The 72089-nt window shown below is 45.7% G+C and overlaps 3 protein-coding genes across 3 annotated transcripts in view; 1 reads left to right on the forward strand and 2 right to left on the reverse strand.

Moving 5' to 3' along the window:
• The first annotated feature begins 13129 nt into the window (after positions 1-13129).
• On the forward strand, positions 13130-41675 carry LOC144593194 (melanocortin receptor 5-like). Its single transcript, XM_078398683.1, has 2 exons — positions 13130-13250; positions 40505-41675. The coding sequence occupies exon 2, from the start codon at positions 40605-40607 to the stop codon at positions 41673-41675; it is 1071 nt and encodes a 356-aa protein (XP_078254809.1). The 5' UTR covers positions 13130-13250; positions 40505-40604.
• A 13695-nt stretch (positions 41676-55370) lies between these two features.
• Positions 55371-61138, reverse strand: LOC144593195 (melanocortin receptor 5-like). The gene is made up of 2 exons (XM_078398684.1): positions 61029-61138; positions 55371-56439 (listed from the first exon to the last, which is right to left on the reverse strand). Exon 2 carries the CDS (start codon positions 56342-56344, stop codon positions 55385-55387), a length of 960 nt encoding a protein of 319 aa, XP_078254810.1. The 5' UTR covers positions 56345-56439; positions 61029-61138; the 3' UTR covers positions 55371-55384.
• Positions 61139-71939: 10801 nt separating this feature from the next.
• rnmt (RNA (guanine-7-) methyltransferase) overlaps positions 71940-72089 on the reverse strand; it is a 32238-nt gene continuing 32088 nt past the window's right edge. The window contains exon 10 of the mRNA XM_078398055.1: positions 71940-72089. This exon is cut by the window's right edge and continues 2019 nt beyond it. The gene's annotated coding sequence lies outside the window, so the exon portion shown is untranslated.

Genomic DNA, 72089 nt, shown 5'->3' on the forward strand with positions numbered 1-72089 from the left:
GGGTGGCAGAAGATTGGGGTGGAAAAGGTTGAAGGCAGGAGATCAGGAGATGAGGTGGCCCACTCCTACTTTGTATTGGAAGCTGCTACGATAGACTCTGACCTTCTTGGAGATCTCCTCACAGTTCATTGATAGTTATTTGGCCTCATTGGCAGCAGTGTATTCAATTTTGGTCACCCTGCTATAGAAAGGGTGTCATTAAGCTGGAAAGTGTGCCGAGAAGAGGTTGCCAGGATTCAGGGGTCTAATCTATGGGGAGAGTTGGGCAGGCTGGGACATTATTCCTTGGAGCATAGGAGGTTGAGGAGTGATCTTACGGAGGTTTATAAATTCATGAGGGTAATAGATAGGGTAAATGCGCAGTCTTTTACCCTGGGTAGGAGAATCAAGAACCAGAGGACATAGGTTTAAGGTGAGAGGGGCAAGATTTAATAGGAACTTTAGGGGCAACTTTTTCACAAGACAGTGATAGGTATATGGAACGAGCTCTCAGAGGAGGTAGTTGAGGCAGGTATTAGAACAACTTTTAAAAATTATTTGGACAGGTACATGGATAGGAAACATAGGTTTAAGGTGAGAGGGGGAAGATTTACGAAGAACCTGAGAGGCAACTTTTTAACTTAGAAGGTAATGGGTATATGGAACGAGGTATCAGAGAAGGTAGTTGAGACAGGTACTGTAACAACATTTAAAGGACAAAAAGTGCTGGAGTAACTCAGCGGGTCAGGCAGCATCTCTAGAGAGGGCCAAACATGGACAAATGGGACCAGCTTAGATGAAGCATCTTGCTCAGCATGGGCAAGTTGGGCTGAAGGGACTGCTTCCATGCTGTATTATTCTATGACTCTATTATGGTTGAACACAGACGACGACGTCACATTGCAACTCTTCATTAGTTCGAGTCAGGTAGCATAGATGAGAGTGAGAGTAAGTTTTAGTTTCGTTTAGAGATATAGTGTGGAAACAAGCCCTTCGGCCGAATCCATGCTGACCAGCGGTCACCAGTAAACTAGTTCTATCTTCCACACTAGGGATAATTTACCAAAGCCAACTAACCTACAAACCTGCACATCTTCGGAATGTGGGAGGAAACCGGAGCACCCGGAGAAAACCCACGGGATCACGGGGAGAACGTACAAACTCCATACAGACAGCTCCCATAGTCAGGATTGAACCCAGGATTGAGTCACTGTAAGGCAGCAACTCTACTGCTGTGCCACCGTGCCACCCAGAGTCTCAGTAATAAGCCACTTCATGGAGCGGCGTTTAACGGCTGTCTGGAAACCAGGATAATCGCTCCGTGTTGAACATTGTCAGATACATTCAAACCATTATTTTGTTTTTCTTTGCCTTGACATGTGCTGCTGTCCTCAAATTTCTTTACAAAAGTAATTGAATTTAATCTGTGTTGAGCAGCAATTTTCCTATACTAAAGGTCGTTCTTTACTTCAAAGTATGGCAGATCCTGATACTGTTATTCAGATGATGAAAAGCAGCTTTCAAAATTTATTCAATACACACATTATTATAGATACCCACTGAGACAGCTCCCTCTCTCTGTTTTTCACATATTCCCTACCGCATGGATTATCGAATTGTGATTCTATTTTAGCTACAAAAAACATATTAAAAACATTTTCCTTTCTTGGTTTGATCCGTTGTCCCAGTTTTTTTAATCTTCATTGAGATGGATTTTAGAAACATAGAAACATAGAAACATAGAAAATAGGTGCAGGAGTAGGCCATTCGGCCCTTCGAGCCTGCACCGCCATTCAATATGATCATGGCTGATCATCCAGCTCAGTAGCCTGTACCTGCCTTCTCTCCATACCCCCCGATCCCTTTAGCAAAAAGAGCCACATCTAACTCCCTCTTAAATATAGCCAATGAACTGGCCTCAACTACCTTCTGTGGCAGAGAATTCCACAGACTCACCACTCTCTGTGTGAAGAAATGTTTTCTCATCTCGGTCCTAAAAGACTTCCCCCTTATCCTTAAGCTGTGACCCCTGGTTCTGGACTCCCCCAACATCGGGTTGATCAAGAATGGGTTGAAAGATACAGATTGAGCACAGGGAAGGAGTAAGGTTTTTTTGCACAGAGATTAGAACATAGAACATGGAACGTAGAACAGCACAGCACAAGAACAGGCCCATCTGCCCACAATATCGATGCCGAACATGATGCCAAGACCAACTCTTATCTGCCTGCACGTAATCCCTATTCCTCCATTCCCTGCATATCCATGTGGCTATCCAAAAGACTCTTAAATGTTACTGTCGTATCTGTCTCCACCTTTACCCCCATCAGACCATTCCAGGCACTCACCACCCTCTGTGTAAAAAAAACTTGCCCCACATGTCTCCTTTAAATTCTGCCCCTCTCACCTTAACTCCATGCCCTTTGGAATTTGATTTTTCCATCCTGAGAAAACGTTTCTGGCTGTCTTCCCTATATATGTCATTCTCAATATAATTCCATCGGGTCTCCCTGCAACCTCCATTGGTGGGGGTGGAGGTAGTTAAGGTTGTGGTGTACTGTATATCTGGCTTTTAGCCCTTTGAACCAACCCATCCATGCCAATATTGATGTCTCTAATTTCAAGTAACTCTTGCCATCCATCTCTCCCACCCTAGTCATAGAGTCATAGAGACTTATAGCGTAGAAACTCATCCTTCAGCCCAAGTTGCCCACACCGGCCAATATGTCCCATCTACACCAGTCCCACCTGTCGTCCTGCTAGTTTCACTGTTCGTATCCCTTCATTATCACCTCTTCCACAGCCAACAATGGACCATTGTGGGCTCCACCTTTCCTCGGTCATCGGTGCCAGCTCTGAATTGTTCTGTACCTTAGCATACCTCTCGTTTCCCTCTCCCCTGACCCTCAGCCTGATGAAGGACCTCAACCTAAAACATCATCCGTTCCTTTTCTCCAGAGATGCTGCCTGACCCACTGAGTTAATCCAGCATTTTGTGTCCATTCATGTCAATCTGAGATAGCCCCATCTGCCTCCTTTGGCCCTTATCCCTCCAATAGAGGTGTACAAGATCATGGTAGAAATAAATAGTGTAATGCACAGAGTCTTTTACCCAGACAAGGGGGATCAAGAACCAGAGGGCATAGGTTTAAGGTGAGAGGGGAAAGAATTAACTGAGGAGTACTTCCACACAAAGTGTGGTGGGTGTATGAAATGAGCTGCCAGAGGAGGTAGTTGATGCAAGTACTATCACAAAATTTAAAAGACATTTGGACATGTACATGGATAGAAAAGGTTTAGAAGGATATGGGTCAAATGCAGGTAGGTGGTGGTAGTGGAGACCACCTACCTGGTCCCTGTGGGTAAATTGGGCCAAATGGCCTGTTTCCACATGAAGAACTCTACGCCGATTACTCTAAACAATTTCTATCCAATTATCTGTCCAAATGTCTTTTAAACCTTGTATACTATACTGCAGAGCCATCTATTGAAATAATAGGATGTGATTGAATGACATTAGTTTAGTTTAGTTTAGTTTAGTTGCAAGATACAGCGTGGAAATAGGCCCTTCGGCCCACTGAGTCTGCCTCGGCCAGCGATCACCTGTACACTAGTTCCATCCTTCACACGAGGGACAATTTACAGAGGCCAATTCACCAACAATTAACCTACACGTTTTTGGGCTGTGGGAGGAAACCGAAGCATCTGGAGAAAACCCACAGGGTCACGGGGAGAATGTACAAGCTCCTCACACAGACAGCACTCGTAGTCAGGATCGAACCGGGGTCTCTGGCACTGCCAGGCAGCAACTCTACCACTGCGCCACCGTGCTGTCCTTGTGTTTCCATCTCGCGTCTATTATTTAACTGTGTCTCACTGCACAATACCAGAACCACAATGACAGTTCCCTCATTCTTTCCTTCCTTGCAAGACTAACATTTTGGAGATTCCAACATATGCTCTTTCCTTCCCCCAGGTGGAGCTCTTTTGTTCACCTTGTGTTCAATTTTGCACAGACATGCAAAGTGTTTGAGGCAAAAACTGCTAGTCAACATTATAGACAATAGACAATAGACAACAGGTGAGGAGTAGGCCATTCGGCCCTTCGAGCCAGCACCACCATTCAATGTGATCATGGCTGATCATTCACAATCAGTACCCCGTTCCTGCCTTCTCCCCATACCCCCTGACTCCGCTATCATTAAGAGCTCTATCCAACTCTCTCTTGAAAGCACTCAGAGAATTGGCCTCCACTGCCTTCTGAGGTAGAGAATTCCACAGATGTACAACTCTCTGACTGAAAAAGTTTTACCTCATCTCCGTTCTAAATGGCCCACCCCTTATTCTTAAACTGTGGCCCCTGGTTCTGGACACCCCCCTCCCCAACATTGGGAACATGTTTCCTGCTTCTAACGTGTCCAACCCCTTAATAATCTTATATGTTTCGATAAGATTCCCTCTCATCCGTCTAACTTCCAGTGTATACAAGCCTAGTCACTCCAGTCTTTCAACATAGGATAGTCCCGCCATTCCGGGAATTAACCTAGTAAACCTACGCTGCACGCCCTCAATAGCAAGAATATCCTTCCTCAAATTTGAAAGGCTGGTCCTCTCATACATGCTTTGAAAGGCTGGTCCTATCACACATCAAATCCAGCATCCCTGCCTCACTGGGCCCACATCAATTTGCATACAGGGCAAACAGATCCACAGAGGACGCCATCTCTCTGGCTCTTCACACTGTCCTGACTCACCTGGAGAGACAGGGCACGTACGTGAGGATGCTATTCATTGACTATAGCTCTGCCTCCAACACGGTCATCCCCACCAAGCTCATCACCAAACTCCACCGGCGAGGCCTCAGCTCGTCGTTATGCGACTGGATCCTGGACTTCCTGCTGGAGCGACCGCAGGCAGTGAGAATGGGCCCGCACCTGTCCTCCACTATCACCCTGAGTACCGGCACACCACAGGGCTGTGTTCTGAGCCCCATGCTCTACTCCCTATTCACACACGACTGTGTTCCTGCATTCGACACCAACACCATTGTCAAGTTTACAGACGACACAACGGTGATCGGGCTGATCACCAATGGTGATGAAACAAACTACAGAGCGGAGGTGCAGAACCTGGCGGACTGGTGCTCTGATAACAACCTGTCCCTAAATACCACCCAGACCAAGGAGCTGATCATCAACTTCCGTAGGTCACACAATGGGGAATACGCCCCGATCTTTATCAACGGGGACAGTGTGGAGAGAGGGTCCAGCTTCAGGTTTCTGGGCACTCATATTTCGGAGGACCTAACGTTGTCCACTAACACTGCTGCGTTGGTCAAGAAGGCACAGCAACGACTGTTCTACCTAAGAACACTGAAAAGGTCTGGTCTACCCCAACAGATGACCTTCTACCGCTGCACCATAGAGAGCATCCTAACACATGGCATCCCTGTGTGGTATCTCAGCTGCACGGAGGCAGAGAGGAAAGCTCTTCAGCGGGTGGTCCATAGAGCTCAGAAGACTATCGGAACACAGCTACCAGCCTTGGAGGGCATCTACAACACACGATGCCTCAGAAATGCCACCAGCATCCACAAAGACTCTTCACACCCCTGCAACAGTCTGTTTGAACTTCTACCATCGGGCAGACGATACAAGGCCTTCTACGCCTGCACCTCCAGACTCAGGAACAGCTTCATCCCCAGGGCCATAGCTGCTATGAACCGGTCCTGCTGAGCCGGATGGTCACATCGCACAATGAATTGGCACAGATCTACTTGCACTTTATTCTGTTTTAAAACTGTTCCAATTTGTTTCATTGGGTTGTTTAAATTAATACTGATTAGCTAATTGATTTATTGCATTGTATGGGAGGCGCATTCCCAATCTCGTTGTACCCCTGTACAATGACAATAAAGATATATTGTATTGTATTGGAGACCAAAACTGCACACAGTGCTCCAGGTACGGTCTCACTAGGGCCCTGTCCAACTGCAGAAGGACCTCTTTGCTCCTATACTCAACTCCTCTTGTTATGAAGGCCAACATTCCATTGGCTTTCTTCACTGCCTGCTGAACCTGCATGCTTCCTTTCAGTGACTGATGCACTAGGACACCCAGATCTCGTTGTACGTCCCCTTTTCCTATCTTGACACTATTCAGATAATAATCTGAATGGGCAGATAAACATTGGGCAAGGGCTCCCCCTGATGGACATGTCTGGAGGTACAACCAGATAATTCAAACATCATATCAAATCACACATGTTGTCCATTGATTGATTGATTCGTTGATTGATTGAAAGACACAACACGGAAACAGGTCCTTCGGCCCATCACGTCCACGACAACTATCGATCGCCCGTTCACACTAGATCTATGTTATCCTGGTGGTCTGATGGTGGCCTGGTGGCCTGGTGGCCTGATGGTCTGCATCCCAGGGTACTTAAGGAGGTGGCTCTAGAAATCATGGATGCATTGGTGATCATTTTCCAATGTTCTATAGATTCAGGATCAGTTCCTGTGGATTGGAGGGTAGCTAATGTTATCCCGCTTTTTAAGAAAGGAGGGAGAGAGAAAACAGGAAACTATAGACCAGTTAGTCTGACATCAGTGGTGGGGAAGATGCTGGAGTCAATTATAAAAGACAAAATTGCGGAGCATTTGCATAGCAGTAACAGGATCGTTCCAAGTCAGCATGGATTTACGAGGGGGAAATCATGCTTGACTAATCTTCTGGAATTTCTCGAGGATGTAACTGGGAAAATGGACAGGGGAGAGCCGGTGGATGTAGTGTACCTTGACTTTCAGAAAGCCTTCGACAAGGTCCCACATAGGAGATTAGTGTGCAAAATTAGAGCACATGGTATTGGGGGTAGGGTACTGACATGGATAGAAAATTGGTTGGCAGACAGAAATCAAAGAGTGGGGATAAATGGGTCCCTTTCAGAATGGCAGGCAGTGACTAGTGGGGTACCGCAAGGCTCGGTGCTGGGACCGCAGCTATTTACAATATATATTAATGACTTGGATGAAGGCATTAAAAGTAACATTAGCAAATTTACAGATGACACAAAGCTGGAGGGCAGTGTGAACTGTGAGGAAGATGCTATGAGGTTCCCAGGGAGACTTGGACAGGTTGTGTGAGTGGGCAGATGCAGTTTAATGTGGATAAGTGTGAGGTTATCCACTTTGTTGGTAAGAATAAGAAGGCAGATTATTATCTGAATGGTGTCAAGTTAGGAAAAGGGGAGTAGTACAATGAGATCTGGGTGTCCTAGTGCATCAGTCACTGAAAGGAAGCATCAGTCACTGAAAGGAAAACTGGCTAAGAAGCTGCTGAAACTGGGGCTTAACACTCCCCTGTGTGCCTGGGTCCTGGACTTTCTCACCGCCAGGCCCCAAGTGGCCAAGATGGGAGACATACTTCTAACCCCCTCACCCTGAACACAGGATCCCCCCAGGGTTGTGTCCTTAGCCCCTACTGCACTCCCTATACACACATGACTGTGTGGCCAGGTTCAGCTCCAAAACCATCATCAAGTTTGCTGATGACACTGTGGTGGTGGGCCTGATCTCCGATAACGATGAGAAGGCCTACCGGTCCTTCTACAGTTGTACAGGGCCCTAGTGAGACCGCACCTGGAGTACTGTGTGCAGTTTCGGTCTCCAAATTTAAGGAAGGATATTCTTGCTATTGAGGGCGTGCAGCGTAGGTTTACTAGGTTAATTCCCGGAATGGCGAGACTGTCGTATGTTAAAAGACTGGAACGACTAGGCTTATATACACTGGAATTTAGAAGGATGAGAGGAGATCTTATTGAAATATATAAGATTATTAAGGGGTTGGACACGTTAGAGGCAGGAAACATGTTCCCAATGTTGGGGGAGTCCAGAACCAGGGGCCACAGTTTAAGAATAAGGGGTAGGCCATTTAGAACGGAGATGAGGAAAAACTTTTTCAGTCAGAGAGTTGTGAATATGTGGAATTCTCTGCCTCAGAAGGCAGTGGAGGCCAATTCTCTGAATGCTTTCAAGAGAGAGCTAGATAGAGCTCTTAAGGATAGCGGAGTCACGGGGTATAGGGAGAAGGCAGGAACGGAGTACTGATTGAGAATGATCAGCCATGATCACATTGAATGGTGGTGCTGGCTCAAAGGGCCGAATGGCCTACTCCTGCACTTATTGTCTATTGTCTATTGTCTATCCCACTTTTGCATCCTGCTGCCTCACAGTGCCGGAGATCCGAGTTCGATCCTGACCTTGGGTGCTGTCTGTATGGAGTTTGCACGTTCTCCCTGTGACCACTTGGGTTTTCTCCGGGCGCTCCGGTTTTCTCCCACATTCCAAGGACGTGCAGGTTTGTAATTAATTGGCCTCTGTAAATTGCCCCAAGTGTGTAGGATAGAACTAACGTATTGCTGGTCTGTGTGGACTCGGTGGGCCGAAGGGCCTGTTCCCATGCTATACCTCTAAACTAAACCAAACAAGGAACAGTTTAGTATGGAGATGTGGCACGGAAATAAGCCCTTCGGCCCATCGGGTCCACACCGACCATCTCTCACCCGTTCACACTAGTTCCATATATCCCACTTTCTCATCCACTCCCTGCACAACTGGGACAATTTACAGTCCAATTAACCTACAAACCCACACATCATTCAAACAAACATTTGCATTCCTTGTATAATTTTTCATTCCACTATGAGTCTTATATAATTCGCTAATCCTGTGGTTATCCTATTTGGTATGGATCGTAGCAGGATTATGCAGAAACATGAAAGGGCACAAAATGCTAGAGTAGTTCAGCGGCTCAGGCAGCATCTCTGAAAGATGAGAACTTCTTCTCAGAAGATTTTGGAGTGAAAGTAAAAATATTGGACTATTTTGACTTCCTTTACGGTAAGGAATGTGGGGGAATTCACTGTGGTGGATGTTAATGTTAACTTTTATGTAATTGTGTGTCTTATTGCTTTTTTTTTCATATGGCTGTATTGTGGCGGATCAGGCCACTCCTTGGGTCAGCCCCCTCGTTACGTGATGGACAGGCGTAAGGGGTTAAAAGCCAGACCAGGGGGAGGCGTGGCTCATCCCTAGGTGGACTACGCTGTGGGCAGGAGCTCACAGCCTAATAAAAGAATCTTACTAAAAACTGCCTGGCGTCTTGCCTTTTCTCTGGCCTCCGCCAGGCCACTACATTGGTGACCTCGACATACATCATGCGTAGTGATGTCGCACGATAATGTGCAACCCGGTCCTGCCGACCTCGATGCCGTCTCCCTCAAACTCCCGACCCTGTGGACCGAAGAGCCTGAGGTCTGGTTCCAGCAGGCAGAGGCACAGTTTGCTGTGCAAGGGGTAACCGTCGACTTAACGAAGTACTTTTATGTTGTCGGCGCCCTGGACCAGGAGACAGCAAGGCGAATAAAGCCTTACCTAAATGACCCCCCCCCCGCGGATGACAAATATAAGGACCTTAAAGAACTCCTTATCAGGAGGTTCGGCCTCAGCGACGCCGAGAGGGCAACTCGAGTTATGAGCCAGGGGGGGCTCGGGGACCGACGGCCGTCGGCCCTTCTGGAGGACCCGGGCTGGTCGCCTCGTGCGCCCTCCTGTCCATTTTGTACCTCCGGTTCTTGGGGGGGGGGTCCTGTGGCGGATCAGGCCACTCCTTGGGTCAGCCCCCTCGTTACGTGACGGACAGGCGTAAGGGGTTAAAAGCCAGACCAGGGGGAGGCGTGGCTCATCCCTAGGTGGACTACGCTGTGGGCAGGAGCTCACAGCCTAATAAAAGAATCTTACTAAAAACTGCCTGGCGTCTTGCCTTTTCTCTGGCCTCCGCCAGGCCACTACAGTATGGTAACTCGCATATCACTGTGCCTTAATTTGTACATGTGACAATAAAAGACCTTTGAAACTGAAACCTTTGAAAATGTAGAAAGAAGGAACTGCAGATGCTAGTTTACACAAAACGACACAAAGCGCTGGAGTAACTCAGCGGGTCAGGCAACATCGCATCAGTGATGGATGACCAGAAGAAGGGTCCCGACCCAAAAATGTCACCTCTCCGTGATCTCCAGAGATGCTGCCTGACCATTGAGTTACACCAGCACTTTGTCTCATTTTAGCAGCAAGAATCTTGATCGGCTGGGCAAGTGGGCTGAGGAATGGCTAATGCAGTTTAATGCAGATAGGTGCGAGGTGTTGCATTTTGGGAAGTAAAACCAGGCCATCATCTTCACAGTGAGTGGCAGGACCCTGGGAAGTATTGTAGAGCAGAAGGGTCTAGGAGTGCAGGTACATAGTTCTATCAAAGTGCCATCATGGGTACATTGGGTGGTTAAGAAGGTACATCGGCCTGCATCATTCAGGATATTGATATTGAAGTTGGGATGTTATGTTACAGTTGTACGACACATTGGTGACTTTGCATTTGGTCACACATTGTGTTCTTTGTCTGAAGAAGGGTCACGACCCAAAATGTCCCCCACTCCTCCTCTCCAGAGATGCTGCCTGTCCCGCTGAGTTAGTCCAGCATTTTGTGTCCAACCTCTCCCTCAATGTCAGCAAGATGACAGGTCGTGGCCTGTTGGCGGGAAGCCGCCGAGCCGGCCCCTGCTCATCCCCCACAGCCGAACACACCAAGACCCACAATGCCGAGCCCGCCCCTGCTCTTACCCAAAGACCAGAGACCTGGAGGATGGGGCCAGTCACAACGACGGACATGAGAGAAAAGTTTAGTTTAGTTTAGAGATACAGCGCGGAAACCGGCCCTTTGGCCCACCGAGTCCGCACCGACCAGCGATCCCCACACATTAACACCATCCTACACACACGAGAGACAATTTACATTTATACCAAGCCAATTAATCTACAAACCTATGGGAGTGTGGGAGGAAACCGAAGATCTTGGAGAAAACCCACACAGGTCACGGGGATAACGTACATACTCTATGCAGACAAGCACCCATAGTCAGGATCAAACCCGGGTCTCTGGTGCTGTAGGGCAGTAGCTCTACCACTGTGCCACCATGCCACCCGAAAGCATTATTGAACCATTGAGCCTATGAAGGATAAGAAAATAACTGCAGATGCTGGTACAAATCAATTTATTCACAAAATGCTGGAGTAACTCAGCAGGTCAGGCAGCATCTCGGGAGAGAATGAATGGGTGACGTTTCGGGTCTGAAGAAGGGTCTCGACCCGAAATGTCACCCATTCCTTCTCTTCCGAGATGCTGCCTGACCTGGTGAGTTACTCCAGCATTTTGTGAATGAGCCTGTGAAGGAGCTGGTTATTGACTTCAGGAAGCATGGTGGAGCATACGCCCCATTCAATAGTCCATCAATGTTACTGAAGTAGAAATGTTCGAGAGCTTCTAATTCCCAGGTGTAAATATCACCAACAATTTGCCGTGGACCAACTCAATTGAAGCCGTGACCAAATAAGCACACCAACACCCCTACTTCCTCAGATGGATGTTCAGCATGTCTTCAACAACTATTACGATCTTGGCTACCTCATTGCATTTACACATTTTCTCTGTAACAGTAACACTACAATGAGGCCGGTTGGAAAATCGAGACCACACCCTGGCTTCTTGCAGGACACTTCAGCAGCCTGATAACAGCAAGGAAGCTGCTGAATCTGGTGGTACGTGCTTTCAAGCTTTTGTACCTTCTGCCTGATGGGGTGAGGGAAGAAGAGGGAATGACCGTGGTGAAAATAGCAGAAAAATGTCAATGAATAAGGTGAGCACTTCATATTTCCGCCCCCTGAAGGATATTAATAAAACCAGATGGATTTTTATGACAAGCTGTGGTCAGCATTACTGTGATCAGCTGCGTTTTGTGTCAATTCAAGACTATTAATTGAAAGTGCGGCACATAATGAGAGGGTAGCAATAGACCACTAGAAGACACTAGATAGGCTGAGAGAATGGAGAGGGATATGGCAGATGAAGCTTAATAACAAGAAAAGATACACCTTCTCGGAAAGAAAAAAGCAGAAGCAATATACTGTAAACTAACAGCACTGTACATGGATAGGTAAGTGGCTAGGGAAGGTTTAGAGGGTTATGGTTCAAACATGGGGAAATGGGACTAGCTTGGATGGACATCTCGATTGGAATGGACAAGTTAGTGCAAGTGGCCTGTTTCCGCCATGACTATCTCTCCATGGTGCTCAGGAACAAGGCCATCCATGTGTGCAAGAGAATAAATCCTGAAGGTTGGTAAAGTATGTTGGGATCCTGGAGTAACTCAGCAGGTCAGGCAGCATCTCTGGAGAACGAGGATAGTGATGTTTCACATCGGGGCCCTTCTTCAGAACGATGACTTGTCTGCATCCAGTAGTGGGAGAGTCTGGGAACAGTCACAGGCATCCATTTCAGTTTTATTGTGCCATTGTAAACCAAACCCTCTAATTCTGATCCCCGATATTTCCATCGTGTCCAGAGAGTTATAAAGTCCCAAAGTAAAATCGTAGAGTCATAGAGTCTTACAGTGTGGAAACAAGCCCTTCTGCCCATCTTGCCCACACCGGCCAACGTGTACCATTAATACTAATCCCACCTGTCTGCCTTTGGCCCATATCCCTCTAAACCTATCCTATCCATGTACCTGTCTAAATGGGTTTTTTTTTTGTTGTAGAAGCAGAATCAGGCCATTTGGTCCACCAAGTCTACTCCGCCATTCAATCATGGCTGGTCTATCGTTCCCTCTCAACCCCATTCTCCTGCCTTCTCCCCATAACCCCTGACACCCTTACTAATCAAAAACCTATCACTGTCCACCTTAAACATATCCATTGACTTGGTCTCCACCACCTTCCGTGGCAATGTGTTCCACAGATTCACCACCCTCTGACATGAACAAATACTGTAACATTACAGGGTTAGGGTTAGGGATGGGGATGAGATTGAGGGAGGGCCTCTCGTTTGCTAGTTTGATTCTCCCAGACGGTTTTATTGAGTCTTGTTGACGGGGGGGGGGAGGGAGGACATACGATCACAAGGTCCACAGTGAGGGCAGGGATTGTTTACACGGCTCTTATCATTGCACGAAGCTCCGTCATCCGTTTCACTGCCTGCGCTTGGAAAGGCTGTCGGCCGCTTGTGTTGTTGTTGTTGTTGTTGTTCTTGGACCAGATCTGTGTGTAAGTCGCCTTTGCAGAATTGCCCCTTGCTTGGCCGCTTGCAAGTTATCTTTGCCAAAAGACCGTCCTGAATGAGTCTAGATAAAGGACGAAGGGAACCTCAGCAGCGTTGTACAAGGTACCCAGTTTCGTTATTTGTATCTCTTTTCTCTCTCTCTCTCTCTCTCTCTCTCTGTGTGTTAAGGTTAAGGAACTTTGGGGAGGTTTGGTGATCGAGTTGCTGGTGTGAGTCAGGATGGGGTGAGTGAGATATTGAGGAGGACATTTCCACCTCTGGAGACCGGTGTTGTATGAACATCTGAGTCGATGGGGACCTCTGCCTCCTTCTCCAACAACTTATGGAGGCGCCCCCCTGATTATTTCAACCCATGGACTGTTTTTTTTCCTGCTGGGAGCCAGATCCCTCCCACTTCGAAATGTTGGGAATGCGAGCGTTCACATCGCCTTGTCGCTCGACGTGTATTGATGTTTTTATTTCCAGTTAAAGGAAACTTCAAAATCACCAATTGCAACATCAACCCAGAAACAAGGGCGGTGGGAAGAGACACTTAAAGCTCCAGAGTGAGTCAGGCAGCATCTGGGGAGGGAATGGGCAGACGACAGTGCAGGCTTTGGAAAAGGTGGCAAAGGTGCACCTTTTACCAGAATGATGCCTCCATCTTTAGACTGTGAGAACCTTTTTAACTAAAATGGAAATATCAAATACTAGAGGGCATTGTGGGTTGAAGGGCCTGCTCCTGGGCTGCACTGCACTGTGTTCTAAGGGGTAGGAGAGACAATGTTCCGTGGATTCAGGGCAATGCGGTGACTTTAACCAAGGTAGGATTTGCATTTCACCCGAAGCCCTCTGACCTGACCCATCCACAACTCTCCCCCGCTTGTTAAGAGTCTTTGCAGCCAGCCACTCTTGTGGTCTCTGGAAGCGTGGCGACCAAGTTGTGCCCAGCAAGATCCCACAAGCAGCAATGGGATTAACAGGCAAATTCTTAAGCAAGGTACAGAAGTGTGTAAACGCACACTTCCAGAATCAGGGACAGTTTCTTCCCACCTGTCATCAGGCACCTGAATCATCTTATCATATCATCATATATATACAGCCGGAAACAGGCCTTTTCGGCCCTCCAAGTCCGTGCCGCCCAGCGATCCCCGTACATTAACACTATCCTACACCCACTAGGGACAATTTTTACATTTACCCAGCCAATTAACCTACATACCTGTACGTCTTTGGAGTGTGGGAGGAAACCGAAGATCTCGGAGAAAACCCACGCAGGTCACGGGGAGAACGTACAAACTCCTTACAGTGCAGCACCCGTAGTCAGGATCGAACCTGAGTCTCCGGCGCTGCATTCGCTGTAAAGCAGCAACTCTACCGCTGCGCTACCGTGCCGCCCGTTTATCAACAACTAGAGAGGTTCTTCACCTATCACCCGCCTCATTGGAGACCCTCGGACTATCTTGTGTCTGGACTTTACCTTGCGCTAAACGTTGTATCCTTTATCCTATTTCTATACGTTGTGGATGGCACGATTGTAATCATGTATTGGATTTCCGCTGACTGGTCAGCACACAACAGAAAAGCTTTTCACTGCACCTCGGTACACTTGACAATGATAAGCTAAACAAAATAATCTGTGTTGAGGGAGGGCTGTTACCGTTCAGGACAACTGTTGTTTGCAATGGAGCCATGGGGTCTTTTACATGGACCCAAAGGCAGAGGGAGACCTCAGTCTGATATCCTGCCCTGCCTGGATGTAAACACGAAACACCATACATAGAACAGGACTCCGGCCCACAATGTCTGTGCCGAACACTATGCCAAGACCAACTCGTTTCTGTCTGCACACGATTCACATCCCTCCGACCCCTGCTTATCCATGTGCCCATCCAGAAAAGTCTCTAAAATGTCACTATTGTATCTGCCTCTTTCTACTGCTGCCTCCAGGAAAATGTTCCAGACACTCGCCACCATTTGTGTAAAAAAAAAATTGCCCACACATCTCCTTTAAACTTTGCCCCTCTCATTTTAAAGCTGTGCCCTCCAGTCTTTGACATTTCCACCCTTGCAAAAGGGGTCTCACTGTCTACTGTATCTGTGCCTCTCATAATTGTGTACACTTCTATTAGTCAAGTTAAGTTTATTTGTCACATACACATACACGATGTGCAGTGAAATGAAAGTGGCAATGCCTGCGGATTGTGCAAAAAAAAAAGAATTACAGTTACAGCATATAAATTAAAGTTCATACAGAGAAGACAAAAATTAGTCCCTGGAGTTATAAAGGTTAACAGTCCTGATGGCCTGTGGGAAGAAACTCCGTCTCATCCTCTCCGTTTTAGGTCCCTATTAGGTCTCCCCTCAGCTTCTGGCACTCCAGAGAAAACAAAACAACCCCCTTCTTCCACAGACATCAAACATTCTTCAGTTCATCTATGGGGTGGGTCATGTTAGACAATAGACAATAGACAATAGGTGCAGGAGGAGGCCATTCGGCCCTTCGAGCCAGCACCGCCATTCAATGTGATCATGGCTGATCATTCTCAATCAGTACTCCGTTCCTGCCTTCTCGCCATACCCCCTGACTCCGCTATCCTTAAGAGCTCTATCCAGCTCTCTCTTGAATGCATTCAGAGAATTGGCCTCCACTGCCTTCTGAGGCAGAGAATTCCACAGATTCACAACTCTCTGGCTGAAAAAGTTTTTCCTCATCTCAGTTCTACCCCTTATTCTTAAACTATGGCCCCTGGTTCTGGACTCCCCCAACATTGGGAACATATTTCCTGCCTCTAACGTGTCTAACCCCTTAATAATCTTATACGTTTCGATAAGATCTCCTCTCATCCTTCTAAATTCCAGTGTATACAAGCCTAGTCGCTCCAGTCTTTCAACATATGATAGTCCCGCCATTCCGGGAATTAACCTACATAAACAATGTACCCCACCTCTCTACCTTAGGCTCCCACCCACAAAAAAAACCTATAATTGACCTCACTCTCGAAGCAATCCCTCCACCCTTTAAAAAAAAAAGAGATTTCGTTTCATTTAGAGTTACAGCGCGGAAACAGGGCCCTTGGCCCATTGAATCCGCGCCGACCAGCGATCCCTGTACACTAACCCGATCCTACACACTAGGGACAATCTGCAATTTTTACTAACACTAATTAACCTACAAATCTGCATTGCTTTGGAGTGTGGGAGGGAACCGGAGCACTCAGAGAAACCCCACACAGCCACAGGGAGAGCATACAAACTCTATAAGTGCAGCACCCGTAGTCAGGATCCAACCCGGGTCTCTAGCGCTGTGAGACAGCAGCTCTACCGCAGCGCCCCCTAGCCGCCCCTTAATACATCCAGGCTGTGTTGCAACCTGAAACCATGCGCCTCTCCGCTGCCTACGCAGATCCGATTGCTTCGTTATCTCCTTCCTCCTTCCCACAGTCTGCGGGGCCTCATCCCTCAAGGTTCCCATCCCTTGATTTATGCCTCATCCCTTTCACTTCCTCCAGCCTTGGCGATCGCCATTCTATCGCCGTGGTTTCTGTGTGCTAATTGAAGCAAAACACTGCAGTTGTCCTCGGGTCCCAAGTCCGTGAGGTTTACAGGTCTGCCCACGGGTTACATCAGGGTCCCGTTGCTTAGATCTGTTTGTAAACCCCCCCCCAACTGTTCGCGAGGTGTAAATTCAGCCGCAGTCTGAGCTCCCACCTGGCAGAAGGGCGAAGGATGGTGGGTGTGTGGATCGAGCTGCCAGGGGAGGTAGCTGAGCTCATTCACAATATGAAAAATGAGCAATGTAACATGTGTCACAGGACAGCACAGTGGCACAGCGGTAGAGCTGCTGCCTTATAGCACCACAGACTCGGGTTCGATCCTGACTACAGGTGAAGTCCTTATGGTGCTTGTACGTTCTCCCCGTGACCACGTGGGTTTTCTCCGGGTGCTCCGGTTTCCTCCCACACTCCGAAGACTTACAGGTTTGTAGGTTAATTGGCTTCAGTAAATTGTAAAGGTCCCCAGTGTGCAGGATAGTCCTAGTGTGATCGCTGGGTAGCGTGGACAGGGTGGGCCAAAGGGCCGATTTCGGCACTGTATCTCGAGAGCCTAATGTCTAAAATTGTCATATGCACCAATGGTACAATGGCACTTTATTATCACATGTACCGAGGTGCAGTGAAATTCTTATTTTGCATACAGTTCAGTAGAACTATAACTATACATAAGCACAATCTTAAATTAAGTACACATGTACAAGAATAGTACAATGAGACAGTATACAAGAGTTGCGAGGTTTTGGCACCATTTTCAGGTCTCAGTTGCTCACACGTTCATTGGTTCTAGGAGCAGAATGGGGCCATTCGGCCCATCAAGTCTACTCCACTGATCTATCTTTCCCTCTCAACCCCATTCTTCTTAGCCCAAAGACTCCAAAGACATACAGGTTTGTTGGATAATTGCCTTGGTAAAATTGTCAATTGTCCCTAGTGTGTGGGATAGGGTTAGTGTGCGGGTATCGCTGATCAGCGTGGACTCGGTGGGCCAAAGGGCCTCTTTCTGCGCTGTATCTCTAAACTAAACTAAAACTACTCTGTTGTACCTGTAAGCTCACTGAGAAACTGAGACCAGGGCATCTGCACAATTAGACGAGAGATCAGAAGTGTGCAAAGATGGTTCACAGCCGATCACTTAATCCGAAGAAGGGTCTGAAGAAGGGTCTCGACCCGAAATATCACCCGTTCCTTCTCTCCAGTGATGCTGCCTGACCCGCTGAGTTACTCCAGCATTTTTGTGTCTACCTTCGATTTAAACCAGCATCTGCAGTTTTCTCTCCTACTTAATCCGAACTGTTTGGTCCATTTTGGTCTGGTGGTTCGTAACACCGGTCCTCGTAGCGTAACAGTTCCTCAAGCAAGAATTAAGTTAGCGCCTGATGGTCACGGTCAAATTTGAAAACTAATTCTATAATTCAAACTCGGGGCTATATTACAAAATGCATGGAGAGGATTAAATGAAAACATGAAATGCTGGATATGCCCAACAGCTTTGCTTGTGAACATGACTGAAAACCTGGAACCGGAAACCCATTGGAAAGCAGCACTGAATATGCAAAAATAATGTCAAGATGTTACATTTCTAACAATGGCATTAAATATTAAACACCAGTCTATAATCCTTATCATTGGGTTCCTGCTATTCACCGCAGTTTCGTTCAATACACTTTGTCATTATGCCAATCATAAGTTGTCGTTATTGTTATTTATTGGTGCTGTTAAATCATGAAGCATTTTCATCCACTTGTGATCCATCACTCAAACTCTATGCAACAGCCTACAATCCATCGATCAATCAAACTATAGACAATGGGCTGCTTGCAGCACTGATGGAGGACGTTTGGCCCATCCAGTCAGTGCATGTCCTCAGTGAACCTATTCTTTCCAAGAGAGAAATCCTCTGTCCTCACCTGCCCTGGGTCTGTGCGTGACTCCAGTCTGGCTAATGTTGTTGAATCTAAAACCCCCTTCTCATTCCAGTTTCCCTGGGATAGGCAACAAATGGTGGCAAGAAATGCCAGCAACATCTGCATTTGACAGATTAAGAATAATGTAAAAGAAGAATCCCAGGGATCCAATGTGTAGGACAGAACTGCAGATGCTGGTTTACACCGAAGATGGACACAAATTGCTAGAGTAACTCAGTGGGACAGGCAGCATCTCTGGAGAGAAGGAATGGGTGACGTTTCGGGTCGAGACCCTTCTTCGGTCTGAAGAAATGACCCGAAACGTCACCCATTCCTTCTTTCCAGAGATGCTGCCTGTCCTGCTGAGTTACTCCAGCAATTTGTGTCTATCCCAGGGATCCAAATTGTTTCCTGTCACTAAAAGCCCTGTCATAACGTTTTACTATTCCTTCATTGAGAGCTTCATCACGTTCTCCTTCGCCTGCTGGTTCCACCATCAGCCTTCAGAACAGAAACCGCCTGCAGAGCGCAGCCAAAGTCTGTTCCAAAATTATTGGACTCCCTGTCAGAGCCCTATGCGACCAGCAGATACTAAGGTCAGCTGGCAGGATTTTACAGGGCCCCTCACACGTCTTGGTCTCTGAGTTTGAGTGCCCCCCCCCCTCAGGACGCCGGCTTCGCTGCCCAGGCTGTAGGACACAGAGGAGAAGGGCAACCTTTGTCCCCAAGGCTGTTCAGCTCCTCAACTCCCAACCACCCCTATCCCGCTGCTCACCCTGCTAATCCCACCCACCCCCAATAGCTTTTGTACTACTATACGTGCCTTTGTAAATTGCCCCACGGGGTCAAGTAAAGTGTTTTTGAACTTTGAACTTGAATACTCAAGGAGCAATGTCCAGTTACACCCAAGATGCACAACCACTGGTGCAGGGTGCAGACCTGAAACGCCGACCTTCCTTTCCACCAAGATGTTGCTTGAACCACTGAGATCCTCCAGCAGTTTGTATTTGTCGCTCCAAATCCCAGCATCTGCAGTCCCTTGTGTCCCCAATATTAGTTCGGTTTATTATTGTCGCGTTTACCAAGGCGTAATGAAAAGCTTTTGCTTGCATGCTAATCAGGCAAAAAAAAGACAACACATTAATAAAATCCCTCAGAGCTGAATGGTCCAAGTCAATCACAGACCTCAGATGGTCTTCATCCAGGGAGAAGACTTTAGTTTACTTTAGTCTGGAGAAACAGCGTGGAAACAGGTCCTTTGGCCCATCGAGTCTGCGCCGACCAGCAATCACCCGTACACTAGTCCTATCCTACACACTCGGGACAATTTACAGAAGCCTATTAACCAACAAACCTGCACATCTTTGGGATGTGGGAGGAAACCTGAAACACCCGGAGAAACCCCACACGGTCACAGGTAGAACGTGCAAACTCCTTGCAGACAGCACCCTTAGACAGAATGAAACCCGGGTCACTGGCGCTGTGGGGCAGCTGCACCACTGTGCCGTCCTTGAGATTCCTTCGAAATTAGTTCCCTGTTGGATATTGTTGTGGGAATTCCTGCACATGATCTGGAGTTGGAGATGACCCATGCAAAATGGTAATGAGGTTACTTGCATAAAGACAAATAGGATTAACTTAGGTGGGCATCATGGATGGCATGGACACGATGGGCTGAAGGGCCTGTATAAGTGCGGTGTAAATCTATGAATCTACGTGCAGCTGACAAAGCCAGTCAATTAAAGACGCAGAGTGCTGGGGTAACTCAGCGGGTCAGGCAGCATCCCTCGAGAACATGGATTGGTGATGTTCTTCAGACTCCCAACCCAAACTATCACCAATCCATGTTCTTTGTGTCTTTTAAAAAAAAAAAAACAGCATATGGAGTTCCTTGTTTCTACAAAGCCAGTCAATAGTTTGACAGGTAATCTTTTTACACTAATAAAGAGGCAAAGGATATTGAGTCATGCTGTACAATGATTAAATGGCAGACTCGTCTTGTTCTGTCTTTCCCTTCTTGCTTGTTTTGCACTTGTCTTTTTCTCTTCATGGTCTTGTATAATTTATCTGTAAATTATGTTCTTGTGCTAGACACAAAATGCTGGAGTAACTCAGCCAGTCAGGTAGCGCCTCTGGAAAAAAGGAATAGGTGACATTTCGGGGCGAAACCCTTCTTCAGACAGAAAGGTCTCAGCCTGAAGAAGGGTCCCGACCCGAAACATCGCCTATTCCTTTTTTCCAGAGATGCCGCCTAACCGGCTGAGTTACTCCAGCATGTTGTGTTTATCTTCGGTGTAAACCAGCATCTGCAGTTCAAAGTCAAAGTCAAAGTCAACTTTATTGTCAATTTCCAGTTAGTTTACACAGACAGAAAATCGAAATACCGTTTCCCACAATCCCGAGGAATAAAGTGCATTAAATTAAGTTAAAATTAAAAAGGCACAGCAAACAACAATCAATATAAAATATAGTCACTTCAATGAAAAAAAGATGAAGATGAATATATTACAATAAAAAAATAATGAACAGTAGTGCAAAGCCTGTCCATAGCAGCGTTAAAAAAAAATGTCTGGTGCTGGATGTGCGTGTGTGTGGGGTGTTAAAGTCCAGGTCCAATGGGGGCAGGGGAGAGAGGAGGGAGGGAGGGGAGAGAGTTCAGCATCCTGACAGCCTGGTGGAAAAAACTGTTCTTTAGTCGGGTGGTGCTCGACCTCAGGCTGCGAAACCTTCTCCCTGAAGGCAGGAGGGTGAAGAGGCTGTTGGAGGGGTGGGAGGGGTCACCCACAATGCTCAATGCTTTGCGGGTGAGGCGGGTGGTGTAAAGGACCAGGAGTGTTGGGAGTGAGGCGCCAGTGATCCTCTCAGCAGTGTTCACTATGCGCTGCAGGGTCTTCAGTTCCTTCCTACACATTATGTTCTTGTGTGCTGTCTGTGTGCTTGTGATGCTTCTGCAAGCAAGATTTGCATTGTACCCATACCTCACCATACTTGGGCATTGACAATAAATTTGACTCAATTTGACTTGGCAAACATGGAATAAAGAGATATAACGCTACATTATATGTGTAACTTTACACAATCGAAGCTTGTCAGAAAGCCTGGGTGGGAGTGCTGACATTGCAGGGCTGAATTCAATCTGAAGAAGGGTACCAATCTGAAACATCGCCTGTCCATTTCCTCCCTAGATGCTGCCTAACTCGCTGAGTTCCCCCAGCAGGAAGTTTATACACTAGTTCTATCCTACACATTAGGGACAATTTACAGAAGCCAATTAACTTCATTGGAATGTGGGAGGAAACCGGAGCACCCGGAGAAAACCCACGCAGGTCACAGGGAGAACGTACAAACTCCATGCAGACAGAAGCTCTAGACAATAGACAATAGGTGTAGGAGTAGGCCATTCGGCCCCTCGAGCCCGCACCAGCATTCAATGTGATCATGGCTGATCATTCTCAATCAGTACCCTGTTCCTGCCTTCTCCCCATACCCCCTGACTCTGCTATCCTTAAGAGCTCTATCAAGCTCTCTCTTGAATGCATTCAGATAATTGGCCTCCACTGCCTTCTGAGGCAGCGAATTCCACAGATTTACAACTCTACTGACTGAAAAAGTTTTTCCTCATCTCAGTTCTAAATGGCCTACCCCTTATTCTTAAACTGTGGCCCCTGGTTCTGGACTCCCCCAACATTGGGAACATGTTTCCTGCCTCTAACGTGTCCAACCCCTTAATATTCTTATATGTTTCGATAAGATCCCCTCTCATCCTTCTAAATTCCAGTGTATACAAGCCTAGCCACTCCAGTCTTTCAACATAGGACAGTCCTGCCATTCCGGGAATTAACCTAGTAAACCTACGCTGCACACCCTCAATAGCAAGAATATCCTTCCTCAAATTTGGAGACCAAAACTGCACACAGTACTCCAGGTGCGGTCTCACTAGGGCCCTGTACAACTGCAGAAGGACCTCTTTGCTCCTATACTCAACTCCTCTTGTTATGAAGGCCAACATTCCATTGGCTTTGTTCACTGCCTGCTGCACCTGCATGCTTCCTTTTAGTGACTGATGCACTAGGACACCCAGATCTCGTTATACGTCCCCTTTTCCTAACTTGACACCATTCAGATAATAAGCTGCCTTCCTATTCTTACCACCAAAGCTCTAGTCCGGATCAAACCCAGGTCTCTGCTGCTATAAGGCAGCAAATCTACCGCTGCACCACTGTGCCACCCATGTTGTGGTATTGTGTTCACCCTGCTGCAGAAAAGATGCCATTAAGGATGAGAATGTACAAGGCATGATTAGTAAGTTTATAGGTGATATCGTATGTGGTATCGTAGATAGTGAGGATGGTTATCAAAAATTATACCAGCATCTTGATCAGTTGGGCAAGTGGGCTGAGGAATGATTAATGGAGTTTAATGCAGATAAATGCGACGTAATGCATTTTGGGAAGTCATACCAGGGCAGGACCTTCACCGTGAATGGCAGGGCCCTGGGGAGTGTTGTTGAGTAGAGCGATCTAGGAGTGCATGTACGTTGTTCCTTGTAAGTGGCATCATGGGTAAATAGGGTGGTCAAGAAGGCTTTCGGTGCATTGGCCTTCATCCATCAGGGTATTGAGCATATAAGTTGGGATGTTATGTTACAGTTGTACAGGATGTTTGTGCAGCCTCATTTGGAGTATTGTAATCAGTTTTGGTCACACTGCTATAGGAACGATCTTGTTAAGCTGGAAAGAGTGCAGAGAAGATTTAAAAGGATGTGGCCAGGATTTGAGTGACTGACACATTGCTAGGAGTTAGGCAGGCTAGGACTTTATACCTCAGTGCTCAGGAGACAGAGGGAGGTGTCGAAAATCACGAGGGGAATAGATGGGGTGAAAGCACAGAGTCTTTTACCCAGGGTAGGGAAATGAAGAACCAGTGGACATGGGTTTAAAGTGAGAGGGGAACGATGTAACAGGAAGCTGACGGACAGCTTTTTCACACATGGTGGTGGGTTTATAGATTGAGCTGCCAGTGGAATCAGTTGAGCCAAGTACCATTACAACATTTGAAAGACATTTGGACTGGTACATGGATAGGAAGGATTTGGATTAAAGGCGTGTGAATGGGACTAGCTTGTTGGTGCATCTTGGTCGGCATGGATAAATTGGGCTGAAGGGCTTGCTTCATGTTGTACGACTGAGTATGTGACTATCAAAAGAGTGATAGAGTAATGCAATGTGGAAACAGGCCCCCGAGCCCAACTTGCCCACACCAACCAACATGTCCCATCTACCCTAGCCCCATTTGCCTCTAAATTTGCTTTTGGCCCATTTCCCTCTAAACCGATCCTATCCATGTACGTCTAATTGCTTCGTAAACGTTGCAATAGTACCTGCCTCAACTACCTCCCCCGGCAGCTCGTTCCAAACACCGACCACCCTTTGTGTGGAAAATGTTACCCCTCAGATTCCTATAAAATCTTTCCCTTAAACCTATTTCCCCTGGTTCTCAGTGCGTCCACCCGATGTATTCCTCTCACGGTCCACAATCCTCTCAGAAGGTGCAAGGCTGTAAAAATAAACTAGGCACGCGCGCTGGAAATCAAAAACAGAAATAGAAGAGAAATGACATTTCAGATTGTCCAAAACAGGAAGGGAAAACAGAACCGCCTGTGAAGCCAGGCACCACAGCGAGGAGTTTGCATAATACAACTAAAACAAAGATTATTACTGGAAGAAAATCTTCAACAGATCAATGGGAATTATTTTCAACATTTAGCTGTGCAATTAGACGCCTCTCACAGGCTCATTCAGAACGATAATTTCCACCTATTTCTAAAAATGCATTACAAGAAACGACAAAAGAAAAAAAATAAGAGTAGCAGACCCTGGGTAACCTGGTTTCTGGTCACCGTGCCGGCCTGCAGTTTTGGTTTCCGTAACCCACCACCCTTTGTGTGAAAAAGTCGCTCCACAAATTCAAATGAAATCTTTGCCCCTTCACCTTAAACCTATGCCCTCTGGTGCGCGGTTCCCCTCTGTGCGTCTACCCAATCTATTCCTCTCATGATTTTGTACACCTCTATTAGATCACCCCCTCGTCGTCCCGCGCTTCAAGGAATAGAGTTCTAGCCTACTCAACCTCTCCCTGTAGCTCAGGCCCTCAAGCCCAGGCAACATCCTGGTACATCTTCTCTGCACCCTTCCCAACTTAACAACATCTTTCCTATAACATGTGCAATGTTGTGTAAGGATTATCAAAGTGGATACTTCAAGGCTGATTCCTCGGGCAGGAGTGATAAGAATTAAGAGGCATAAACTCAGGAGGAGTTAGGACTTGAGTGTAAAGCAATTTATTTTCTGCAAATGTTTGGAACCATCTCCCTGAGAGGGTGGCGGGTGTTCAGTCCTTGATGATGCAGAAAATTGAGACGTAGAATTTTAGGCCTGGATGTGGAGAGGGTGTTTCCACTAATAGGAGAGTCAAGGATCAGAAGACACAACCGCGGAATAAAAGGACGTACCTTTGGAAATGAGATGAAGAGGAAATTCTGTAGTCAGAGGATGGTGAATCTGTGGAATTCATTGCCACAGAAGGCTGTGGAGGCCAAGCCTATAGATATTTTTAAGGAGCAAATTGACAGATTCTTGATTGAAAATGGTATCAAGGGTTATGCAGCGTAGGTTCACTAGGTTAATTCCCGGAATGGCGGGACTGTCGTATGTTGAAAGGCTGGAGCGATTGGGCTTGTATACACTGGAATTTAGAAGGATGAGGGGGGATCTTATTGAAACATATAAGATAATTAGGGGATTGGACACATTAGAGGCAGGAAACATGTTCCCAATGTTGGGGGAGTCTAGAACAAGGGGCCACAGTTTAAGAATAAGGGGTAGGCCATTTAGAACGGAGATGAGGAAGAACTTTTTCAGTCAGAGAGTGGTGAAGGTGTGGAATTCTCTGCCTCAGAAGGCAGTGGAGGCCAGTTCGTTGGATGCTTTCAAGAGAGAGCTGGATAGAGCTCTTAAGGATAGCGGAGTGAGGGGGTATGGGGAGAAGGCAGGAACGGGGTACTGATTGAGAGTGATCAGCCATGATCGCATTGAATGGCGGTGCTGGCTCGAAGGGCTGATTGGCCTACTCCTGCACCTATTGTCTATTGTCTATTGTTATGGGAGAAGGCAAGAGAATGGGGTTAGGAGGGAGAGATACAGTGCATTCAGAAAGTATTCAGACCCCTCCACTTTATCCACATTTTGCTACATTACAGCCTTATTTAAAAATGGATTCAATTATTTTTATTTTATCATCAATCTACACACAATAACCCATAATAAAAAAGTGAAAACAGGTGTTTAGGAATTTTTGCAAAGTAATTAAAACGAAATAACTGAAATATCACATTTACATAAGTATACAGACCCTTTACTCAGTACTTTGTTGAGGAACCTTTGGCAGCGATTACAGCCTCAAGTCTTCTTGGGTATGATGCTACAAGCTTAGCAACCTGTATTTGGGTCATTTCTCCCATTCTCTGCAGATCCTCTCAAGCTCTGTCAGGTTGGATGGGGAGGGTCGATACACAGCTATTTTCAGGTGCCTCCAGAGATGTTCAATCAGGTTCAAGTCCGGGCTCTGGCTGGGCCACTCAAGGACATTCACAGACTTGTCACGAAGCCACTCTTGCATTGTCTTGGCAGTGTGCTTAGGGTCGTTCTCCTGTTGGAAGGTGAACCTCCGCCCCAGTCTGAGGTCCAGAACGCTCTGGTGCAGGTTTTCATCAAGGATCTCTCTGTACTTTGCTCCGTTCATCTTTCCCTCGATCCTGACTAGTCTCCCAGTTCCTGCCACTGAAAAACATCCCCACAGCATGATGCTGCCACCACCATGCTTCACCGTAGGTATGGTATTGGCCAGGTGATGAGTGGTGCCATTTGGCATTCAGGCCAAAGAGATCAATCTTGGTTTCATCAGACCAGAGAATCTTGTTTCTCATGGTCTGAGAGTCCTTTAGGTGCCTTTTGGCAAACTCCAAGCGGGCTGTCTTGTGCCTTTTACTGAGAAGTGGCTTCCGTCTGGCCACTCTACCATAAAGGCCTGATTGGTGGAGTGCTGCAGATATAGTTGTCCTTCTGGAAGGTTCTCCCAATCTTCACAGAGGAACTCTGGAGCTCTGTCAGAGTGACCATCGGGTTCTTGGTCACCTCCCTGACCAAGGCCCTTCTCCCCCAATTGCTCAGTTTGGCCACGCAGCCAGCTCTATGAAGAGTCCTGGTGGTTGCAAAGTTCTTCCATTTAAGAATGACAGAGGCCACTGTGCTCTTCGGGACCTGCAATGCTGCAGAAATTGTTTTATACCTTTCCCCAGATCTGTGTCTCGACACAATCGTGTCTCGGAGGTCTACAGACAATTCCTTCATCTTCATGGCTTGGTTTTTGCTCTGACATGCACTATCAACTGTGGGACCTTATATAGACAGGTGTGTGCCTTTCCAAATCATGTCTAATCAATTTAGTTTGCCACTGGTGGACTCCAATCAAGTTGTAGAAACATCTCAAGGATAATCAATGGAAACAGGATGAACCTAAGCTCAATTTTGAGTGTCATAGTAAAGGGTCTGAATACTTATGTAAATGTGATATTTCAGTTATTTCTTTTTAATTACTTTGCAAAAATTTCTAAACACCTGTTTTTGCTTCTTCATTCTGGGGTATTGTGCGTAGATTGATGATTAAAAAAAAAGAATTTAATCCATTTTAAAATAAGGCTGTAATGTAGCAAAATGTGGAAAAAGTGAAGGGGTCTGAATACTTTCTGAATGCACTGTAGATCAGCCATGATTGAATGGCAGCGTCGACTTGATGGGCCGAATGGCCTAATGTGGGTCCTTTCATATGAACTTTAAAACACCATGTGCCTGCAGTTACAAACCCTGCCTGGTTCTGTTTGGTGGCATTCTCAGCCTCTCCAACATTGTCCTTGAGTTTCCAAAGTTAAATAAACAAACTTCCACAGTTTGCCCTGGGGATAAAACAATATATTTTCATCTTTCACTTTCTTTGAATGCTTGTATTTGTTCCAAATAAATACACTGGAGGTGTTTCTGTGGAACTCTGGCTGGGAAAAATATAGCAACACAGTCCCCAAAGAAAAGGCTGTTCAAAACAACACAGAACTCGCCTCGAGTTCTTGTTTCCTCATCACTGTTCGAACCCATGGGCAATTGCCCATTACTCAGCGTGCAATGAGGATCTTAATTATAAGGTGGTTTCAGTCCAATGTGCATTATGCTGCACAACAAGGGAAGCAAGTTGATTTAATATCCAGCACCGCTGGCTAGACTCTGATTGAGCAGATGATTAATTTCCAGTTGACTTCCAAAATAATTGCCACAGATTCAGAATCACACCTTGTAGGACTGCTGCTTCACAGTGCCAGAGACCCAAGTTCAATAGCTAAGAGTGTTTAATTGTCATCTGTATTGAAACGGAACAACAAAATTCTTTCTTGCAGCAGCACAACAGATGTGTAAACATAGTACACCATAGATAATATAATAAACAAACATTTTTTAAAGTTCATCAGTAAAGTTCATAGAGCTCTTAATGATAGCGGAGTCAAGGGATATGGGGAGAGGGCAGGAACGGGGTACTGATTGTGCATGATCAGCCATGATCACGGCGAATGGCGGTGCTGGCTCGAAGGGCCAAATGGCCTACTCCTGCACCTATTGTCTATTATCAAGAAAAATATTATTTGTGTCAAAAACAAAATAAAGCCTGAAGCCCCTAGTGGAACCAAGGCAGTTCAAAGTTCAGAGTTTAGTTGGAGTTTGGTATGTTCAACAGCCTGATAGTTATTGGGAGGAAGCTGCTCCTGAAACTGGACGTTACAGCTTTCAGGCTCCTGTACCTTCCCGATGGCAGGAGTGAAATGAGAGTGTGGACAGGGTGGTTTGGGTCTCTGATGATGTTGGCTGACTTTTTGAGGCAGCAACTCCTGTACAGGGTAGATCCCTTCCATGGCGGTGGAGGTGAGTTCAGTTTAGTTTATTGTCACGTGTACCAAGGCAGAGTGAAAAGCTGATTTGTTGTGTCCTATCCAGTCAGTGGAAAGACTATACATGACAACAATCAAGCCATTCACAGTATACGGATACAGGATAAAGGGAAGCACGTTTAGTGCAAGATAAAGTCCAGTAAGGTCTGATACAATATAGTCCGAGGGTCTCCAATGAGGTAGCGGGTAGTTTAGGATCGCTCTCTAGTTGATGATATGATGGTTCAGTTGCCTGATAACAGCTGGAAAGAAACTGTCCCTGAATCTGGAGCTGTCACATTTCTGTGCCTGATAGGAGAGAGGAGAAGAGGGAGTGACCGGGGTGAGACTGGTCCTTGATTATACTGGTGGCCTTGCCGAAGCAGCGTGAAGTGTAGATGGAGTCAATGGATGGGAGGTTAGTTTGTGAGATGGTATGGGCTGTGCACACAATTCTCTGAAATTTCTTGCGGTCTTGGATGGAGCTGTTCCCAAACCACGTTGTGATACATCTCGAACTTGTAGAGAGTAGAAGAATAGAAGAGAGTCGTGAATAGTTAAGCCCTACATGGATGAAGATTACTGTGTAGGAAGGAACTGCAGATGCTGGTTTGCACTGAAGGTAGACACAAAATGCTGGAGTAACTCAGCGGGTCAGGCAGCATCTCTGGAGAAAAGGAATAGGTAATGTTTTAGGTCGAAACCCTTCTTCGGACTGAGTCGGGGAGAGGGAAACGAGACGTATGGAAAGTATGTTTCCTGTAGCAGTTTGACCTGAAGCAGCAGTCGGTTTAGACAACGTGACAAAGATGGATGTAGGCTGTCTTCAGTGTTGTCATGGATACGAGATTCACAGGTCATTTCAGAATCCAATTAAACATTAAGCATGGAAACAGTTGTTCAATCCTAGACTGTTGCCAGGGAGTGGGTTGCAGCCGGGCGCTCGAGATCAGCTAGAGGTGACAATCAAAGACAATAGCTTCAGTTTTCCTGAGAATCTAGTTGGGTGCCGCACAAGCAATGTAGAGCCGGTGGGGAGGTCAGCAACTTACAAAGGTTTCCAGTACTAACAAGGCAACCGAGTGGTGCAGCTGGTTAAGTTGCTGCCTCTCAGCGCCAGAGACCCGGGTTCGATCCAGACCTCGGCCGCTGACTGTGTGTGGAGTTTGCACGTTCTCCCTGTGACCATGTGGGTTTCCTCCCACATCCCAAAAGACGTGCTGGTTTGTAGGTTAATTGGCCTCTGTAAATTGCCCTCAGTGCGTAGGGAGTGGATGAGAAAGTGGGATAACACAGAGGGTGATGAGTATGTGAGACGAGTTTAATTTAGTTTATTGTCACGTGTAGCGAGGTACAGTGAAAAGCTTTTGTTGCGTGCTAACCAGTCGGCGGAAAGACAACACATGATTACAATTGAGCCATCCATCCACAGTGTACAGATACATGATAAAGGTAATAATGTTTAGTGCAAGATAAAGTGCACTAAAGTCCGATTAAAAATAGTCCGAGGGTCTCCAGTGAGGTAGCTGGTAGCTCAGGTCTGTTCTCTAATTGTTGATAGGATGGTTTAGTTAATGGCCATTCATTAAATGGATTTCAGAAACGGGCCTTTTAACCCACCGAGCAGAAAGACAATACATGATTACAATCGAGCCATCCACAGGGTATTGATACATGACAAAGGGGGGGAAGCTGGGTGATAATACATGATAAAAGGACAAGCTGACAGAGGAAGTGATGGTAGCAGGTACAATTACAACGTTTAAACGAGGTTTGGATAGGTACATGGAAGGGGAAGGTGCAGAGACTCGAAATGTTAACTCCGTTCTTTATCGACTGACGAGACCTGACCCGCTGAGTAATCTGTGAACCGGGGAATTGTTCCGTTTTGTGTCCTATGGAGAATAAATTGTGGAGTCAGTCTTGGAATGAAAAGCGAATGCTTATTTCAAGAGCCATTTCAAGGGAACAACGAACTGCAATTACATAGATAGTTTGGTTCACGGTGACATTTCATCATCAAGAACCAGAACAATACAATGCCAAAGATAAATACCTACTCAAACTCCACTGTGTGTGATGAGAGGCTTATTTTGGTTTTATTTTGATCGTGCGTGCATTGCGTTGTTCCCCTGCACGAGAGAGTCATTTGCCCATAGTTCACATCAATAATAATGCAGAGAGAGTGAGCGAGTGAGTGACAAATATAATCTGTTGTAATTTCAGCACAAGCCTTGATGGAAAAGGAGCTCAGATTGTGCCTGGGCCAGAATTAATGTACTTAACATAAATGACTGCTTGATGGCGTCTATACATCAGGGGTGACCTTTATTGCACGGTGGGGGGTAAGTAGGGAAATGTCGACACAAGGAACTGCAGATGCTGTATGTTTAAAATATAGAAACATAGAAACATAGAAAATAGGTGCAGGAGTAGGCCATTCGGCCCTTCGAGCCTGCACCGCCATTCAATATGATCATGGCTGATCATCCAACTCAGTATCCCGTACCTGCCTTCTCTCCATATCCCCTGATCCCTTTAGCCACAAGGGCCACATCTAACTCCCTCTTAAATATAGCCAATGAACTGGCCTCAACTACCTTCTGTGGCAGAGAATTCCACAGATTCACCACTCTCTGTGTGAAAAAAAAACGTTCTCATCTCGGTCCTAAAAGACTTCCCCCTTATCCTTAAACTGTGACCCCTTGTTCTGGACTTCCCCAACATCGGGAACAATCTTCCTGCATCTAGCCTGTCCAACCCCTTAAGAATTTTGTACGTTTCTATAAGATCCCCCCTCAATCTTCTAAATTCCAGCGAGTACAAACCGAGTCTATCCAGTCTTTCTTCATATGAAAGTCCTGCCATCCCAGTAATCAATCTGGTGAACCTTCTCTGTACTCCCTCTATGGCAAGAATGTCTTTCCTCAGATTAGGAGACCAAAACTGTACGCAATACTCCAGGTGTGGTCTCGCCAATGCCCTGTACAACTGCAGCAGAACCTCCCTGCTCCTATACTCAAATCCCCTCGCTATGAATGCCAACATACCATTCGCTTTCTTCACTGCCTGCTGCACCTGCATGCCTACTTTCAATGACTGGTGTACCACGACACCCAGGTCTCGTTGCATCTCTGGACAACATGGACAGGCACCGTTCGGGTTGGGGCCCTTCTTCAGGCTGATTGTAATAGGGGGGAAGAAAGCTGGAAGAGAGGTGGGGACAGAACAGAGTCTGGCAAGAGAGGGTAGCAAGGATACAGGTGAGGGGGGGGGGGGGTTGATAGGCAGATGGGTAGACAAAGGCTAGAGATAAAACAAAGACAAAAGGTTGGGAGATAAGGAGAGAAGAGGAGGGACATGTTGAAGGACAAATGGAAAGGTGCAGTGGGTGTTCAAAGTACCGGGCGATTTATTAAAACGTGCACACCAGGAGACCAGTGAAAGCTGATCTGCTGAGCACGACTTTTACCTTCTCAGCTAACAAGATTGCACAGAAACTTGATTAACAGTAAAACTAGGTCTTGATTACAGAATTGAGGTAGTAGAAATACTTAATTATGTAAGAAACTAGGTCTTGATTGCAGAATAAAATGATTATCCACAAGTCTTACTTCGTTGACAGTAGATCTAATTTTCTGTTGCAATGATGGGTGCACGCTGCAACATAATCAATAAAGATCCTGAAACTTAAGTGTGGTCACTGCTGAATTCCATATCTCTACTTCTAAGGCTTCGTCTGCGGTTCCCTGTCACCACATTAGCACAATCCACATCCCTATTTACTAGTTAGTAGCCCACACTATTCTTTCCCCCACAACACATGTAAAGTCAGAGGAAGGGGACAGGGAGAAGGGGAACGGAGGGTGGGATATGCGGATTTCATTGACACCGAAAGTTGTGGAGGCCCTCGATTGATAACTTAAGGCGGAGATTGTTAGATTCTTGATCAGTACAGGGCGTCAGGGATGATGGGGAGAAGGCAGGAGAATGGGGCTGAGAGGGAAAGATGACCTGACCATCGTGGCTAAAAGCTCCCTTCTAATTGAAAGTCCAAGTCTCCTATCCCATAGAAACATAGAAACATAGAAAATAGGTGCAGGAGTAGGCCATTCGGCCCTTCGAGCCTGCACCGCCATTCAATATGATCATGGCTGATCATCCAACTCAGTAACCTGTATCTGCCTTCTCCCCATACCCCCTGATCCCTTTAGCCACAAGGGCCACATCTAACTCCCTCTTAAATATAGTCAATGAACTGGCCTCAACTACCTTCTGTGGCAGAGAATACCACAGACTCACCACTCTCTGTGTGAAGAAATGTTTGAAGAAATGTTTTCTCATCTCACAAACCAAGTTGAAAATATTGGAGCGCAGAAAGTGTTCTGACTAAACTTATTTATCTTCGAGGTGATTATGTGAATAATTGCAAAGAGATGGCTTCTGCTGCCTCATTTTGCATCAATAATGAGTTTCAATAAATTTAGAATCCCATTAGAGTGCAAATTATGCCTGGGCAAAGCAGAAGGAACGTCATCAGTTAAATAAATGACCTTTTGCTTCATGTTGTCACATCTTATGCGTGTTTGTTTTTCTATTCTCTGAATATTTTTCTTTCTACATATCGTGCGGCACGGTGGCGCAGCGGTAGAGTTGCTGCCCCGCAGCGCCAGAGACCCGGGTTCAATCCTGACCACGGGTGCAGTCTGTACGGAGTTTGTACGTTCTCCACGTGACCCGCGTGGGTTTTCTCCGGGTGCTCCAGTTTCCTCCCACACTCCAAAGATGTACAGGTTTGTAGGTTAATTGGCTTTGGTAAAATTGTAAAGTCCCTAATGTGTAGTATAGTGTTAATGTGTGGGGATCGCTGGTCGGCGCGGACTCGGTGGGCTGAAGGACCTGTTTCCGCGCTGTATCTCTAAACTAATCTAAACTAAAATATCCATGATTAGTTTGAGGCAAAATAGCATCAGTCTGAAGAAATGCCAAGACCCAAAACATCACCTATCCATGTTCTGCAGAGATGATGCCTGACCCGCTGAGTCACTCCATCACTTTGTGTCTTTTTCTTTGTGAACCAGCATCTGCAGTTCCTTATTTCTACATTTTGACTGCTCCACTGCGAAATCCCATCAAGTTATGCCTACTTTGAAGAAGTCCTCCTCCTCTCTTCGGGAGTCCGAAGAAGGGTCCTAACCTGAAATATACCCTATCCATGTTCTACAGGGATGCTGCCTGACCCGCTGAGATACTCCAGCACTTTGTGCCTTTCCAGCACAGGAACAGGCCCTTACAAGACATTTTCAAAATGGCAATGACAATTGGGAGAGTAGGAAGCTGTCGAGGAAGACTAATATAGGTTTGTAATCCACATGCGAGTTCATTGATAACTTCTAATACATTGGCTGCACTTGAGATCCCGTCTGTTAATTGAGAGAAACCGATGTTTTATCAATCATTTTTTTCTGGCACAGTGCAGAGTAAAAATATTTGAAGGAGTTTTATTTATGGAAGCTAGCGACTAAACTGCAGATTTTTTCCCCGGTTGAAAATAGCTTTAAGGGAGAGGGGCAAAGTTTAAATGAATGTGTGGGGCACGTTTTTTGGTACAAAGAGGGTGGTGCGTGCCTGGAACGCACTGCCAGGGGTGATGGTGGAGGCAGATATGATAGTGGTGTTTAAGAGGCTGTTAGATAGTTATGTGGATATGCAGGGAATGATGGGATATGGATCACGTGCAGGCAGAGGAGATCAGTTCAACTTGGCGTCATGTTCAACTGAACATGGGGATTGTGGGCCAAAAGGCCTGTTTCTGTGTGGTACTGGTCCATGTTCAATATGTATAGAAAGGAACTACAGATGCTGGTATTTACCGAAGATAGACCCAAAGTGCTAGGGTAACTCAGCAGGTCAGGCAGCATCTCTGGAGATAAAGAATGGGTAACCTTTTGGGTCGGGACCTTTCTTCTGTCTGAAAGTAAAGGGGAGGGAACTGGAGGTAAGAAAGGGCCTGAACAAAGCAAGGCTTACAAGCTTTTGTACCTTCTGCCCGATGGCAGCTTCTCATAAGCCCTCTGCTTTTAGACACCTCTGCCGTGGGGGAAAGTTTTTATTAGGACATAGGATGGCATAGGTTTAGAGGGATATGGCCCAAAAGCAAGCAGGTGGGACTAGTGTAGATGTGACATGTTGATCGGCGTGGGCAAGACAGGGCCTGTTTGCACGCTCAATGACTCTATGTCTCTATTTGTAGTTTAGAGATATAGCGTGGATACAGGCCCTTCGGCCCACCTAGTCGAGCAGTGATCCCCGCACACTAGCACTATCCTACACATACAAGGGACAATTCACAATTTAACCAAAGCCAATTAGCCTACAAACCTGTACGTCTTTGGAGTGTGGGAGGAAACCAGAGCACCCGGAAAAAACCCACGCGGTCCCAGGGAGAACGTACAAACTCGTTACAGTCAGCACCTATGTAGTCAGGATCGAACCCGGGTCTCTGGCGCTGTGAGGCAGCAACTCTACCGCTGCGCCACCGTGCCGCCCTATTGTTTATGCCACTCATACTTTTGTATACCTCCCTCAGATGTCACCCACCTCCAGCCACCTCAGTTTTCTCAGCTTTGTATTGACTGCAGTGAAGATGACGGAAGGAACAGACTTTCTGAAATGCAATTTTTTTTTGTGTTTGCTAGTTATCTCCCTTAAATAAGAAATTCCAGCATTGTAAATTGCACTTAGCATTTTCAATCGGATGTAATGTGCCTTGTGAAGCAGAGACCAGATTAGTCTGAAGCTGTTTTGTGCACTCTCTCTCTCAGCTCAGTCTTGCAGGCCACACAACAAAGCCAGTTCTACACATGAAAACAGGAATGAGTAACAGGCTGGAGTACATTCCTTGGTACTAGACAAGAGAGCCATCAGGTGTGGCAGCCTCGCCAACAGTCTGTCTATTTTTTCGTCTTTTTTGTTATTTTTAGTGTGTTTTAAAAGTTTGTGTTCATGTTCTCTAGTTTGTTTTATGTGGGGGGTGGGGGAGGGGGGAGGGGGGAGGGGGAAACTGTTTTTCAATCTCTTACCTTGCCGGATCTCCGGTCGCTCTGCGGCCTAACAACATGGAGTTGGAGGCCTTGCCTGGGACTGACTTTGAGCCCCACCGCGGTGCTGTGGACTTACCATCGGAGCCTGCGATCCCTTGCCTGGGGTCGACGCTGCAACTGCGGCCTGCGGATTTCAACATCGAGGAGCTCGCAGCCTCGGGTAGAGACTGATGTCAGGAGTTCCAAACGACGCAGAAGGTTTCGACCAGCCCCGGCCCGGGGTCTGATCGCCCGACGCGGGGGAACTGAGATCCCCCCCGATGCAGGAGCTTGATCGCCCCGAAGCGGAGGGCCCAAACGCCGCCGGCTACGGGAGTCAAGATCGTCCCGTCAGCGGATGGCTCGAGGCCCCCGAGCGCGGGAGAACAAAGGGAAGAGATTGAACTTTTCTTCGCCTTCTGTCACAGTGAGGAATGTGGAGGAGTCACTGTGGTGGTTGTTGATGTTAAAATGTATTTTGTGTGTTCTGTTACCTTTAAATGGTGTGACTGTATGGCAAAACATACTTGGCTAATAAAGTATGATTATAATTATGATTATGAGAGAACACAACAAGGGGAGGCGATCAAGTCCTTTAAATCCGAAACTTCTTACAGGATTAATATTTTCCTCCATCCCTATAATCCCTGAATTTTTTCACCTTTCATGGTTCTTAGAACTAATAAATGAACTCCTCCACATATATTCAGAGTAGAAACGCTTCCCTGGTCACCAAAGCCAATTGGATGTGAGGGTTCAAAGCACACAGTAAAGGAAATGAAACACAATTTAGCCATAGATGAGTATAGCACAGGAACGAGCCCTCCGGCCCACAATGTTTTTTGTCAGACATGATGCCAAGTTAAATGATCTCATCTGCCTGTGAATGATCCATATTCCTCTGTTTCCTGCACTTCCATGTGGCTATCTGAAAGCCTCTTAAACGCCACTGGCGTATCTGTCTTCACCACCACCTCTGGCTATGCGTTCCAGGCCCCCACCACTCTCTGTGTAAAAAGGAAATCCCCCGCACATCCCATTGAAGTTTCCCCCTCTCAACTTATAGCCATGCCCTCTAGTGTTGGACATTTCCCCCCTGGGAACAAGGTTCTGACTGCCTACCCTATCTATGCTTCTCATAATGGTATACACTTCTGTCATGTCTCTCCTCAACCTCTGACGTTCCAAAGAAAACAATCCAAGTCTATCCAACCTCTCCCTGGAGCTGAAACCTTCTAATCTAGGCAGTATTCTGGTAAACATCCTCTGCGCTCCTTCCAAAGCCTCCACATCATTCCTCTAATGGAGTGACCGGAACTGAATGCAATACTCCAAAATGCGGCCTAACCAAAGTCCTATAGAAGACAGGCACAAAAAGCTGCAGTAACTCAGCGGGTCAGGCAGCATCTCTGGAGAGAAGAAATAGGTGATGTTTCAGGTCGAGACCCTGAATCTATCTTCTTGAGGCTGCCTTCAGCATCTGAAATTACTTCCTACACACTCAGTCCTCTAGAGCAGCATTTGTAGGGATGAGTGCCTCTTTCCCAACACGTTTTTTTTGTCAACAGTCAAAACTTCCTTCCAATTCCCATGCTGCTGAGTTAATATCACCTCAACATTTAAAAATAAAACAACAGGCCCAGCTCAATATCGGAGCAAATGTCATATGAAGCATTAATAAGATTGAGTCTGTCCAAATAGTCTATTTGCACCACTGTTGCAACATAAAGAGAGCACTAAAAGGTTCAAAGATCATTATCTTCCAATAAAAAAGAGGAAATGAATAGTCATTTTCTAAATCCCTGCATCGCATTCATTGTCTACTTTGGTTAGAGGGGCAATTTTAATGTGCAGCCCGGAGGGTAGGTTTAATCATTGGTCTATGTTCCACAGACATCACAGTGGATTTACACAGCTGTTGTCTGCAGAAGCATTACTTGCAGTGGGTGGTTCGTTTGAATATGCTGCTCAGTTGAAGAATTATAGTTGATTGTTAACAGGCCTTAAATTTTACCTTTTACCATAAGCAATGGAATAGCTGCATCGAGTCATAGAGTGATACAGTGTGGAAACAGGCTCCTCGGCCCAACTCACCCACACCAGCCAATACCTCCCAGCTACATTAGTCCCACCTGTCTGCGTTTGGTCCATATCCCTCCAAACTTGTCCAATCCATGTACCCGCCTAACTGTTTCTTAAACGTTGCGACAGTCCCAGCCTCAACTACCTCCTCTGGCAGCTTGTTCCATACACCCACTACCCTTTGCGTGAAAAAGTCTAACTGGGATTTTTTTGTTGTTTTTTTTCCACTAATAAAACTTAGTGTTATAAATAAATGGCAACCATGCAGAATTTAGAGTCAAAGAGCGATACAGCGTGGCAACAGGCCTTTCGGCCCAACTTGTCCACACCAGACAGCATGTCCCAGCTACACAAGTCCCTCCAGCCCGCGTTTTGGCCCATATCCCTCCAAACCTGTCCTATCCATTTATAGCATCATATTGTTGTAGGCACAGAAACAGGTCCTTCAGCCCAACTCATCCATGCTAATCGTGGTGTGTTCCTGAGTTAGTCTCGCCTGCCCACGTTTGGTGCATGTACCTCTTAACCTTTCCTATCCATGTGCAGATATGTCGTAGGAAGCATTTTATCGGGTTGTACCACAGCATGGTTTGCGAACAGCTCCATCCAAGACCGTGAGAAATTGCAGAGAATTGTGGACGCAGCCCAGACCATCACGCAAACCAACCTCTCTTCCATTGACTCCATTTAAACCTCACACTGCCTCGGCAAGGCCACCAGCATAATCAAGGACGAGTCGCATCCCGACCATTCCTTCTCCACTCTCCCATCAGGCAGGAGGTGGAGAAGTGTGAAAACACACGCCTCCAGATTCAGGGGCAGTTTCTTCCCAGCTGTTGTCAGGCAACTGAACTATCCTACCTACCACTCTAGTCAGTCCAGAGCTACTAGCTACATCATTGGAGACCTTCGGACTATCTTTGATCGGTCGTTACTGGACATTATCTTGCATTAAGCAGTATTCACGTTATTCCCTTTACCATGTATCTCTACACTGTGGGTAGCCCGATTGTAATCATGTATTGTCTTTCCCCTGACTGGTTAGCACGCAACAAAGGCTTACCGTACACATGACAATAAACTAAACTTAAACCAGACTACCTGTCCAAATGTCTTTTAAATGTTGTATATTTTAATTGTCTTTGCTTTGAGAATCTTGCACATGGCTTCAAAGATGGCAGGTGGATTGTTGTCTTATCCATTTAGGACTAAGAGGAGAAATTAACAGTGCATTGTCAATCTTTGCAGGTCTCTGCTCCGTGGTTTGTGGATCATTGTCATGGACTCAGACACAGATACAGTACAAGTACAGAAGATGTTGTAATCTAGACTATTTAAGGCAGAGATAGATAGATTCTTGATTAGTACGGGTGTCAGGGGTTAAGGGGAGAAGGCAGGAGAATAGGATTAGGAAGGAGAGACTTGATGGGCCAAATGGCCTAATTCTGCTCCTATCACTTATGACCATGAACAATCAGATGTTCATAAGTTCGTCAACCATAGGAGCAGAATTAGGCCATTCAATAGACAATAGACAATAGGTGCAGGAGTAGGCCATTCGGCCCTTCGAGCCAGCACCGCCATTCAATGTGATCATGGCTGATCATTCTCAATCAGTACCCCGTTCCTCCCCATACCCCCTGACTCTGCTATCCTTAAGAGCTCTATCTAGCTCTCTCTTGAATGTATTCAGAGAATTGGCCTCCATTGCCTTCTGAGGCAGAGAATTCCACAGATTCACAACTCTCTGACTGAAAAAGTATTTCCTCATCTCCGTTCTAAATGGCCAACCCCTTATTCTTAAACTGTGGCCCCTTGTTCTGGACTCCCCCAACATTGGGAACATGTTTCCTGCCTCTAACGTGTCCAACCCCTGAATAATCTTATACGTTTCGATAAGATCCCCTCTCATCCTTCAAAATTCCAGTGTATACAAGCCTAGTCGCTCCAGTCTTTCAACATATGACAGTCCCGCCATTCCGGGAATTAACCTAGTAAGCCAACGCTGCACGCCCACAATAGCAAGAATATCCTTCCTCAAATTTGGAGAACAAAACTGCCAACCAATTTTCTATCCATGTCAGTACCCTACCCCCAATACCATGTGCTCTAATTTTGCCCACTAATCTCCTACATTCAGGCCCATCATGGCGGAACTATCTTTCCCTCTCAACCCCATTCTCCTGCCTTCTCCCCATAACCATTGACACCCATACTAATCAGGAACCTGTCAATCTCTGGGTCTGTACTCGCTGGTGTTTAGAAGGCTGAGGGTAGACCACATTGAAACTTACCGAAGAGTGAAAGTGCTGGATGGAGTGGATGTGGAGAGGATGTTTCCAATAGTGGGATGGTCCAAGACCAGAGGGCACAGCATCAGAATACAAGGATGTACTTTTAGAAAGGAGATGAGGAGGAATTTCTTTACCCAAAGGGTGGTGGAATTCATTGCCCCACACATTTGAGTATTTTTAAGGCAGAGATTGACAGATTCTTGATTAGTAAGGATGTCAAGGGTTGTGGGGAGATGGCAGGAGAATGGGTTGAGAGAGAAAGATAGGTCAGCCATGATTGAATGTTGGAGTAGACACGATGGGCCCGAATGGCCTAATTCTGCTCCTATGACTTATGAACAAACTGTTTGCAATACTCTCAATATGGTCTGTCCAAAATGTTTAACTCACTCAAGTTAAAGTGAATTTCATCTTGCTGTGCTTTTTTTCAGATACAACTCCTGTTTCCTGATGCAGAGAACAGTCATGGACAACACTTCCAAGTCAAGAATATGTCTTTCACATTCCTTGTTGAAGATTAATTTTTCATGAATGTTGGATATGACGATGGCAGGATTTGGCGTCTCGCTGGGCTCAAATGGCACCCTCTCTCTGCTTCCACGTGGCACCCCTTCCCCGCCTCCAGGCATCGCCCTCTCGCCGGACTCGCCTCCTTGGCCGCTGAACGGATCGGAAGCTGGAATGGACGCGGGCAGCCCAGCGAACGTGAGCAAGTGTGGCCAGATCGATATCCCCACTGAGGTCTACCTCATCCTGGGTGGGGTAAGCTTGATCGAAAATCTGCTCGTGGTCATCGCAGTGATCAAGAACAGGAATCTGCACTCTCCCATGTACTACTTCATCTGCAGTCTAGCAGTCTCAGACATCCTGCTGAGCCTGTCCAAAGCCTGGGAAGCTGTCACAATTTGGCTGGTAAACCACACCAAGCCTCTGCTGTCAGATACCACTTTATTTAAGTTGGACCAGGTATTTGACTGGCTGATAAGCATTTCGTTCCTTGCCTCCATTTTCAATTTGGCTGCGATCACCACCGACCGATACGTCACAATCTTCCACGCTCTGCGATACCATAACATCATGACAAGGAAGCGGGTGTTTTTGACTATCTCAGGGATTTGGATGTTTTGCATTTTTACCGGCATCACCGTGGTCATCTACAGCAGGAAAAGTGGGGTTGTGGGTTTCTATATTATATCGTTCCTCATAACACTAGTTATCATCTTGTCCCTCTACATCTACATGTTCCTGTTAGCCCAGGCCCATGCCAAGCAGATTAGAATGCTTCCCGGTCAAACAGTCCAAAGGCGAATCAACTTTAAAGCAGCTCTTACATTAACCGTCCTCCTAGGGGTCTTCATTGTCTGTTGGGCGCCATTTTGCTTCCACTTGGTCCTCTATGTCGTCTGTCCTTCTGACCCATACTGTACCTGCTTCTTCTCCCTCTTTCAAATTGACCTCATTTTTATCATGTGTCACTCCGTCATCGACCCACTCATCTACGCATTCCGAGACCCTGAATTGTCCGGTACTTTTAAGAAAATGCTATGCTGTCGCAAGAGACAAAGCTACTTCCGTGCATCAGCCAGTTTCTTGAAAGTGTAGTTGATTTATACAGGGAACAGTGGTGTGGCTATGCTATCTCCGCTAATCTCAGGAGGAGATGGTGATAAGAGCCAGAACGCAGTGTTTCTGGGACACAGTGATGTGGGTTTCAGTCCTTCAGAGATACAAGCACAAAATCCATTGTAGAAATGAAGGACGTGCCATCTTTCAAATTAGATGCTAAACTGTACAGCATCCTAAAAGGTTTGTACTATTTAGTTTAGTTTAGTGATACAGCGTGGAAACAGGCCCTTCGGCCCACCGATTCCGCACCGACCAGCGATCCCCGCACATTAACACTATCCTAAGCCCACACTAGGGGCAATTTTTCATTTATACATTGGTATCAAACCAATTAGCCTACAAACCTGTACTCTTTGGAGTGGGGGAGAAAACTGAAGATCTCGGAGAAAACCCACGCAGGTCACGGGAGAACGTACAAACTCCGTACAGAGAAGCACCCCTAGTCAGGATCGAACCTGGGTCACTGGCGCTGTAAGGCAGCAACTCTACTGCTGCACCACCGTGTCACCCTATTCTGTCACAGATGAAACAGTTTTCATTTTAATAAAAGACACAAAAGAAGTATTAGAATAACTCATCGGGTTGGGCAGCATCTCTTGAGAACAATGGACAGGCAACGTTTCAGGTCGGGACCCTTCTTCAGTCTGAAGAAGGTTCTCGACCCGAAACAACATCCATTTCTTTTCTCCAGAGATGCTGCCTGTCCCGCTGAGTTACTCCAGCTTTCTGTGTCTATCTTCTAGAAAAGGCAGTTGTTGTTCATCATTGGGGTTGAGTTTAATAGTTTCTGTGACTGAAAGTTTCACTCAGAGGGTGGGGGGGGTTTCTGGACCGAGCTGCCAGAGGAAATAGTTGAGACAGGTACTAAATCGGCATTTAAAAGACATTTGGAAAGGTACATGGATAGGAAAGATTTAGAAGGATATGGGCCAAACGCAGGCAAATGGGACTAGCTTAGATGGGGCATCTTGTTCAGCATGGTCAGGTTGGGCCAAAGGGCCTGTTTCCGTGCTGTATGACTCCATGACTAAAGATACCTGGAGAAACTGGGCAAAGTGAATGCCGCATGTGAACAACAGGGGAGGATTGGGCAGTGCGGGGGTGCAGGAGGGGGGAGAGGGGAGGGTAGGAGATCCAGTGGGAGGAGTGTGTGGCTGATGGGCAGACCGAGGAAGGGGATAGAAACAGGGCGATAGAGAGCTGAGGGGTAAGGTGGGAAGAAGGGGCTGTGTGGGAAAGGTCCAGGGAAGGTAGGAACAGAGAGAAAAGCACTGAGCGGATATGGCCTACCTGATATTCCTCCAGCAGCTCCCCCTTGCTCACCTGTCCTTATTCTCCAGAGATGCTGCCTGACCTGCTGTGTTACTAAGGTACTTTGTGTCCTTTTTTCGTGAACTGGCCCTTATCTCTCCTTCCACCATGTTGTACCCTGTTCCGATGGGGAAAGCTGGGATGGAAATTGCTGCTGGTGAATTTTAGAACAGTTGACCAGAGAAGGACTTTGTGAAAACTGTGCTCAAATTTGATGATTATAAGTAGCGCATCTTCTTCTTCCGTCGTGTGTTTGTCTTTTAGACCTGCAGCTCCGTTGAGGTGAGTCAGGCCAATGTGTCATCGCCCAGGTCAATCAGACCTCGTTCACCATTCGGTGGCCGGTATTTGGGGCATCTGGTGACTGTGTGCTCCACTGTCTGTGTTGGGTCCCCACACTCGCAGGAGGCACTGTCCACGAGACCCCACCTCTTCATCGCTCCTCCATAGCGTCCGACGCCTGTCCTCAAGCGATTGAGGGTTATCCACTGCTTTCGGGGCAGGTCCTCCATGGGTTCACCGATGTAGCGGCGTAGCCTAGATGGTTCCGCTGACTTCCACCGGTCTCTCCATCTCGTCTTGACCCAGGTGGCCTTGGAAGTGTCAACCGGTGTTGTACAGAGACGGTCGTGGGCTTGCATGGCAGAGGGGCGCCGTGACTTGAGGCGCACATGTCGTGGTGTCTCGTGCCGTCAGAAGTAGCGCTGTCGTCTAACTACATACTTGGATTGTCTGTCATTTATGCCGAATCTGCAACATGATGTTAATTTTGTCTTTTGTAATGACATGATTAAATGTTTTAACGCACTTCATTCATATTCCACTCACGTATTTTACACTGATTTTTATTCATCTATTCACCACCTCCCAGACTATGAAGAGGGTGGCTTATTCCTGTTTTGTGCTGGTCGGCTAAGGAAATCAACAAATGTTCCCTAACATTTGCATTCCTCTTCAACTAGCATTGCAGTGAACTTAATCACAATGTCAATGAGATGGCTTAATAAAGAATATTTAACATTTAAATGCTATTTCTATTTTACATCCAAAATGAAGGTCGCAACCTTGCAGTGGTGTTTAGTACACATTTCTGGCACAGCCCGCCGTAACCCTGTAATAAAGATGGAACTGGAATACTCAGGGCATCAGTGAACAGTCAAGAGTGGTTAATTGGCATATGCAGTAGAGGCAGAACAATTAAATTCTCACTTGTTAACACAACAACACAACAAATAAATATACAATCTTTATATAGATAGAGGCATTGGAAAAGGTGCAGAGAAGGTTTACCAGAATGCTGCCTGGATTAGAAACATAGAAACATAGAAAATAGGTGCAGGAGTAGGCCATTCGGCCCTTCGAGCCTGTACGCACCGCCATTCAATATGATCATGGCTGATCATCCAGCTCAGTAGCCTGTACCTGCCTTCTCTCCATACCCCCTGATCCCTTTAGCAAAAAGGGCCACATCTAACTCCCTCTTAAATATAGCCAATGAACTGGCCTCAACTACCTTCTGTGGCAGAGAATTCCACAGACTCACCACTCTCTGTGAAGAAATGTTTTCTCATCTCGGTCCTAAAAGACCCCCTTATCCTTAAGCTGTGACCCCTGGTTCTGGACTCCCCCAACATCGGGAACAATCTTCCCGCATCTAGCCTCTCCAACCCCTTAAGAATTTTATATGTTTCTATAAGATCCCCCCTCAGTCTTCTAAATTCCAGCGAGTACAAGCCCAGTCTATCCAGTCTTTCCTCATATGAAAGTCCCGCCATCCCAGGGATCAATCTGGTGAACCTTCTCTGTACTCCCTCTAAGGCAAGAACGTCTTTCCTCAGGTTAGGAGACCAAAACTGCACACAATACTCCAGGTGCGGTCTCACCAAGGCCCTGTACAACTGCAGCAGAACCTCCCTGCTCCTAAACTCAAATCCTCTTGCTATGAATGCCAACATACCATTCGCTTTCTTCACTGCCTGCTGCACCTGCATGCTTGCTTTCAATGACTAGTAAGTGTCAGCTACAAGGAGAAGTTGGATAGACTTGGTGTGCAGAAAGGAACTGCAGATGCTGGTTTACACAAAGTACTAGAGTAACTCAACAGGTCATTCCACAGTCTCGTTGTACTTCCCCTCTTCCTGACTTGACACCATTCAGATAATAATCTGCCTTCCTGTTCTTGCCACCAAAGTGGATAACCTCACATTTAACTGCATCTGCCATGCATCTGCCCACTCACCCAACATGTCCAAGTCACCCTGCATCCTCATAGCATCCTCCTCACAGTTCACACTGCCACCCAGTTTTGTGTCATCTGCAAATTTGCTAATGTTACTTTTAATCCCTTCATTTAAATCATTAATGTATATTTTGAATAGCTGCGGTCCCAGCACCGAGCCTTGCGGTACCCCACTAGTCACTGCCTGCCATTCTGAAAGGGACCCGTTAATCCCTACTCTTTGTTTCCTGTCTGCCAACCAATTTTCTATCCATGTCAGTACCCTACCCCCAATACCATGTGCTCTAATTTTGCCCACTAATCTCCTATGTGGGACCTTAGCAAAGGCTTTCTGAAAGTCTAGGTACACTACACCCACTGGCTCTCCCTTGTCCATTTTCCTAGTTACATCCTCAAAAAATTCCAGAAAATTTGTCTAGCATGATTTCCCCTTCGTAAATCCATGTTGACTCGGACTGGTCTTGTTACTGCTATCCAAATGTGCCACTATTTCATCTTTTATAATTGACTCCAGCATCTTCCCCACCACCGATGTCAGGCTAACTGGTCTATTCTTCCCTGTTTTCTCTCTCCCTCCTTTCTTAAAAAGTGGAAAAACATTAGCTACCCTCCAATCCACAGGAACTGATCCTGAATCTATAGAACATTGAAAATGATCACCAATGCGTCTACAATTTCTAGAGCCACCTCCTTAAGTACCCTGGGATGCAGACCATCAGGCCCTGGGGATTCATCAGCCTTCAGTCCCATCAGTCTACCCAACACCATTTCCTTCCTAATGTGAATTTCCTTCAGTTCCTCCGTCACCCTAGGTCCTCTGGCCACTAGTACATCTGGGATCACAAAATGCTGGAGTAACTCAGCGTCTCAGGAGAGAAGGAATGGGTGACGTTTCGGGTTGAGACCCTTCTTCAGACTGAAGATACCTTCGATTTGTACCAGCATCTGCAGTTATTTTAGTACATCTGAGAGATTGGGTCTTCCTTAGTGAAGACAGATCCAAAGTACCTGTTCAACTCATCTGCAATTTCCTTGTTCTCCATAATAAATTCACCTGTTTCCATCTTCAAGGGACCCACATTTGTCTTAACTATTTTTTTCCTCTTCACATATCTAAAGAAGCTTTTACTATCCTCCTTTATATTCTTGGCTAGCTTACCTTCGTACCTCATCCTTTCTCCCTGTATTGCCTTTTTAGTCATCTTCTGTTGCTCTTTAAAAGTTTCCCCATCCTCTGGCTTCCCGCTCATTTTTGCTATGTTATACTTCCCTTGTCAGCCACGGCCGCCTCTTACTCCCCTTAGAATCTTTCTTCCTCTTTGGAATGAACTGATCCTGCACTTTCTGTATTATTCCCAGAAATACCTGCCATTGTTGTTCCACTGTCAGGTCAAGACCCTTCAAGTTGTGTTTGATTGATATGATTTTGCTCTGCAGTGAAAACGTGTGGTGGATTGATCAAGGTAATGGAATGTTGCTTGTCTGCCTCTCAAAAAGTGATGGGAAATGGTCTTATAATCGTCCTAACCAAAGTTTCAGACTGTAGATTAAATGGAATGACAAAGCAGACATAAAATTCGCTAAGAGGCCAAAAGCAACGAGCAGTGGTGATTAGTTGTCATTCATTGAGGAGAAATAGATAGATTGGCATAGATAAAGTATACAGCACCTTTTCCCAGGGCAGAGATGTCAAAGACTAAAGGGCGTAGCCTTAACTAGAGAAGGATAAAGTTTAAAGGTGATTCTCGAGGAACATTTTCTACACAGAGGGCAGTGAGTGCATGGAACCCGCTGCCAGGGGTGGTGGTGGAGGCAGGTGCGATAGTAGCATTTAAGAGGCTTTTGGAAAGGCACATGGATCACGTGCAGGTGGAGATTAGTTTATCTTGGCATCATCTTCAGAGAAGGACGACGGTTCACGGGACGGCCGGACAGAGGCAACGGCTGCAACGAGCCTTGGTGGCCAGCTGTAGCCGGGACTGGGAAATGGCGCCAAAACCTGGCCACTCTTGCATATGGACACAGTGGGCTGTTTCTATGCATTAAGTGCTTAACCGTGGATAGTACATATCTATGGTATTAATCCTACTGATCTGTATGCAAGAATATAATCTCAGTGTACCTTGGTACATGTGATAATACAGGAACGATTGAACCAATGTTCTCCTTGACCCAGGTAACCAAACTAACTTTTGCTGTTCACGACCAGGGCTAAGATAAGAGAATTTGCAAGGCGCAACTCCCTGCCCTGTTTCTGCAACGTAAACACATCATCTCCCTCTTCCTCCCACCCACAATCAACCTTCTCTTCCCCTCTGTCCCCATTCCCTAAACCTCCGTCACAGGATGAACCAAAGGCCACTTTAAGAGTTGAAATCCCCTCGACCGGATGAGTGCGCAGCAAAATTAAAAACGGTTTAGTTTAGTGCCATTTATTATTGTCACGTGTACCAAGATACAGTGAAAAGTTTGTGTAGGAAGGAACTGCAGATGCTGGTTTACACCGAAGATGGACACAAAACGCTGGAGTAACTCAGCGGGACAGGCAGCATCTCTGGAGAAAAGGAGTAGGTGACGTTTTGAGTCAGAACCCTTCTTCAGTATCTAGACTTAAGACTTCGGACTTGAGTCTGAAGAAGGGTCCCGACCCGAAACATCACCTACTCCTTTTCCCCAGAGATGCTGCCTGACCGCTGAGTTACTCCAGCATTTTGTGTTTATGGTCAGTGAAAAGCTTTTTTGTTGCATGCTTTCCAGTCAGCGGAAAGACTGTACATGATGATGATCAAGCCGTCCATAGTGCACAGATGCAGGATGAAGAGTATAACATTTAGTACAAGATTAAATCCAGGAAAGTCCGATTAAAGCAAAGCCCAAGAGTGTGGATCCTTGCACAAAGAGCTCCGCATGTTAACCACCATTTAGGGCAGCATGGTGGCACATAGGTGGCGCATGGTGGCGGGGAGTGAGGGCTGGAGACTGGGAGTCGCTGCAGAGTCTGTGGAGAGGAAGAAACCGGTCACACTGACCCCGGAGACTGGAGTCTGGAGCATCTGGCGGGGGTGGGATGACGAGTTTGATGCAGTCACCTCCCCTCCATCCCGTCTCCTTGCCCGTCCCATCCCTGGGAGGGTGGGAGTTGCTGCCTTACAGCGCAAATACCCGGGTTCGAACCTGACTACGGGTGCTGTCTGTACAGAGTTTGTACGTTCTTGCTGTGACCACTTGGGCTTTCTCCGCATGCTCTGGTTTCCTTCCACAAACCAAAGACATGCAAGTTTGTAGGTTAATTGGCTTCTGTAAAAATGTAAATTATCCCTAGTGCGTGTAGAGTAGTGCTAGCGTTTGAGATGATAGCTGGTCAGTGCGGACTCAGTGGCCAAAGGGCCCATTTCCGTGCTGTATCTGTAAAATCTAACGCATCACAAATGTTGCTTTTACTCAAAGTTTTAAGTACATTGAATGATACAATAACAATCTTCTGCCTGATTTCCCATTGGAAAGGGATTGTTAGTCTGATTGAGTTTGAATTATTTTCTCATAATAATACAATAGGGATTGCCAATATCTAGACATGAAGAATGGAAGATAAGGACTTTCTCTTCACAGACTGAATTTATTTGATGCAGTTCAACAGCAAAGGACCTTACAGTGCAATCATGTACAGAGCCCAAACCCATTAATCAACACCATATATCACGAGCAAACTCCAGTTTCAATCGAGCATGAGGAAGGATAGTTACAAAGCACAGACACTAAGACTTACACTAATTTATGACTTGCCTAGTCAACTTTTTCAGTCAGAGAGTTGTAAATCTGTGGAATTCTCTGCCTCAGAAGGCAGTGGACGCCAATTCACTGAATGCATTAAAGAGAGAGCTAGATAGAGCTCTTAAGGATAGCGGAGTCAGGGGGTATGGGGAGAAGGCAGGAATGGGGTACTGATTGAGAATGATCAGCCATAATCACATTGAATGGTGGTGCTGGCTCGAAGGGCCGAATGGCCTCCTCCTGCACCTATTGTCTATTGTCTTTTGCCTAACAGTGTGGTTTCATCAATTTCCAGACAGAAAATAGATTTTATCAATACAACAAAGCATGAGTATTAGTCACTTCATTATGTTTCCTGCTTGACATCATTTCGGTGTTATTGGCGTAGGTCAAACTTCGAGAAGTTCTCTAAATGACAGGCAATGATTAAATATATAGGCATGTGTAAATATAAAACAGAGCAGCAAATTAATTGATCGCTTCATCACTGACAGTCATGCTTTCAGTTGCCGAGATCTTGGACTTCCTTCCTTACACCACATGGCCTCTCCAATCTCCCTTCTTGTTTAAGTGACTTCTTCAGACCCACCTCATTCTGCCCTGAACCCCCTCCTGTACAGAATCTGTCTCTCTGCTCTCTGTACAGCAGAGTGCTCGGTCTCCTTATACACCTACAACATGGCTTTGGGTGTTTCTATATTATCAGTGCTGTAGGTAGCACAGTGGCACAGTGGTGGAGTTGCTGCCTGACAACACCAGAGACACCAGTTCAATCCTGACTTTGTGTGCTGTCTGTACAGAGTTTATAGGTTCCCTTTGTGACCACGTGTGTTATCTCCGGGTGCTCCGGTTTCCTCCCACACTCCAAAGACGTACAGGATTGTAGGTTACTTGGCTTCTGTAAATTGTAAATTGTCCCCAGTGTGTTGGATGGTGCTAGTGTACAGGGTGATCATTGGTCAGCGCAATCTCGAAGGGACGAAGGACCTGTTTCGATTCTATGTCTCTAAAAGTCTAACTACGTTATTGAATTGAATTGAATTGAATTGAATTGAATTGCATTGAATAAATTTTATTCGCCAAGCATGTATGCACACAATGAATTTGCCTTGGTGCTTTGCTCGCAAGTAACAACACGACATACAGTAAACAATTAAGAATGAAACATTATAATTTAATAATTGACTCTAAAGCTCCTGGGATTTCTTCAGCTTAGGAAGCACCTCATTGTAAAGCGAGTCTTCCACAGATTTCTTTAGTGCCTTGCCTTTGAGGCAGTCACAACAAAATAATCTCGAGAGAACACCATTTGAAGAATAAGTGGCTTGGAAATGTAACCGAAATAGATACTTAGATACTTCCAACTGATATATTATCATCACTATGTGTTACACAAATGCTTTAATATCAAGACCCACTACATATGTCCTTGGTTAGGTAAGTATGAAACATTATTAGTTTAAGTGGTTATTTGTTACTCACTTACATAAGAAAGCACATTGCAAATCCTTATTTTCAAGTAAACAATCTCTTCTTGGACAGATGAACCATTCCGTACACATTTTGAGATCCTTCACCACCAATCCATTCAGTATAATGTACAATATTACATTATATACAAACAATAAAGAATATATTTATAGACTCATAAAGTCTTCACCTCAGATACACATACACAACTAGATGGGAGTGCATTATTTTATACAATGGCACGAAGCAAGCACATAAAATTCTTCACATAAATGTATTGAAAGGCTTTATCTAGGATAAAAATCTGTTCCTGTGGCATCTGAACAAAGAATAATATATCTTCTTTTGATTACATTAAAAATTTCCAAACCTTTTTTGAAATGTTAAAGACAAAAAAAACGCCTGGAATCACAATTGTTTTTTTAATGCTTTTTTCCCCCAAAGTATTATTCCCTTTATCCATTCCTCTCCTAAAACGGGCAACTTTTCCTGCATTAATATGTCAACGTTCAATATCTACTAATGGTCCTATTCTCAATCATAGATATTGAAATATAAAGGAACTATAGATGCTGGTTGATACCTAAGATAAACACAAAATGCTGGAGCAATTCAGTGGCCTAGGCAGCATCTCTGGAGAATATGGATGGGTGATGTTTCAGGTCTGAAGAAGGATGTGCTGGTGTTGGGAGAGGGTCCAGAGGAGGTTTACGAGAATGATCCCAGAGATGATTGGGTTCATGTATGATGAGCATATGACTGCACTGTGTTTGTACTCGCTGGAGGGGGGACGTCATTGAAACTTACCGTATAGTGAAATTCCTGGATAGAATGAATGTGGAAAGGTTGTTTCCACTAGTGGGAGAATCTAGAAACAGGGGCCACGGTCCCAGAGTAAAAGGACATGCTTTTATAAAGGAGATGAGGTGGAATATCTTTAGTGAGAGGGTGGTGAATCTGTGGAATTCATTGCCACAGACAGCAGTGGAGGCCAAGTTAATGGGTATTGTTAAGCGGAGATTGACAGGTTCTTGATTAGTACGGGTGTCAGGGGTTATGGGGAGCAGGCAGGAGAATGGGGTTGAGAGGGATGATAGATCAATCATGATAGAGGGATGATAGATCAACCAATGGCGGAGGAGACTCGATGGGCCAATTGACCTGATTCTGCTCCTATGACTTATGAACTTATGAAGGAGGGTCCCATCCATCATCACAAATATTGAATGTCAGCAACTTCTTGAGCAAACCATTGCAGCAAAAAAGTTGTGAATACTCCCCAGTCCATCACCAGCTCTGACCTCCCCACCATTGAAGGGATTTACCGGAGTTGCTGACTCAAAAAAGCAGGCAGCATAATCAGAGACCCACACCACCCTGGCCACACACTCCTGCCATCGGGAAGAAGGTACAGGACCCTGAAAACTGTAAATTCCAGGTTCAGGAACAGCTTCTTCCCTACAGCCATTTGGCTATTCAACGCTCCAACCTCAAATAAGCTCTGAACTACATAGACTATTATTGTTATTATTGCACTAATATTTTTAGATTTTAGATTTAGAGATACAGCGCGGAAACAGGCCCTTCGGCCCACCAAGTCCGCGCCGCCCAGCGATCCCCGCACATTAACACTATCCTACACACACCAGGGACAATTTTTTTTTACATTTACCCAGTCAATTAACCTACATACCTGTACGTCTTTGAAGTGTGGGAGGAAACCGAAGATCTCGGAGAAAACCCACGCAGGTCACGGGGAGAACGTACAAACTCCGTACAGACGGCGCCCGTAGTCAGGATCGAACCTGAGTCTCCGGCACTGCATTCGCTGTAAGGCAGCAACTCTACCGCTGCGCCACCGTGCCGCAGTATATTATTGTTTATTTTTTATTTGTACGTATGTGTGCGTGTATATATATATATATATATATATATATACATATATATGTGTGTGTATATACATATATGCACATATATGTGATACATATGGGTATTTGTGAGTACGTGTTAATACTGTATGCACACACTGAACTTTTTTTTCTCTCGTTTATTATATTGCTTACAGTGTGCAATGTTTACCTACAGTATTCTGTTGTGTTGCTGCAAGCTAGAAAGTCATTGTTCTATCTGCGACAAATGACAATAAAACACTCTTGCCTCTTAACCTTGTGTAAGTTAAACATCTAACTATGGCCATTTAACCATATTGTAGCTGACTTCATTGCAACCTCAACTCTATGTTCCCATCTACCACAACAGCTTTTCATCCTCATTTTTCATAAGTTATAGGAGCAGAATTATGCCATTTAGTCCATTGTCTACTCGGTCATTCAATCATGGCTGATCGATCTTTCCCTCTCAACCCCATTCTCCAGCCTTCCCCCCATAACCCCTGACACCCATACTCATCAAGAACCTATCAATCTCCACCTTAGAAATATCCATTGACTTTGCCTACACCGCCATCAGTGGCAATAAATTCCACAGATTCACCACCCTCTGATTAAAGATTTTCTTCCTTATCTCCTTTATAAAGGCATGTCCTTTTTATTCAGAGGCTCTGGCTCCTGTTTCTAGAGTGACTCTCACACTAGTGAAAACATCATTTCCACAACAGTATTGAACCCGGGTCTCTGACGCTTTAAGGCAGCAACTCTATCACTGTGCCACCCTGTCACTCCTGAGCATCAGGAATCTTTCTACTTGATGCAGGTTCCCAACCTGAAATGTTGACCATCGTTCTGCCTCCATGGATGCTGCCTGACCTACTGAGTTCCAGCATCTGCATTCTGCTGTGCCTCCATCTATCTGCATCTTCCCACTGCCTGTAGAGAAGAGAGTCCAAATGACTTGTGACTTGCTGAGTGATAAAAATCCATGTTATTTGTCATAAGTGGGGAACCCTTATTTAAAAAATGTGACCCCGAGCTTTCAGATTCTCCTACAAGAGGAAACATCCTATCTACAATGTACATTAGAGTCATAGTCATAGAGTCATACAGCATGGAAACGGGCCCTTCTGCCCAATGTGCCCATGCCAACTATTATGTCCCATCTATACTAGTCCCCACCTGCCTGCAATTAGTCCATATCCCTCTAAAACATTTCGATTAGGTTTAGGTTTATTATTGTTACAACAGAGGCAGCGGGGAAAGCCTCGAGATGGCTCTGGATTAGGAGGAGGTCCATGGGGAGGAGCGAATGGCACCTGAACACAAGTTGTGGTGTGATCAACCACGGCTGGGTCGCCCGGGCGAGGGCGTCTGATGTTGAATGACCCGAAACACCCAATGACCCCAGGTTACATCACTGATGATGTGTCCAGGAGCATCAAGCGATGGATTTTATCAATTATTACATGTACCTCGAGGTACAGTGAAAAGCTGTACATAAATACCATACATAAATACAATCAAGCCAAACTCAAGTACTATAGATAGAGCAAAGGGAGACATACAGATTGCAGAGTATAGTTCTCAGCCTTGCAGCACATCAGTCCAATGTCCTCAATGTGGTTGGGGTGAATCGGACACTACCCTAGCTTCTGGAGTACCCTGGCTTATGAATGACCCTTAGCTATGTCTTGAAATTAAACATTTCAGTCAAGTTCTTTCACTCTCTAAACCTAAGAATATTCAACCCTTACCTTTCTTCATAAGAACAACTGCCCTTTCCAGCTATTTTACCAATGGCAGTAGTCGATTGTCCCACAACTTCCTTCCTTTTGGCTCCTTCCTTTTGCAAGTTAAAAAAAACTACATTTGCTTAATCTTCTGAAACCAAAACTTTAAATATTGAATAACTCACCAGACAAAACTGATTTGTTTAAGTTTAAGACACCTCATTTCAAATGTGACCGTTCACTCTAAAACGTAATTAAAAATTGCATTATTTTAATCAAAACCTTTCTCGATTTTAATGAGTTTTGGAAATTGAAAACCAATGCATCAACTATCTTACTAATTAATACACAAACTGCTGGAGTAACTCAGTGGGTCAGGCAGCATCTCTGGAGAACATGAATAAATAATGTTTCGGGTCAAGACCCTTCTTCGGACAGGGCTCCTGTCTCAACCCGAAACATCGCCCATCCATGTTCTCCAGAGTGGCTGCCTGCCTTGCTGACTTACTCCAGCGCTTTGTGTCCTTTTGTGCATTAACCAGCATGTGTAGTTCCTTGGTTCTCAATTTGACCCAAATCCTTCTAAACCCTTCCTATCCACATACCTGTTCAAATGTCTTTTAAATGTTGTTATAGTACCTTCCACAAATGTCTCCTCTGGCAGCTTGTTCCATATATCCACCATTCACTGTGTGAAAAAGTTGCCCCTCGGGTTGCTATGAAATCAAGATAAGGTGATATTTGCTGGTGGGATGAACAGGGAGCACAGCAAGTTCATTGGAGTTTAAAGATACAGCATGGAGACAGGCCCTTCAACCCACCGAGTCCACACCAACCATCATTCACCCGACCACACCAGTTCTAGGTTATCCCACTTTCTCATCCACACCCTGCACACTAGCGGCAATTTACTGAGGCCAATTAAACTACAAACCCTTCATGTCTTTGGTATGTGGGTGGAATCGGGAGCACCATGAGGAAACCCACGCGGTCACAGGGAGAGCACGCAAACTCTACATGGACAGCGCCTGAGGTCAGGATTGAACCTTGATCTCTGGCGCTGTGAGGCAGCTGCTCTACCAGCTGCACCACTTGAGAGACACCAGTTATGTTAGCAAGGCTGTTAAAAAGTGTGAATCACACTTACTCCTAGAGAAAGTAGATGGTAGGTAGGGTTATGCTAAAACTGTATCAAATCTTCGTTAGGCCACACTTCCATTACACTTTGCGTTGGGAAGCTCTGAAAGCCAGCTCCTCTCGCTCGCTGCCATCTTATTTGCCTGTGAGTCCACAGGCCGCCCTTAACCCAGAGCAACAAATGATCTCCCTGAAGGTCTTCCGCATTTCTTGACTGCGGAAGGCATAGATGAGCGGGTCGATGATCGAGTTGCACATGATGAGTATCAGGTACAAGTTAAAGTGCGACATGAAACACACGCAGTACAGGTTGCCGGGGCAGGAGATCATGAGGATGAGGTGCAGGAAGAAGGGGGCCCAGCAGATGATGAATATACCGAGCAGGATGGTCAGGGTGATGGCACCTTTCATGCTGGCCTGCTGGTGGATGGAGTTGAAGCTGGACATGGCGGCGATGCGCTTAGCGTGGGAGCGAGCCAGCAGGAACATGTGAATGTAGAGGGAAGCCATGAGGAGGAGCATGAGGAAGAAGAAGGTGACGAGGCAGATGATGACGGTGGCACTCTCGGAGTAGTGGATGAAGATGATGCCGCAGCTGATGCATAGCACCCAGATGCCCGCTATGATGGCGGCAGCTCTCTTCGCGCTCATGATCTGGTGGTAGCGCAGGGCGTAGAATATGGTGATGTACCTATCCACGGCGATGGCCAAGAGACTGCACATGGACGCCACCACGGAGGTGCAGATCATGGAGTCAAACACATTGTCCACCTGCTTGACAAAGCTGTCCTTGACTACCAGGTGCCTGTGTTTGAGTAAACTCATCACAATGGTCTCCCACGCATTGGAGACGCTGACCAACATGTCCGCCACCGCCAAGCTGCAGACAAAGAAGTGCATGGGCGAATGCAGGTTCCTGTTTTTAATGATTGCGGCGATGACAAGAATGTTTTCCAGCAGGCTGATGATGCCCAAGGTCAGGAACACCTCCAGGGCCACAGACACTTGCTTGCACAAGGCGGTGGAGCTCTTACTTCTGTTCGTCATCCCCCCGGCCAGAGTTAGACTCTTCAAGGATACCTCCGTAATATTCATCCTCGACTCCTGGGCTAGAGGGGCGCCACCATCCTCTGCCGCCTTCACCAGGGGATGCGCGATGAGGGAGAGGCTCAATCTACCTCAGGCGTTGCCTTTGTCAAGAAAAGAAACATGTTTCACTGAACGGCTGTGGAGGCCAAGTCAATGCATATTTTTAAGGCGTAGATTGACAGATTCTTGATTAGTAAGGGTGTCAGGGGTTATGGGGCGAAGGCAGGAGAATAGGTTTGAGAGGGAAAGGTAGATCAGCCATAATTGAATGGCGGAGTGGACTTGATGGGCCGAACACTAGAATTTAGAAGGAAGAGAGGAGATCTTATCGAAACGTATAAGATTATTAAGGGGTTGGACACGTTAGAGGCAGGAAACATGTTCCCAATGTTGGGGGAGTCCAGAACAAGGGGGAGGGGGCAGTTTAAGAATAAGGGGCAGGCCATTTAGAACTGAGTTGAGGAAAAACTTTTTCAGTCAGAGAGTTGTGAATCTGTGGAATTCTCTGCCTCAGGAGGCAGTGGAGGCCAATTCTCTGAATGCATTCAAGAGAGAGCTAGATAGATCTCTTAAGGATAGCGGAGTCAGGGGGTATGGGGAGAAGGCAGGAACGGGGTACTGATTGAGAATGATCAGCCATGATCACATTGAATGGCGGTGCTGGCTCGAAGGGCCGAATGGCCTCCTCCTGCACCTATTGTCTATTGTCTATTGTCTATTCTGCTCCTAGAACCTATGAACATATGAACTTTTGAATTGTAGAAACAAAGAACTGCATATGCTGGTTTATATGCATCCCTTTTCTCCAGAGATGCTGCCTGACCTGCTGAGTACCAGTACTTTGTGTCCCTCTGTGATATTTAATTGAATGTCCAATCAGGTTTTACACAAGAGTTTGTTCTGGCTTTAAATCCAGAGGCTCTGCTATTTTCCTACTTGTTTGCAGTGCGTAGAATTTCTGCCAAGGCTGATATTTATTCTCCGCCCCATAACGGCCGAAAGTCAGCTATATTGGTGGGTCTGGAGTCAAATTTATGCCAGACCCAGCAGAGAAGACAGATTTCATACAGTCATGGAGTTGTGCAGCGTAGACACATGCCCTTCGGCCCACCACATCCATGCTGACCATCATGCCCATCTACACTAATTCCACTTGCCTGCATTAATTCCCTATCTCTCTCTATGCCCTGCTCGTGCAAATATGTGTGGTGCAGCTGGTAGAGCTGCTGCCTCACAGCGCCAGAGTCCCGGGTTCGATCCCGACTTTGGATGCTGTCTGTGTGGAGTTTGCACGTTCTCCCTGTGACCATGTGGGTTTCCTTCAGGCGCTTCGGTTTCCTCCCACCAACCCAAAGACATGCGGATCTGTGGGCTAATTGGCCTCTCTAAATTGCCCCTCGTGTGTCGGGGGTGGAGGAGAGTGGGATAACATAGAACGAGCACAAAGGGGTGATCGCTGGTCGGCGTGAACTAGGTGGGCATGTTTCCATGCTGTATCCCTAACCTCTCAACTAAAATCTGTAAAGGAGACCCAAGGAATTGGTGTCTGCACCCTCAGTAGTAGGACCGGGATGTGGGTTTACACTCAACACAGTTAATTCCTCCTCATTCTCTGGCCCTCCCCACTATCCTGGATAGACTCCAAGACCAGGCTCCAAGATGGCGCTGGAGATTGGCGGCTCATTGAGTCCTGGTCTCGGAGGAGGATCTACTATCATCTAATACATCTAATCCTATCATGGGGTCAAGGAAAGAGCGTTCACGTCATAGCGCTGTTTCCACTAATCTTTCCACCACTACGCACAAGAAGCACAAGACGCCATTGCATGCAGATGCCGAGAAGTGTGTTCAGCTCTGGCTGAACAATTTCTAATCTTGTGATGTGGACTCGATAAGAAGAAGAATACTATCATCATTCTACTCTTTTAATGCTCTATTCCGTTTGGCAGTCTATCAGTATTTCTAGCTGTACTGACAATACTAACGCTACTATGAAAACTATATATACTGCACTCTGGTATTTTTCTCTTCACTTTACCTGTTGCACTTGTGTAAGGGTGCAGAGAAGATTTACGAGGATGTTGCCAGGACTCGAGGGTCTGATCTATAGGGAGAGTTGAACAGGCTAGGACTTTATTCCTTGGAGCGCAGGAGGATGAGGGGTGATCTAATAGAAGTGTAAAACGTCATGAGAGGAATATTATGAGAGGATGAGAGGAAAATATGACCTCCTGTACACTCCCATTATGTATTATCATTCATTAACAGGAAAATTCGTGTCAGGGAGTCATGCAACACGGAAACAGGCTATTCGGCCCAACTGGTCCATGTCAAACAAAATGCCCCATTGAAGTGAGTCCCATTTCATAAGTTCATAAGTCATAGGAGCAGAATGAGGCCATTTGGCCCGTCAAGTCTATTCCACCATTCAATCATGGCTAATATGTCCTTCTTTCTTAACCCCATTCTCCTGCCTTCTCCCCATAACCCCTGACACCCGTACTAAACAACAATCTGTCAATCTCCGCGTTTAAAATATCCATCGACTTGGCCTCCACAGTCATCTGTGGCAACGAATTCCACAGATTCACCACCCTCTGACTGAAGAAATTCCTCCTCATTTCCTTTCTAAAGATACGTCCTATTATTCTGAGCCTGTGCCCTCTGATCCTAGACTCTTCCACTGGTGGAAACATCCTCTCCACATCCATTTCCAACGTTTGGCCCTTATCCCTCTCAACCTTTCCTGTCCAAATGTGTCGGAAGGAACTGCAGATACTGGTTTAAACCGAAGATAGACACAAAATGCTGGAGTAACTCAGCGGGCCCGGCAGCATCTCTGGAGAGAAGGAATGGGTTGACATTTTGGGTCGAGATCCTTCTTCAGTCTGAGATTGTGCAATCTGAAGAAGGGTCTTGACCCGAAATGTCACCTATTCCATCTATGCAGACATCATGCCTGTCAAGCTGAGTTATTCGAGCACTCTGTGAAACGTCACCTATCCATGTTCTCCACAGATGCTGCCTGACCCGCTGAGTTACTCCAGCACTCTGTGAAATGCCACCCATTCCTTCTCTCCAGAGATGCTGCCTGACCCGCTGAGTTACTCCAGCACTCTGTGAAACATCACCTATCCATGTTCTCCAGAGATGCTGCCTGATCCGCTGAGTTACTCCAGCACTCTGTGAAATGCCACCCATTCCTTCTCTCCAGAGATGCTGCCTGTCCTGCTGAGTTATTCCAGCACTCTGTGAAACGCCACCCATTCCTTCTCTCCAGAGATGCTGCCTGTCCTGCTGAGTTACTCCAGCTTTTTGTGTCTATCTTCGGTTTAAACCAGCATTTGCAGTTGCTTCCCACACAAGGAGGAAGGCTCTCCAGCTTTGCCTGAGGAACTATGTGACATCAGCCAGATGGTGGGGCAGATCTTCTTGGACATGATGGGTTTTATCCGCCTAATGAGATGAACGCTGGGACTGGGAGCTGGATATGTGGCTTCCCAATCTGGTTAACTCCTGTCCAAGCAGACAGTGTAGCCCCTGGACTGGGCAATCTGCCCAGCGCCTGAGCCAAGTTAACTCCGTCCAAGTACACCAGCCCATCAAAATTAATTGATGTAAATAGCAGGCAAGAGGACAGTATTTCATTTAATTCAGTTCATCTGCAGCATCTCTGGAGAGAAGGAATGGGTGCCGTTTCTGAAGAAGGGTCTCGACCCGAAATGTGACCCATTCCTTCTGTCCAGTGATGCTGCCTGTCCCGCTGAGTTACTCCAGCTTTTTGTGTCTATCTTTCCTGTCCAAATATTTCTTATACTTGCCTCGACTACCTCTTCTGGCAGCTCGTTTCACATACCCACCAGCCTTTGGTGAAAAGGTTGCCCCTCAGCTTCCTATGAACTTTCCTCTCACCTTAAATCTATGTCCTCCTGTTCTTGATTCCTCTACCCTGGGCATTCACCCTATGCATACCCCTCGTGATTTTATACATCTCTATAAGATCACCCTTCAGCTTCCTGCACTCCAAGGAATAAAGTCCTAGCTTGCCCTGCACTATAGCACAGGCCATCGAGTTTCTGTTTAAATCACTGATTTTGTCGTTACAGGACAAATACTCAAAAGCAAAGATATGTACCTAAAATCACCAGAGCAAACCACTGGAGCCGACCAGCGATCACCCCGTGCATAAGGTCCACCCTACACACTAGGAACGATTTACAGAAGCCAATTAACCTACACATTTGTACGTCTTTGGAGTGTGGGAGGAAACCGGTGCGCCCGGAGAAAACCCACGCAGGTCACGGGGAGAACGTACAATCTCCGTACATACAGTACCCGGAGTCTGGATCGACCCGGAATTGTGAAGCTGGCGTTAATTTACAACCGTGTAACTCTCTGGGTTGTTGCGACCAGTTCAGAGAAAGGAACACCCTCCCCCACCTGTAGCTCAAGACCAAAAGGTGTCTGTCCTCCTTGTCCCGGCATCATTTGGAGATAAATAAGGTGACCCGTTCTCCGGCTTTGTTGCCACCCAGTGAAATACATTGGAAATAAAATTCCAATATCCTGAACAGAACCATCAAATACTTTCAGCTCGGGCATCAATATTTCAGTTGCAATGGTTAAAATATATATATATATATATGTGTGTTTGAAACAAGAGAGGAGAAACAAGAGGGGAGCTACTCACTCTACGATCAGTTGTTAACCGCTGCTAGTCCATTCCCCAGCCATCTTCACGCAGCCCGCTCTCTCCTTTCTTTAAACCTGGGAGAAAGGCAAGAAATCCTCTTGGTGGAGTTTGTGAGGCAGCCGAGGGATTTGCCACCAGCCAGCTCTTGGCAGGCAGGTATGTGTTGCACCTCCCCTCTGCCCGGCATCTGCTCAGCGGGATACCTGTTGACTCTCACAGACACTTCATGAGCTACAATTCATAATCTTTCCCGGAAAAAAAAAATACCTTCTGGCTTCAGAATGACTCAGAATCACTTTCTACATCGAAGACACTCTCTTGCAACAGAATCGTGAGATCTTTCTTCTTCCTCCCTGCAGGATGGTTCCATTCAGTAAGGACAATCAGATACAGGATGACATTTGAACTGGGTTTGACTTGTCCCTTCCTGAGTTCGCTGGCTTAAGACAAACTGTTGCTATTTCAGTAACCGATTTTTTTCCCCCACGTCTCCATCCAAAAAAATTGAAAGCAAACACAGCCTCTGTTTGTATAAGTCACGGTTAGTGTTCATGATACAAGATACAAGGATTCGCCAAGGTAGGGGAGCAAGCCATCAGATTAATTATCAGGACCTCTTACTCCACTTGGGTAGTTTACAACCCAGCGTTTCAGTCTGAAGAAGGGTTCTGAGCCGAAAAGTCTCACCTACTCCTTTTCTCCGGAGATGCTGCCTGGCCCGCTGAGTTACTCTAGTATTTTGTGTCTTTCTTCGGTATGAACATTGAATGATCAATTTTATGTAACCTTTATCAACCCCCTGCCTCTCCCCTTTCTCCCCCACTGCACCCTCCGATTTCTCTCATCCCCCCCCCCTACCCCCCTACATTCCTTCCTCCTCTGGCTTCATAAGTTGCAACTCTTCCACAGTCTGTCTCACACCTTCTGTTTTTATCTCTGGCCTTTGTTTCAACCATCTGCCTATCACCCCCACATCACCTGTGTACATGTTTTATCCGATGTTTCTATCCTGCCCCTCCTCTCTTCAAGCTTTCTTCCCACCCCCACAATCCGTCTGAAGAAGGGTCCCGTTCCAAAACGTCACCTGTCCATGTTCTCCAGAGATGTTGCCTGGCCCACTGAGTTACTGCAAAATATTCTCAAACTAAAAGACACTAAATCAACTAAATCATTGCGAATTGTTGCTGGCAGCCTTTTAGAAGAAACGATAAATGTAAACAGGAGATGAAGAGTATGCAATTAACTTTCTAATTCAAAAATGGACAGGTTGGTCTCCTGCTCCACTGTAAAATTCTTTGTTAAGTTTAGTTTATTATTGTCATGTGTACCGAGGTACAGCGAAAAGCTTTTGTTTGTGTGCGATCCAGTCAGAATACATGATTACAATCAAGGCGTCCACAGTTCACAGAGAAAGGATAAAGGGTACAACATTTAGAAACATAGAAAATAGGTGCAGTAGGCCATTTGGCTCTTTGAGCCAGCACCGCCATTCAATATGATCATGGCTGATCATTACCCCGTTCCTGCTTTCTCCCCATATCCCTTGATTCCGTTAGCCCTAACAGGTATATCCAACTATCTCTTGAAAACATCCAGTGAATTGGCTTCTACTGCTTTCTTCATCTCAAAGTTTTTCTTCATCTCAGTCCTAAATGGCCTACCCGCTATTACAATAGACAATAGACAATAGACAATAGGTGCAGGAGTAGGCCATTCAGCCCTTCGAGCCAGCACCGCCATTCAATGCGATCATGGCTGATCACTCTCAATCAGTACCCCGTTCCTGCCTTCTCCCCATACCCCCTAACTCCGCTATCCTTAAGAGCTCTATCCAGCTCTCTCTTGAAAGCATCCAACGAACTGGCCTCCACTGCCTTCTGAGGCAGAGAATTCCACACCTTCACCACCCTCTGACTGAAAAAGTTCTTCCTCATCTCCGTTCTAAATGGCCTACCCCTTATTCTTAAACTGTGGCCCCTTGTTCTGGACTCCCCCAACATTGGGAACATGTTATCTGCCTCTAATGTGTCCAATCCCCTAATTATCTTATATGTTTCAATAAGATCCCCCCTCATCCTTCTAAATTCCAGTTTATACAAGCCCAATCGCTCCAGCCTTTCAACATACGACAGTCCCGCCATTCCGGGAATTAACCTAGTGAACCTACGCTGCACGCCCTCCATAGCAAGAATATCCTTCCTCAAATTTGGAGACCAAAACTGCACACAGTACTCCAGGTGCGGTCTCACCAGGGCCCGGTACAACTGTAGAAGGACCTCTTTGCTCCTATACTCAACTCCTCTTGTTACGAAGGCCAACATTCCATTGGCTTTCTTCACTGCCTGCTGTACCTGCATGCTTCCTTTCATTGACTGATGCACTAGGACACCCAGATCTCGTTGAACTCCCCCTCCTCCTAACTTGACACCATTCAGATAATAATCTGCCTTTCTATTCTTGCTTCCAAAGTGAATAACCTCACACTTATCTACATTAAACTGCATCTGCCATGTATCCGCCCACTCACACAACCTGTCCAAGTCACCCTGCAGCCTTATTGCATCTTCCTCACAATTCACACTACCCCCCAACTTAGTATCATCTGCAAATTTGCTAATGGTACTTTTACTCCCTTCGTCTAAGTCATTAATGTATATCGTAAATAGCTGGGGTCCCAGCACCGAACCTTGCGGTACCCCACTGGTCACTGCCTGCCATTCCGAAAGGGACCCATTTATCCCCACTCTTTGCTTTCTGTCTGTCAACCAATTTTCTATCCATGTCAGTACCCTACCCCCAATACCATGTGCCCTAATTTTGCCCACTAATCTCCTATGTGGGACCTTGTCGAAGGCTTTCTGAAAGTCGAGGTACACCACATCCACTGACTCTCCCTTGTCAATTTTCCTAGTTACATCCTCAAAAAATTCCAGTAGATTTGTCAAGCATGATTTCCCCTTCGTAAATCCATGCTGACTCGGAATGATCCCGTTACTGCTATCCAAATGCTCAGCAATTTCGTCTTTTATAATTGACTCCAGCATCTTCCCCACCACTGATGTCAGACTAACTGGTCTATAATTACCCGTTTTTTCTCTCCCTCCTTTCTTAAAAAGTGGGATAACATTTGCTATCCTCCAATCCACAGGAACTGATCCTGAATCTATAGAACATTGAAAAATGATCTCCAATGCTTCCACTATTTCTAGAGCCACCTCCTTAAGTACCCTGGGATGCAGACCATCAGGCCCTGGGGATTTATCAGCCTTCAGTCCCATCAGTCTACCCAAAACCATTTCCTGCCTAATGTAGATTTCCTTCAGTTCCTCCATCACCCTAGGTTCTCCGGCCCCTAGAACATTTGGGAGATTGTGTGTATCTTCCTCAGTGAAGATACACACAATCTCCCAAATTCTTAAGATTAGTGCAAGATATAACTTTGAATTCCGATAAAGTCTGATTAAAGATAGTTCAAAGGTCTTCAGTGAGCCCCTTGTTACCCACTGTGGAGGGAGGGCCTGCACCACAGACCGGCAACCTGCCTGCAAGGCCTAACGTGCCCGCTCACAGTGGAAGGAGTCGTACGCAAGCAGCCTGGCTGCAGGAGGGTGTGCACTGCCTCAATGGTGGAGTGGACCACTGAAGGCCCTGCAACAGCCTGGGGCTCGGCTGGACCGAGAGGCCAGATCGACCAGCCACCGCCAGGACAACGGGCCTTCATGGTCAGGTCAAGAACCCAGCAGGTACAACTGGGACTTGAAAATGGCAGCAAACTGGCAACTCTGTATATTGTCTCAGTGTAGTACAATATAATACAATACAATATATCTTTATTGTCATTGTACAGGGGTACAACGAGATTGGGAATGCGCCTCCCATACGATGCAATAATTTAATTAGCTAGTCAGTATTAATTTAAACAATAACCCAACGAAACAAATTGTAACTGCTATACGTTTGTACTGTACCTGAGATGCTGTTTTAAAATGTATCTAAATGCTTAAGTATTATGATACTTGTATTGAACTGTATACAAAACAGAATTTCACTGTACCTCAGTGCATTTGATAAATAAAGCACCAGTGAACCATTAACTACGGGTGCTGTCTGTACAGAGTTTGTACGTTCTTCTGCGACCACGTGGGTTTTCTCTGGTGCTCCGGTTTCCTCCCATATCTCAAAGATGTGCAGGTTTGTAGGTTAATTTGCTTCTGTAAATTGCCTCTGGTGTGTAGGATGCAAAATTGGGATAACATGGAACTAGTATGAATGGGTAACAGATGGTCGGCATGGACTCTGTGGGCCAAAGGGCCTGTTTCCGTGCTGTATCTCTAAAACGTAAACTAAAACTATTCAATGCTTGTTGTTTCCAAAGCCATGTGTCAATATGAATCTCTCCAGGGGTGTTCCAAGTGCATCTTTAAATCTTTTTCTTTGGTATTCTGTCACCAGACATTCTTCTGACAAATCCTGTTCTCCTGATCTGTGATTCTTTCAACAATGAGTAACTGCTGGGCAGGTTTTGCTCGGGACAGAGGCTGTGTGTCTCGTTTTGAGATCTCGTTTTGCCTCTTGATGTGAAGTATTATGTGTAAACAGGTCATGTGGGACTGGTTAAGCTGCCTATGTCTGCTGCACACATCTCAGAAACACAGAATAAGGTTAGTAATGACAACAGCATGAAGACGGAGGGAACTGCAGATGCTGGAATCTTGAGCAAAACACAAAGTGCTGGAGTAACTCAGCGGGTCTGGCAGCAATTGTGGAGGGAATGGACAGATATCTTGGGTCAGCACCCTTCTTCAGACTGATGGCAGATGACTTCTCGGGTCAAGACCCTTCAGACTGATCTGACGTGCCATCTGTTCATTCCCTCCACAGATACTGCCTGACCCACTGAGTTCCTCCAGCACTGTGCATTAGAGCAACAGTACGATCCACCTTGAAAAACGACACAAAACAGCTGCAGTAACTCAGTGGGTCAGGTAGCATCTCTGGAGAACTCGAATAGGTGACATTTTGGGCCTGGACACTTCTTTAGTCTGATTGTAATGTTGGGGGGGGGAGAAAGTTGAAGGAAAAGAGGGTCAGTACAAAGCCTGGCAGGTTAATATGTCGATTCAGCTGAGGAGCGCTATTTGATAGCAGATGGTTGGGGAAAGGCCAGAGATGGAAAGACAGAAGGTGTGAGTCAAAAGAGTTGTGAATTGTGAAGGTAGAGGAAGGGGAGGGAAAGAGAGATAGGTGCAAGTCTAGGTGGGGCACAGGGGAGGGGGAGGAGAAGGGGAACGGATGTGGGGGATTAAGGGAGAGGGGGAGGGTGATGGAGTTACCCAAAATAGAAGAATTCAACGGTCATATCACTGGGTTGTAAGTTTGTGAAACATCTACAATCTGGTCTTTAGACTGATACCTTGTCATTCCTAAACTTTACTTCTCAATTTTAAAAAACATAATTTATTTTTTATAATTTTATAATACTTAAATTTATACATCGTGGTAATTGCATGTTTTAATTCATTTGAAAATTCCCCGTCTCCCACTTAATACCTTGTGGCTAAAGGGATCAGGGGGTATGGAGAGAAGGCAGGTATGGGATACTGAGTTGGATGATCAGCCATGATCATATTGAATGGGGGTGCAGGCTCGAAGGGCCGAATGGCCTACTTCTGCATCTATGTTTCTAACTTGCCCTTCAGGTAACCTTGAAACTAAACACCTTTTAAACGTTCTAATTTTATTTGCCTCGGCAACCTTCTTTGGCAGCACGTTCCAAATATTCACCACCCTCTATGTGAAAATGGTCTCCTTTAAATTTCTTTCCTCACATCTTAAACCTATGCCCTCTAGTTTTAGACTTTGTTTCCCCAGGGAACAGAATGACCATCTATCCGATAATTTGCACCCCATACTTTTATAATCGTTTATAAGGCCACCTGTCTGCCTCCTACACTCCTAGTAGTTTAGTTTATTGTCATGTCTATCGAGGTAGCGAAAACGTTTTCGTTGCGTGCTAATCAGTCAGCATAAAGACAACAAGATTACAATCGAGCCGTCCATAGTGTACAGATACAGGATAACGGGAATAACACTTAGTGCAGGATAAAGTCCAGTAAAGTCCGATTAAAGATAGTCTGAGGGTCCTCATTGAGATAGCTCAGAACCGCACACCAGTTGTTGGTAGGATGGCTTTGTTGCCTGATAAAACAAATTGCAATGTAGAGAAATAACAAATGACAAATCCAATACAATAGACTTTATAGATACAGCACAGAAACAGGCCCTTCGGCCCACCGAGCCCGCACCAACCAGCGATTACCCCGTACACTAACGCTATCGTACACACTAGGGACAATTTACAATTGTACCGAAGCCAATTACCTTACAAACCTGCACATCTTGAGGGTGGTAGGGAATCGGAGCACCCAGAAAAAACTCGTAGTCAGGAGAAAACCCGGGCCTCTGGCGCTAAGGCAGCAACATTACCGATGTGCCACTGTGCCGCACTCAAATACTCGACTTCAAAAGACTGTCACAATCAACATGGATTCCAGGATTTACCACGCTCATGATTTTCCTAAATGTTTATATTCAGCTGAGGTTTTGCTTAAAGATTTAAGATTCAGTGGAATTCATTATTAAAATGTGGATATAAGAAACGGCAGATGTATAGAAGCCCTGTGAACCACAAGTGTAGAATTGTTGCATTTCTTCATTGAAAAAGCAGTACCTCAAGCCATGGTTTCATATTATCGCTTTCTGCCAAGGTAACAGGGGAGATGAGGTGTTTGGAATCTATGGTTTTTAATCTTCCCACCATTCACTTGAAGCAGATATTGATTCATCTGCAACTGCGCATTAGACAGACTTGAAAGTGGTTGGAGGATTAACCAAACTGATTGGAAAATGGAGTCAAGCGTACTCATCGTACATCTGAAAAAGAACCCAGAGAAACCGAGAAACCTTTCCTATCCATCGATTTCTAATTAATGTCAAATTTTAGGGCATAAAGTGAGTATTTGGAAAATTAAACAGAGACCATTCACTGGAGATCGCAACCCAATTTACAGAATCAAGAACCAGAGGACATAAGTTTAAGGTGAGGGGTGGAGAAACGATTTAACAGGAACTTGAGGGGTACAAAGAGTGGTAGGTATATGGAATGAGCTGTTGGGAGACGTTAGTTGAGGCAGGTACTATCACATCTTTTAAAAGTTGGAATAGGACAGGTTTAGAGAGATATGAGCCAAATGCAGGAACTAATGTAGATGGGACAGGTTGGTCGGTATGGGCTAAAGGGCCTATTTCCACACTGACTCTAAGATGGAAAGGTTGCAACGCAGAGGAGTGATTCATTGACTTCAGAGAAGGGAAGTCAGGAGACCACATGGGAAGACACAGAATGCTGGAGTAGCTCAACAGGTCAGGCAGCAACCCAATGGATAGGCAACGTTTCTGGTCGCGTCCTTTCTTCAGACCCGTTCTCGGGAGACCACATTCCAGTTTTCATTGGCGGATTGGCGGCGGACAAGTGTCTGAAGGGTCCCGACCCAAAACATCACCTATCCATGTTCTCCAGAGATGCTGCCTCGAGCACCTTATGTCTTTTCCGTAAACCAGCATCTGCAGTTCCTTTTTATCTTCATCTTAAGGTATTTTTGTTTTAAGCAGTCCCACAAGATCCTGCTCATGGTCGTTATTCTTAAAATCATTTAAGTGAAAATCAGTTTTTGAGATCCATTCACTATCTCCTTCTCTTGTGATTAGTCTAAGTAATTAGCAAGCGAATCATTAGTTTCAGGCCCATTGGCATTCTGCAAAGACCTAATTATTTAAGGCAGCTAAATTAGCAGAATTATTTGCTGTTCCTTGTTCCTGCACAGATGGTTATTTAATTATCTTCAGTTTATGAGCAACACCTGCACAAATAATATTTGTTTTTCTTTTCCATGCACCTCATGGTGCATTTCATAAGTTCATAGGTTATTGGAGCAGAATTAGGCCATTCGGCCCATCAAGTCTACTACGCCATTCAATCATGAGTGATCTATCTTTCCCTCTCAACCCCATTCTCCTGGCTTCTCCCCATTATCCCCAACACCCATACTAATCAAGAATTTATTAATCTTCACCTTAAAATATCTATTGACGGCCTCCAGATCCTTCTGTGGCACAGATTCACCATTTATTAAAGTATTGAAAAGATAATTCCCTGGTAAAGGCCCAGGATCAACAAACAACATTCGTCCAATGTGATGTGGATAAGATGCTGTCTTTGCACAAGTAACGCAGCAGGTCCGGAGAACGTACATAGGTGACGAGTCAAGACATCTTCTTCAGAACCTCCTTCTTTGCACATTGTTGTCTTAACCTTCTTTGGCTTTTTCCCTGGAGATTTCTGAAGCTTTGATAATTTATTTCAGGATCCTAATATCCCTCCAGATTGCAAAACCTATCCACCTATGTCATTTAATTCTGAAGAAACAAGGAACGGCAGATGCTCCTTTACATAAAAAAAGACACAAAGTGCTGGAGCAACATCTCTGGGTTGGGACTCTTCTTCAGACCCTTGAAGGGTCCTTCCCAACCCAAAATGTTACCTATCCATGTTCTCCAGAGATGCTGCCTAACCCACTTAGTTACTCCAACATTGTGTGCCTATCCTCTGTATACAAACAGCATCTGCAGTTCCTTCCTTCACAGAGCATTAATGTAGTTCATTCCAAAAGTGTGTGTTTTGTAGCCCTCAAAGAAGAACCTCAAATGGGATTTGGCAGTTGAGGAGATGGACAGAAAAGATTTCTACCAGATGAAGCTTACAAAAGATGGAATATAGTAAGTATAGAAAGAAAGTATATAAAATTATGAGGCATACATAGGATAGAAAGTCAGAATCTTTCCCCCCCCCCCCCAGGGTGGAAATGTCCAACACTTGAGGGCATTACTATAAGGTGAGAGGGGGGAAATATAATGGACACGTGCAACTCATGTCTATTTTTACACAGAGTGTGGAAGCCTGGAACGTATTACCAGGAGTGGTGGTGGAGGCAGATCCGATAGTGGCGTTTAAGTAGGTTTTAGATAGGCACATGGATTTGCAGGGAACAGAGGGGTACGGATCATTTGCAGGCAGACAAAATCAGTTCAACTAGGCATTATGTTCAGCACAAAGATTGTGGGCTGAAGGGCCTGTTCCTGTGCTGTACTGTTCTGTTCTGTTATATTATATGATATTGTTGGGAAGCAAGGGAAGAAATTGCCAGGGCCAAGGCAGAGATATATTAATATCTTTGTTGGACAAGGCTGGAGTACCGCAAAACTGGCTAACATTCTGCCTTTAAGGAGCGTTAGAGAAATAGGGCAGGGAATTACAGGTCAGTGAGCCTAACATCAATGGTGGGAAAGTTAATGGAGACAATTCTGTGGAGCAGGATTTACCTGTATTTAGAAAGGCATGGCTTAGGTATATACTATTCATATATACCAGAAACACAATATGACATGCCTTTCTCAGCAGTCATTTTCATACTTTGGACACACAGCACGGAAAAAGGCCCTTCGCCCACCGAGTCTGAACTGACCAGCCATTACCCCATACACTAACACGTTCCTTCACACTAGGGACAATTTTTACCTAAGCCTCTCTTCTCTCCTCCCCCCCCCCCCCCCAAACCCACCACAATCAGTCTGTGGAAGGGTCCCAAAACACCATCTATCCATATTCTCCTGAGATACCGCCAGATCCACTGAGTTCATCCAGCACTTTGTGCCTAGTTTGTAAATCAGTGTCCGCAGTTCCTTGTTTCCACTGTCATTGGACCCTCATCTATCACTTAGTATTGAAGTTCTTTCCACATACCTATCCGCTGTGCTGAAAAAAAGATGCCCCTTTTAAATCTTTCTCCTCATATTAAACCAATCTCTTCTAATTTTATTCTCCCCTATCCTGAGAAAAAGACCGACCGTCCACTTTATCTGTACCCGTCATGATTTTATGTACCTTTAAGGTCACCTCTCAGCGAGGATTTTTTTTTACAGCCTATCACAGTGGCTCAGCGGTAGAGTTGCTGCCTTACATCGCCAGAGACGCGGAATCGATCCTGACTGGTTGTGTCTATGTGGAGTTTGCATGTTCTCCCGGTGACCGTGTGGTTTTGCTCCGGGAGCTCCAGTTTCCACTCACATTCCAAAGAAATGCAAGTATGTAGGTTAATTGGCTTCCGTAAATTGTGCCAAGCATGTGCAGGATAGAACTAGTATACAGGTGATCACTGGTTGGCGCAGACATAGTGGGCCGAAGGGGCTGTTTCCATGCTGTGTCTATCTATAAAACTAAAACTATCCACTCTCCTGAAAACTCAGCAAACACCCCGTACACTAGCGCTATCCGATACACTAGGGACAATTTACAATTTTACTGAAGCCAATTAACCTACCGACCTGTACATCTTTGTAATGTAATAGGAAACATGAGCACACGGAGAAAACCCAGTCACAGGAAGAACGTACAAATTCCATACAGACAACACCCATGGTCAGGATCGAACCCGGGTCTCTAGCGCTGCAAGGTAGCAGCTCTACCTCAACACCACCAAAAAGACCAATGCTAGAAATGACAGACTGTTATATTATATGATATTGTAGGAAACAAGGGAAGAAATTGGCAGGGCCAAGGCAGAGATATATTAATATCTTTGTTGGACAAGGCTGGGGTACCGCAAGACTGGCTAACATTCTGCCTTTAAGGAGCGTTAGACAGACTAATGATCACAGAGCTAACTGTTAAATTTATCCATGAGGAAATAGTTTTGAAGAGGCAAAAAGAAATGTAACAGAATATAATTAACCGATCTTAATATTGATTTGCTTCAACAAAAAGTAGAAGATGTCTTTGAAACATTCATAGGGAGAAAACAAAAGCTGTTTATTCAGACACCTGACCACGATTAATTTACTGCATTACCTTTAACTGTCTTTGTGTTCCATAAGGAAAACACACAAGATATTACATTGAGACCATCAAAATGTTTTTAAACAAGAACTGACTTTAGAGAAGCT

Source organism: Rhinoraja longicauda, chromosome 4 (genome assembly GCF_053455715.1).
Source record: "Rhinoraja longicauda isolate Sanriku21f chromosome 4, sRhiLon1.1, whole genome shotgun sequence".
NCBI classification, from domain to species: domain Eukaryota; kingdom Metazoa; phylum Chordata; class Chondrichthyes; order Rajiformes; family Arhynchobatidae; genus Rhinoraja; species Rhinoraja longicauda.

Excerpts from the sequence above, each read along its gene's own strand:
- LOC144593195 (XM_078398684.1), bottom strand. The coding sequence starts at position 56,344 with ATGAATATTACGGAGGTATCCTTGAAGAGTCTAACTCTGGCCGGGGGG.
- LOC144593194 (XM_078398683.1), top strand. The coding sequence starts at position 40,605 with ATGTTGGATATGACGATGGCAGGATTTGGCGTCTCGCTGGGCTCAAAT.